The following is a 61248-nucleotide window of genomic DNA, read 5'->3' as shown; positions in this document are numbered from 1 at the left end:
TAGTAACACATTAAACACGTTTTGTTAAACACTTTTCCACTACAAGTACACTTAAAATCCTCCGTAGAACAGTGACATCGGCACGTGTACCGTATTTTGCTCTAAAACCTGAAGCACTGGGAGAACGTTTGTTCCTGTAAACGTCAGGCGGTCAAAGCTGAACTTTTTCTTTCATGTGTTGGTAAAGTGTCGGAGGCTGTTAACGCTGAGCGACTGTGTGTCTGTCCCAGTTTGTGTTACCTGTCTCCTCCACGTTCCACAAACTGGGGATCCAGACTGACCCTTTTCATCAAATCCAAACATAAACGTCGCAGCTGCAAGAGACATGGGAACTGACCGCTGTTTGTTTATGTTCACTGTCATCACTATCAGTGTGTGAGTTTGTCTCTGTGTGTGTGTGTGTGTGTGTGTGTGTGTGTGTGTTTCTCTGTCTGTGTCCATGTGTTACCCAGTGACTGCAACGTGAACCAGTGTGTGAAACCAGTGGCGTGCTGGCCCTCCAGGCCTCTGTCAGCCCGTCAAAGGTGACCCGAGTGTGTGAATCTGTGACCTGAAGGCAGCCGGACGCACAAATTTGAAAACACCAGCAGCAGAGGTGTGGTGTGGTGTGGTGAGGAGAGTCACATCCTTCAACATCATTGGATCCATTTGGCTCCTCCCACAAAATTACAGCATGCCGAGAGCCACCAATTGATCACCAATAATCAATAACAAATGGGACATTATGTACATTATCAATGATATTCAAAATAAGGATGTATTCGACTGATGCTGAGCGATGCTGGGTGTTGTTGATCAGACTGAAATAAGATTTACTAAGGAATACCAATAGAAACCAGTATCTAACCAATATAAACCAGTGTAACCAGTACTAAACCACAGTAACCAGTATTAAACCAGTATAAACCAGTGTAACCAGTATTAAACCAGAATAAACCAGTGTAACCAGTACTAAACCAGAGTAACCAGTATTAAACCAGTGTAACCAGTATTAAACTACTAGAAACTAATATAAACCAGTATAAACCAGTGTATCCAGTTTAAATTGGTTTAAACCAGTATAACCAATATAAACTCCTATAAATCAGTATAACCAGTATACAGAGAGTTCATTAAAGGGCCATCAGCATGTTCTTGTTTCACTGCTACTCTGCTTAAGCTGTTCCCACTCAACGTTTTTGAAGCCATAATACAGCGCTTAGGGGCGCTGCCATCTTGCAAATTTGACGTCATTAGGAGCCAGAGTCTACCACAGTAGGGTCTGGTGGGAGGAGCCATGGTAACATGCCCCAGCCCATTTAGCATACTGCCCTGATGAGTTACGCAGCCCAGCTACGCCACAAACTCAAGTATCTTTCCCACTGGAAATTCTATCTTGTTCAGATGATCAGATCATAGAGGTTAGTACTAGTAGCTCAAAAAAGACAAAAAAACTGAATGGAAAAGTTTAATGGCGTCTCGGCTTTCCTTCACGACGTAATTGCTTAAGCTTTTCCCAAATAGAGCTACGCAAGATCAGAGGCTGTCAATCATCGTCATATATGATGTCAAATCCCGTTTTTCAGCCTCAAATAACTTACTTAAAAACAAACTTCACAGAAAAATTAGCACTTGAACACAAGGGTGTTCACAGCAGAGTTTAGGTTTGGAAAAAAATTGTGTGACGAGTATTTTAACTTTACAGTTTGACCAACATCCCATCTGTTATCACTGAGGAGGCGGGGTTTATGACCTATACTGCAGCCAGTCAGCAGGGGGAGCTCGTGCGTCTTCCATTCTTTTTACAGTCTATGGTGAATACTCAGACACAGTCACCAGTAAACACGATCACCAGTTGGTTTCAAACACTATTAAGGAGCAATATCAGCCGAATGTTCCGTATCAACAACTTCATGGAGAGTTTCATCAAACTAGTCAATACTCAAGGACAGTCTGAGGGGGCAGAGCTTCCCTGTCAAAGATCCCGTGTAGCAGTTGGATGAATGCTCCCACTCAAAGAGTCAGAAAGCTGTGCTGATTGGATGAAGCCTGTGCAAAAGGAGGGGCTGAAGCTCTGAGATGGTTGCGTTGGTTGTCGTTACCATCCTGGCCTGTTGGGGGCACTGTGGCATGTTCAGTGGGTGTAATATTCGTAGTAATCTAAGTCGCTGTCCTTCTTGCAGACTTCTCCAGCGTGAGGCGAGTTCTCAGTGCTGTCCGTGTACGGCGACAACCTCCTTAACTTGTTGTCACCCTCAAACAGGCCAGATTCGGCAGAGTCTGCAGTTTTCAGCGAGGGTGGCTCGGGCCAGGGGTCCTCGGCCGCCCCGCCCACTGAGTCTTTGTGCTGCAGGGGGGCCGGGGGTAGACGGTGGGTGCCGGGTGACGTGGAGGAGGAAGAAGAGGAAGAGGAGGTGGAAATGGGTCTGAACCAGCCCAAGCTGGCTGCAGGTTTAGTGGGGAGGTACTGAGGGGGTGGCCGGCTGGTGCTCCATCCGGCCCCCGAGACCCCCGTCATGCTGGCAGAAGAGAACGGGTGCTCCTGGTAGTAGCTGAAGGTGTGGTGAGCCGGCGTCTGCAGCGGGAAGGACTTGTAGAAACCATTCCCTGAGAAGTCGCCCTCGTAGGTGGAGGGGAAGTCAAGGCGGTTGGAGCTGATGCCCTGCTGGGGGGGCAGGTACCAGCGGGTGGGGGGGCCCGGGCTGGCGGAGGCGTCTTTGTGCTGCTCGCGGCTGTAGAAGCGGCTTTGAGGCAGAGGACTCATGAAGGGCTCAGAGAAGAAGCCCTGAGGGCAGCAGCTCCCTGGCAGCACCGGCTGAGCCTCAGTTGGGGAGGGGGTGAGTCGATCAGGGTCGGGAGCCGTGTAGAGCCTGTGAGAGAAATGAATCCATCAAAAAACCAACCAACAAACCAATCAAAGAATCAAGGAACCAACCAACCAAGGGAGCAACAACATAACCAACAAACAAAACAACCAAGGACCCAAACAACCAACAGCCAAGAAACAAACAAATCAACCAAAAACTAAACCAAACAATCTTGAAACAATTCCAACTGACCAACCAAGGAAGCAATGCGCCAAAAAACCAACCAAAGAACCAACAAATAAACCAACCAATAAACCAACTAACCAATCAAGGACAAAACAAATGAACCAACAAACCAAACAACCAAGGAATCAACTAACAAACCAACCAACTTAGGACCTAACAAACTCACTAACCATGCCACCAACAAACTTTCAAACCAATGAACCAACCAACAAACTAGTCAACCAAGGAACCAATGAACAAATGAATCAACGAAACAAACCAACCATCCGAGGACCCAATCAACCAACATCCAAGAAACCAAACAATCATGAAACAATTGAACTGACCAACCAGAAACAAACCAACCAAATGTTGACCTCCTGCACTTTACTGATAGTTTTATTTTGGAAAAACTCACGTGTCGTAATTGTCCCGGAAACCTTTGGCAAAGGGGTTGTGGTCTATCTTCAGCTGAGTGATCTGTGAGAGGGACAGGCAGAGACAGACAGCGGAGGTCACAAACTGAAGACGGACCAATCGGTGCAGAGGGATTCTCAGGTCAGAGGAACTCACATCTGCGTTCTGGTAGGCGGTGACAGCGATGAACTGAGTTTCAGGGAAGATGAAAGTCTGAGTTTTGGAGGAGAGGAACGGGTCGTCTGAGCCATCCTCCTTCACCTCCACGATGTGCAGACGAGGCTGGTATTTATGGAGCGACTGCAGCACGACCATCTGCACAAGCCATCCCATAATAAGAAGTAGTAGTATAACAAAAAAAAATTAAAAATCAGTAGCTCAGGTACCTGAGCCACGTTGTTGGTGCTGCCTTTGTTGTTGGTGAGCTTGAGTTTGCTGAAGGACACTTCCTGTCTCATCCAGTGAGCGCCGGTGTTTGGAGAGTCTGGATGCATGTACACTCTGTTCCCTGTTGGGTTTACATTACATACAGATGCAAGGGTTAATAAAAGAGGAAAATAAGAAGAACATGGATGTATCAAAAGTATCACAAGTACATTAAAACTTTAAATAGTCAGAGTAAAAATGTAGAAGTAAAAGATTTATCACAAAAATATAAAAATAAAACAAAGTATTAGAAAAAAGACAATTTTTAAAAATAAAAGATTAAATAAAAATACCTAAATAAATAAAAAAGTAAATTAATGACTAATATTAATGATCAATGAATGATTTGTATCTGAATAAAAAACTAATTATGCTTGACAAAACAAAATGACACAAGGAAATACAGGATACAGGAAATGAAAGACAGAAAAAAATAAATTATGATAATGACATCATCTTATTAAAATAAAATAAAAGGAAATACAAAAATGATACAAATCAAAATTAGAAAAACAGATGCAAGATTTATTAAGAGGAGAAAATAAGAAGAACAAGGGTATTCAAAAGAATCAGAAGCATATCAAAACATAAAATCTAAATAATATAAGAAATTACATGAAACAAAATTTAATTCAAACAAAAAAAAAAGAACATAAAAACAACAGGATATAGATTTTAACTGCTAAACGTAGAGGTGTAGCTGATATATTTATGTATATGCATATATATTTTTTTAATGAAGCTGCAGTGGGAACAGTTGCTATCTCATTTCCTTGGTGTCACCGCAGTGACCCACTAACGCAGAACGAGCACACGCCACAACAACAAAGTGAAATCCTTTCACCACATGATCCACACGTGCAGGACAAAAACTTCCTCACATTCCATCTATAACTACATTCTCTCTCTAAACTATAAACTCTGTTCCTTTGATCAAAAAGATTTAAAAACCTAAATTACTGTCACATGTTCACTGCTTTTCCTCCTCCTACTTCATTTCATCTGTAACTTTTGTTAAATCTTCTCACTGATCTCGTCTCCATAGCAACCATCATATAGATCTACTGTCTATAGAACATCCAGATGTAGATGATGGATCCTGTGCAAACTGGGAATCCTGCACTTATTCAATGAAAACTACATTATCCACTGTATACACTCAAACAATACATTTAAATCCAATTTATACACTTAAACTTACTCTAATTCTACCTAATCTAATCAAATCTAAACCAACCTAATCTAAACTAAAATAAACTAATCTAAATTAACGTAAACCAATTTAATCTAATCTAAACTAATTTTATTAAATTTTTTAATTTAATTTTCTAATTGAATTTAATACAATTTAATCAAATTTTATAATTATTTCAATTTAATCAAATTTTATAAATTAATCTAATCTAATCAAGCCTAAATATGTAATTCAAGGTCATTTAATTTAATATAATATATTTAATCTAAATTAATTTAATTTTCTAATTTGATGTAATTTAATTTATTTTTCTAATTTAATGTCATTTAATTGATAAACACAGTGTGGGACAGTTTTCTTTGATGTTTTTATTTATTGTGATTGATAAAAAGCCTGAATCCAATGATAAACATGTGATAGTGTAATAAACACGTGGCAGTATGATAATAAACGTGATTGTGTAATAACGAACATGTGATGGTGATGATCTTTACCTGGCATATTTCCCTCAGCCTTCCCACACTGGACCCACTTCCCTCCCTGGTACCTCCAGTGGTGCTGGTCGGACAGAACCACGTCTACGTACACGTTATAGTGAGCAGACGGGTCCAGGACGCTGAGGTTGAAGCTGAGGAAGGGGAACATCCTCCTGGAAACACAATGACAACATACTGTAATCTAATGCGACTGCACAATAAGTAAAAACCCAAACTTAAAGTAGGGACGCACGATATTAACTTCATACGATACTTCCATATGGTCTGATATATGCAGGTAAGAATGATCACAACATATTAAAGTAAAGATTTAGTGTTATTAATAAATGAGACACACACACACACAGTCAATAACAAGTCACGGGTGGTCAAATCACAGCTGAAGGCCACGCCCACAACGTCTGAGCCTGAAATATTAAAGCTGCTGAATCATAAAACGCTGGAGACGAGGTGAGGACCAGGTCTCTCTCTCTCTCTCTCACACACACACACACACACACACACACACACACACACACACACACACACACACACACACACACACACACACACACACACACACACACACACACACACACACACACACACACACACACACACACACACACACACACACACACACACACACACACACACACACACACACACACACACACACACACACACACACACCACACACACACACCACACGTACGTATGGGGGCATTTAAATTGTACATTATTTATGTATTATTCTAATATTTGTTTCTATTTCTGTTCATTTCTTTCTTCTGCTGCTGCTAATGCTAAGTTAATGCTAAGCTAGTACTAGGCTGAGGATGCATGGTATATGCTCGGCTAATGTTACTGTTAATGCTAAGCTATTGTTAAGCTAATGCTAATCCTATTGTTAGTAAGGATGCATGGCTAATGCAAAGCTATCGTTAGGCTAATGCCAATCTAAGCTATTGTTATCCATAACCTTCATTAGTTAAGATGCATGGTATATGCTAGGTTAATGTTAAGCTATTGCTAGGCTAATGCTAAGCTAATGATAGGCTAGTTATCAGGGATGTGGGCGGTAGGGATCCTGGCTCCTGATTGGTGGAGGACATCACGTTCTTTTTTTTTTAAGTGTTGCCTCTGAGCTAAAGCATCTGTGGCTGTTACTCCAGTAGCATGCACGTGCCCCCCCCCCCCCCTCCCTCTGTAGCTCCAGCTCAGACACAGTTTACAGGTGCTCAGATGTGGTTGGAAGTTTTTATGATTGTGGTTTGATAAAGAAGTGAAACTGCTAGCGTGTGATTAGCATGTGCAGGTGGGCCGATGCTCGGACTGAACAAAGGCAGCAGACATAAAAACCACAGGGACGGTTTCATGTGTTCACAGACGAGTGGGAGTCAAAGCCCCGACGGAGGGTGATTCATAGCAACTCCAGGAGTGTTTTTTAGTCACAAATCAGTCACAAGATAACATGAGCACTAGTGGATTCCTTACACCGGCTAAGTGTGATCCAAGTTCAACTTTTTCCTCAACGATACAGCAGAGTCAAGTGTGTTGGATCGCGGCGTTCACTCAGCATGAGCGCACACACACATACACACACAGCTGATTGGACAACAACAGATCTATATGTTTTTGTTTCCTGCTCCGTCACCTGAAGAGAAGCTCTGGAATAATCAAAGAACAAAAATACCAGGAAAATAAAAAAAATATCACGTTAAGAATGAAGTAAAAACTCGTCCAGCATCTGTCTACTGGACTCCACATCCCACAATGCACCAAACATTTCCAACAATGGAGATCAAAGGACATGAAAACAAACACATGAGCAGCAATTTTAACCTTTTTGTATCTTTATTTTTTTAAACAAATGAGCTCAAATTTATTGATCAGTGAGGCTTATAATGAGTCTTTATCAAATTAAATATCAGCAGCTTTAAACATGAAACAAAAACATAGAAAAATAATTTCAATAATATACTTTTTATCTAATTATTGCTCAGAAGAGTTTAATCCTGACACAATAAGAAAAACAAAAAGCTTCAAACACTGATCAATAATCAATGCAGGATGATTATTGGCCACTTTGATAATAAAGCATGATGCTAAGCTTTCATTTCTCCTCGTTTACATTTGGTTTCCTGATGATGATGATGATGCTGTGGTCACATGATGCCCTGCGCTGCTCGTGATTGGAGGATTCAGAGTTTAACTGAGTCACAGAAACCTGAAGTGAACGTCTGTCTGACGGAATCAGTCCAGCTGCTCTTCCTCACTCAGGCCATTAATAGCTTTTATTTTGAAGGGGCTCTATTCATCCCAGCATCTAACCCCACTTTATAAAACCGTAGGTTTGCCTGAACCATAATAAGAAATTAAGATCTTTGGTTAAATTTGGTAAATCACTGTTACAGTTCCATGAGTAATCATGTTATCTTGCAACACTAAAAATATGCCTGCTTATAGCTTTTATAAAACTTCTTTATAATAAAAGCTTTTCATAGTGTGATGAGTTGGTGACAAATTCAGATTTTATCACAGCGAAGCGACACAAAACTGTGTGTGTTACTGTTTTTTTCTATTTTGAACTAATTTTTGTTGTGTTTGTTTTGTTATTTGTATCTGTCCCCAGTTATTTTCTAGCTGTCCTAAAGTCATATCTGTGTGTGTTATCGTTATTTTGTTTTATTTTTCTGTGTTGTGTGTGTTTTTGGAGTCATTTTGGGCATTTACTTCCATAATTAAACCAAGGGCCCATGTCTGCGTTACATATTTTCAGTGGAGGGGACGTTAAAGGCTGATGTGTTGATGGTCGTCCTCAAAGAGGAAGAGTTTACAGATGCAGACGTTAAAACCAGCAAAGGAAATGATGCAGTGCAATCAAACTTCTGCTTTACGATCCACACACACGATTAGAATGTGTGTCAGACACCGAGCGCCCACTGCACTTTCCTCACAGGTCTCGCCAACTTTGGAAAAACACACAGAGCTCATTAAAGCAGAGCCACTTTCCTTTTCCTGTGTGTGTGTGTGTGTGTGTGTGTGGGGGTTTATGTGTGGGGCAGCGCTCATTCCCGGAGGGCTGCTGTCCTGCTCTCAGTCACTCACAAATGTTCTGCTTTTCTGCTGATTCAGCATTTCTGCACCTGACAAACAAAATATATATACATTTACCATTTCTTATGAGCTTTATTTCCTTTGTCTTCATGTGCTGTTCTTGTTGTTTTACATGTGTTTACCTTTCCCACAGACGGCCATCCATATGGTGCCCTTCATTCTGTCGACACTTTGGGACTTTTTGTTGCAGATTTTAGTTTTTTTGGTGTATTTTCAGTAGTTTTGTTGTCGTTTAGTTGAGTTTGCTGTCGTTTTATGTCTTTTGATGGGATTGTTTGTTATATTTTCTGAGTCTACAGCCACAGCAGAGTTCTGGAGGACTTGGACCTCCTACTGATAGAGGACGTCATCGTTTAAAGTCAACGTGTTACTGCTGGAGCTGAAGGAGGTAGAGATCAGTGAGCAGAAGTAGAGAGACTTCAAAGTGTGTCTGAAGCCTCTGAGTGTGTGAGTGTGTGTGTGTGTTTGACACACCTTTGGATCTGGTTTGATTAACATTGCAGCGTTACCAGTCTACGCTCTGAGCCCAGATCAAACTTTCAGGAGGATTCGGCTTCAGATGTCAGAATAAAAAAGTCCTTTTGGGACTTTTTTTTCTGCTCAACTTTCTTTAAAACAACAACTTTTTGTTTCCGGAAGTTAAAATTATGTGTCACACGTTACATTTCCTTCAGTAGTTTGTTATAAGTTGTGCTTTTGAGAGAAGTATTAACGCAGGAAAGTGAAAATCCAACTTTAACCAATCAAATGAAGCGATGCAGTCACCTGACACTAGCTGACCATGTTTATGTAGCACTGCTCGTCGCTAACAATTAGCTTCTGTTTACGAGCAGTTTTGCTAACTTGGCGACAAGGAAAAAAAAAGAAACAAACGTAGCAATTTTTCAGCTTGAACATTTCTAAAGACTAAAGCATTCATAGTTACTCTCAATGGGCCGGATACCTCAGGGGTTCTCAACAATGGGGTCAGGACCCGTCTTCAAGAAACGAAGAATATTTTTTAAACAATTTGAACTCATTTTTGCTTATTTTTACTTTTTTCTGCAACTACACCAAACTTGTCATATTTCAACTTTTTTCATCACTTTTTCTTGCCATATTTTTGCTCCTTTTTGCTACATTACTCCCATTTCTGACACATCCGTCAAATGTCAATGCCTTTTCTGGACATTTTTCCCACTTGCAAGACATTTTCAGCACTTATAAACCCTTTCCCACTTAATATCACATGTTGACCCATTATTGTCACTTTTAACCTCTTTACCATATTTCATGCTTATTTTTTTGCCAGTTTAAATTAATTGTTCCAATATTGACACTTTGAACCCTTTTTACCACTTTTTTGCCCACTCCAATTTGCAATTTTTAACTTTTAATTCATGTGGTTTTAAAAATCCCATTTCTCCAACTTTCCCACCATTTTTTGGACACTTTTAATCCATTTTATTTCTGATTCAACTACGGATTTCCATCTTTAAGATGACTATACACTATGGCCCAAATAATAATAAACTTCCTGGATAACAGTGGATATTATTCAGATAAATAAATAAATGTGGTTATCACAGATTCATAGAACAATGGACCATCATTTTGCTGACATTATGGATGAGCCCCATACATCTCTCCCCTTTATTCCCCCTTATAGATGACCCTGTCTCCACATGACTGTTCTTCAATGTTCATGTCTGTGTTAAACCACCTTCAGGTACAGTGGGGGTCCCCCGCTCTCTGGAACCTTTATTTTGGGGGTTGAGGCCTGAAAAGGCTGAGAACCACTCGTGTAGAGCAAGGTGTGAAATATATTCACTTTATTTTACTTTGAAAAGTTGCCAGTTCGGCTTTTGTCGGCAATATTTCCTCACTGGAAAAAAACAAGTGTATATAAATTTAGAATTGGCCTTTGCAAAATAAACAAACAGAAGAAAGCAGGACTGTGGACCTGGAGTTTGACACCGAGCACTCATCACTGTGCACTCATTTGATGGAGGTTAAACTATGAAATGAATCAACTCGTGTTTCATATCGTTGGTTAACACACTTTCAATCCCAGCGTCAAACATCGCCACACAAACACTGCTAAAAACTGCACAAACAGACTTTACACTGTTTAATTTAAATTAAAAATGAAGTAATATTTGAAAATGAGAAAGAAGGAAGCCTGCATAGGGACGTTGTTTTGCTGTGTCATAACCGACACTATACAGCATGACACACATACACACTCACAGTCACACACAGTCCCTAAAGTAACAACAAAAATGCCACAAAATAACAGATTACAATAAAGGAAAATAAATATACACACATTTTGTTCACTGTGGCAAAGAATGTCACTCTATAAAATACAAACGCACATTAATAATAATCAACAATCACAAAAGTTAAGCTCCTTTATCTTTGATTTTAATCCTGGACTTGATTGTAATTATTTCTAATTTTTTTTACTTTGTTTAACCTCATTTAAAATATTGACTAAAGGTTCAAAATGAGCATTGCTTTTTTATAATCATATTTATACACTTGTACATATATGTGTATATATACTGTGCTTGATAATTGTAAAAATATTGTTTAAATTATACAAGTTAGAGGTTTTTTCTTCAAAATGTGGATTTAACGAGACATTTTGTCTCAGAATAATGAAAATTTGGATATTTATTTGCTTTTTACTGACAAAAAAATGGTCAAAAGTCTTTTTTTTTTTTTTAAACTCCTACTTCAGTTTCCAACCACAAAAAATGAGATTAGATAAAAGATAAACGGAGATGAAATGTGTCAAAAATAAACTAAATTTAGAGTTAAATGAGTCAGAAATTGTCCGTCCTTTTACTCATTGTTTCCAAGCCGTGGTTGGTCAAAAACAAGCGTTTGTTAAATTCAAAGTTTGGCTGTGAAATGTGGTTTAACAATCTGCACTGATGGAAATAAATCCTGCATGATTCATGCATTTTAATATCTATAATGAAAATGATAAATGTGTAAGAAAAACAGACAATGTAGGTTTTAAAACCACAATGTTTGATTTAAATCATGAAATATTGACATGTTTTAAACAGAAACTATGAGCTTATACGTGCACGCCCTTCACACTCAAAATCAGCAAAAACATTTTCAAACATGGAAGAAGCTCAGGATTATTATTACAATAAAATGAGAACTTAATCCTTCGACAAAATTGATTCTTATGAGAAATTTTAACAATATTTAACTAACGATGACTGTAGAATAAAAATGTTTAAAAAAATTGACTCAAACAAAACAATTATTTAACACATGTCAAAATGGCATTTAAACTCTTAGATGATGATAACCACAACTGTTCACTCTTATAAAATAAACAATTATTTGTTTTATGGTAAAACCTATCAAATTCATCCCAACTAAAAAAAATTAAATTTTACATCAACAAAATTCAATATTTGACATTCGCCAGAAATTACACAAATGTCAAAGTTTGGGGTGATATAAAACAAAATAAATAACTTTGCATATAGAATATTAATATGGGATCTTAATTTTATAATTATAAACTGTGCAGCAGAAAATGTGAAAGTAAAAAATTTTAGAACTGCATGAGGTGCAAAACTTAGATGCATTTTAATAGACTTAAATAAAAAACCTAAAACCTAACAATATAAGAAGTAACTCAGGTGCAGGTTATATATATATATATATATATATATATATATATATATATATATATATATATATATATATATTTTTTTTTTTAATGTATCTTTCAAACAGAAAACATTAACCAACAGGTGTTTGCAGAAAGATGTGATTTAGAGCTAAAACAAACAAACAAAACAAAAAAATTAAAGGGTTATTCTGTATTTAAGACTTCAGTGTTGAATTTAATAAATTAAAGCACGAGCAGCTCAGTATTTTTATTAAAAATGGAAGCTTTTTAGGAGGAAAAAAGATCGACGACGTGACAGCGCGGCTGAGAGAACATAGATGGTCTGAAAAGCTTCTGTCAAGCACAAGTGTCGCATATTGGTGAATTAATGCTAATGCTCAGTGACCTATGGGAGCCCCCGAACCCGCTCAGCTCAGGGATGTAGATCCATCCATCCAGAGCAGGAGGCTGATCACATTTCTACAGATCGTAATTCAGCCGCGCGCAAAACCTGCTTTTACGCACGGTCACTTTTTCTTATTCCATTCACACAGGTATTATAATTAATATATCCTTAAATAATAACAGATTTAGTAGAAAAATGAACGTTTGGCGCATTTGGGATTAACCATTAACAGCCACTATAAGCTGAACACGCTGCGGTGGCGCTGGCACCCCGCGGACTGCAGAGGTCAACCTGCCGCTGATTCAGCTCTTTACACTTGATTTTAGCTTTCACCCAAAATTACTTCTCTCCCCTCTGAGCCACGCAGAGAAAATGTGTCTCACTGCAGTTGTTTCCAAACCGGGCGGGAGGAAGAAAAAAAAAATGAGAAAAGTTTTACGCGCGTATAGAGAAAAAACTACTTTCATATGACTCAGATTGGACAGGATTTACGCACAGGAGCACAAAACTGATCAGGTATGTGCTGAATTATCAATGTCAGAATGAAAAACTAAAAAAAAAAAAAAAAAAACTAATTTATTCTAAATGTTGCATCGCTGATTAAACATGTGTGTGCTTCCTTTGTGGAATTTACCTTCATATTTCCACTCATACGCGGCGTCTGCGGTTTATTTGATCAGTAGGTGGAGGATGAGTAAAGTGGAAAGTGCGTAAAACCATGAGCAGGTGCGGTGCGTGTTTGACTTGTTTTTGGTTGTTTCTTTGGCTGAATCCGTGACCGTGTGGATGAAAACTCACCGTCCCTGTTTGGTGATGATCATCTCGGTCTGAAACTTGTGAAACTTTGCCCACAGCGGGTAGTTGTTGAGCAGAGCCTGCGTCTTCCCGCACACCTGCAGCCCAGGTAGTGGGTAGAGCTGCGGCCGCTGGTAGCCGTGCTGGAAGCCGGTGGTGGCGGTGGGGGGGTAGCCGTCCATGGGGGGCGCGTACATGTCTTTACCGCCCGTGGGAAACACGTCTCCGGACGCGGTGATGTAGCCCTGGCCGGTGCCGGAGCGCACGCCTCCATACGGACAGTTACCGAGGCTCTGCGCGTAAAACCTGCCAGAGTGCGGCGCCTGCTCCGGGTGGAACTGCAGGGCCAGCGCGTCCTGTGCGCCCGGCACGGGTACCGGGTCCGGGTAGTACAGCCGCGCGTCCTGGATTCCCATCTTAAAGTCGCTTAGATCCTTCGCTCCGCGGTGGAAGTGGCCACTCAGGTCGCTGCTTTTACCCAAACTTTGCGTCTCGGTGCCATTCAACATGCTGAGGTACAGGCTGCCACTGATTCCGCCCATCTGCAGCCGCGGCTGCGCCAAATGGCACAATTTTGCGCTCTGACGCACGGATGGAATTAAGTCAGAAGCACTAGAAGAGTTTTCATGAAATAAAAAACACTTAAAAATGCTGCAGCGAGTCAGAGGTAAACTCTAACATCCATCACTGCGACTCATTCTGAGCATCTCAACTTTTAAACACACACACATACACACACTAACCTGATATATACATTAACAGAGCCGTCATATTTAGGAGGCGTGGCCGAGGGGGAGGAGGGGACCTCCCCTCACGCACACATGCACATTGCACACACACTTGTTGAGGACTGAAAATAAAGCATCAATAAATTATAAAATAATGATACATCATAATGGGTCGCATGCTCTCCCTGAGCGTGACCTCATGATTTACAACATGTGCAGCAGATTAGTAGGAGCATTAGCAGCTATTAACTCATTAGCATTAACAGCTTTAAAACAAAGATTCACCTTTGGCATTAGTAACATTAGCATTAGCAGCAGTGCCATTAGCATTCTCCATGAACAAAGCTTTAGAATTAACTCTGAAATCTTAAATAAGCATCAGTATTAGCACTAAAAACATCTGCATCAGCACTTGTATCAGCATTATCAACAAGAAGGCACCATTCCTCATGTGGCTAAGTGAAATTTAAGATGACAAGCTTTTGCATCAAACTTAGCATCAGAAAAGTTTTCTGCAAAAATGACCTGCATTAGCAATTGCAGTAAAATGTGCCTTTACCATCAGTGTCAGAATGAGAACCAACATCAGCATTACCATCAGAAGTACCATTAGCACCAAACCAACAGCAACATTATTATCAGCATCAAAATCAGCAGCTGCTTTAAACATCAGCATCATCAACATTCAAAGTCAGCAATAACTATCACACAGCCACAGCATGAAAACCGTCAGCATTAAAATCTGCATCCACATTAAGGTCAGCATTAGCCACAGCATCAATATTAGAGTCAGCGTTCAAATCAGCACCGAGTTCAGCATTGTCATTAGCACCAACAACATTAAACTCAGTAAAATTAGCATTATAATAAAAAAAAACCTCAATCAGCATTAGCCGCAGCATAAAAACAATCAGCATTAAAATCACCATATACAATGAGGTCAGCATTAGCCACAGTATCAAACTCAGTAAAATCAGCATTAGCATGGACATTCAAAATTTGCATTTGCAGCAGCATCAAAATCAACAGCATTCAATTCAGCAACCACATTAGTCAGCATCAACATTAAAATCAGAAACAAGTTCAGCATTAGCATCATTAGTATCAGCTGCAGCAGTTATTTCTGTCAGTGGTCAGTGTGTGATGCCTGGAGAGAAGAACTGATTCATAAACGCACAATGAAAGAAAAACCCTGAGGTGTTTGACAACAATAGTATGTGTGTGTGTGTCGGTCACGACACTAAAGCCACACATCCTGTGTCTCTTCTAGCAAGGTGAGCGCACAAGGGCAAAGGCTGAAGTCATCGGTTTGGACGCGAGAGGAGGCCTCGAAGTGAGCGACAAACACGGATACATAGTGTGTGTGTGTGTGTGATGGTCACATGCTGCTGCTGTTCCACCTGATGGAGGCTAAAATTGTGGAGGTTTTACCCACTGTGTATGTGAGTACCGTGTACTTGTTCTAATCAAACATGTTTGAATCTGTTGGTTTCCACCTGATGACAGACACAAGGAGGACTGACAGACAGTTGGAGCTACAGACTGACCTCATATTAAAGCTTTGGGAACAACAATAGTTGGTATTAGACTTAATGTGATGATGTTCAGGAACAGAAGACGAGATGAAGTTTCTCTACTTTAACTAAACCAACCAGTCCAAAGTTCTCATCTCACCACATGTTGCTTTAATTCAACGTTTATCAAAATCCTGATGGAATAAAAATCAAACCTACCTGAACCCCAGCAGAGCAACAACCAGAGAGGAACCAAACAGCTCTCTTAACTAGTGGATGAGAAACACCTGAGTGGATTCCGGGGGGGAGGAGTCACACACACACACACACACACACACACACACCTCAAGTGGGCTACTGATATTTTTTGGGGGAAAATGAGTAATCATCAGTCAACATTATTGAGCCCTAGTTTTCACTACTTAAACATGAAATACATAATATATAAAAAACCGACCATATCCAAGCAATAAGTGACATATATCAGTCCCAACAGGATCAACACTTTACATTTCCGAGCTTTTTGACCAAGTTCTATTTGATTAAGGGAAATAATATGAAATAATTTTGGGAAAATTTAAGGATTTTGTAGGAATTTTGAGTTTTTCTTTTTTTTTTTTAACAGTTTATCATTAAAAATGACAGCAATCATGCAAATATTGAGTTTCATTTACACAATTTACTTTCTCCAAATGGGATGCTCCAAAGGAATTTGGCCCCCAGGCTATGAGTTTGACACATATCGCTACGTGCTAAGCTAAGCAAACGTATGGGACTGGTCGCTATGTGCTAAGCTAACCAAACATGTGGGACTGGTCACTGCATGCTAAGCTAACCAAACATGTGGGACTGGTGGCTACGTGCTAAGCTAACCAAACATGTGGGACTGGTGGCTACGTGCTAAGCTAACCAAACATGTGGGACTGGTGGCTACGTGCTAAGCTAACCAAACATGTGGGACTGGTGGCTACGTGTTAAGCTAACCAAACATGTGGGACTGGTGGCTACGTGCTAAGCTAACCAAACATGTGGGACTGGTGGCTACGTGCTAAGCTAACCAAACATGTGGGACTGGTGGCTACGTGCTAAGCTAACCAAACATGTGGGACTGGTGGCTACGTGCTAAGCTAACCAAACATGTGGGACTGGTGGCTACGTGCTAAACTAACCAAACATGTGGGACTGGTGGCTACGTGCTAAGCTAACCAAACATGTGGGACTGGTGGCTACGTGCTAAGCTAACCAAACATGTGGGACTGGTGGCTACGTGCTAAGCTAACCAAACATGTGGGACTGGTGGCTACATGCTAAGCTAACCAAACATGTGGGACTGGTGGCTACGTGCTAAGCTAACCAAACATGTGGGACTGGTGGCTACGTGCTAACCTAACCAAACATGTGGGACTGGCACTGTGGGTGGAAATGCGTTAATGGCTCCTTGGTGACAAAAAATGTTGAATGTTTGTGGGAATCTTTGGGCAGGTGTGTATTAGCATACGCCGCTAACCCTGAGTGGAAAAGCCTCTCAGCTCCTGTTTGTAACCCAAGGAGACACGTGTTCCCCTCATATCAGATTCCTCCTCGCTGTGGTTAATATTCACCTGTTAATAAACCTCTTCATCAGCCTCTGTAGGACAGCTGTGTGGTTTCTGTGATTTAGCCCTGCTGTCCTCTGGGTGCTTCACCCTCACCCATAAATATATGTGAGCCTGACACGCTCCATGTGGGTGGGCAAAACACACACTAACTAATCACTGATACCATTATCAACACAACACCGCTCCCAAGGAACAACTTTGTGTCCTTTTAGTGTGTTTTTGAAATAGTTTTGTATGTTTTTGAACTAATTTTGCATATTTTTCTTAATTGTGTTTTTGATGTAATTCAGTGTAATTTTGCGGTCGTTGTGTCACTCTCTTGATCATTTTTTTTTGCTCTTTAAGTGTTATGTGTAGGTATCTTGTAGTTTTGCGTGGTTTTGAAGTCATTTTATACATTGTTTTTCATTTTGTGTATTTGGTTGTAGTTGAAATAAATATTAGAATTGTCAGAGAAGCTGTAAAACATTTGATCAGTTTTCAGAAACTTTTAACCTGTTTTTATTGATGCTTCAAACTTGCCAAACTGGCAACCCTGTCCTTTGACAGTGAGTGGACAGGGTTGCCAGCTACAACACTGGAATAGACGGTACAGAGTAGTGAATTGAGACACACTGAAACTAAAATGTAATGAATGTGTGATTGTTTACACCTCAGCTTATTGTGCACAACAATCACAGACACACACTGACACATACTAAGGGGGCGTGTCCATGATGCTGCAGGTTCATTCATGTGCACTGATGAAGGTGTTCTGGAGAGCATGCTGGGAGCAGGTGTGAGGGCATCCCTCATTATCAACATTTCTCATTCCAGTGATCCTGAGAAGCTCCGCCCCCTTTTGTAATTAACACAGCATATGTTTGTGAACCCTTGGATTGGGTGTGAAAAGGCACCGCCCGTCGAGGTTGTGAAAACACGTAAACGAGCAGAGGAGACGGTGAAGCCCCAGATGGACGAGGATGGAAAAGATGGCACTCGGTGCTCGTTGGAATTCTCACCAATGGCTGCTGAGCTTCCTGTGCAAATGTTTTCCTCGGCAACCCCGAATCAAACAAGCTGCTACTTCCTCAGGACAAAATTAGATTAGCCAGTAATCAATGCTGGGTCTGTCAGACGTCTGTGGGTCACAGAGACTCAACACGAGACCCTCAGATACTCACAGCATTGGGAGACCAGCCTGGACCACAAGCCCCGCCCCTTTACCCTCTGACCCTGCTCAGCCAGGGCCACTACGTGCTAAGTTAACCAAACATGTGGGACTGGTCACTACATTATGCAGACATGCAAACACCAAAGGCATGAAAATGGTGACAAAAAAATCCATCGTTGGGGGGTCTGGGGGGGATCCTCCCCCAGAGAAATGTTTTGATTTTAACACATAAATTAAGAAATATTAAACACTCTGAAGAGTACAATAAGGCAAAATACACTATTTTCTTCAAGCAAAAAAAACAAAACATGTATTCACGCCACTCAAGGTGTGGTTTGTGAAAAACAATAACAATATATATGCATGAAGAATTGTGATGTTAAAGTAAAAGTACCTAACGTTTGTACAGTTATTTGCTACTGAGCTACTGGTTTTATCGTCCTTTTAACAGTTTCCCCTATTTGCCTTGTTTCTTTCCTCTTTTGGTCTAGACAAGCCTCTCAAGCTTTCTTTGTTGATCCATGAGCCGTTTACCAGCCACTCTTTCTTTCTCCGCTGCTTTTGCTTTGTTCTCAGCTGCACTTCACTTTCATCGTAGGGTGAAATAACTTTGCTCAACCTCACAGACCGGAAGTGCGCTTCTAAGTAGTGAAATTGAATTGCGTGAAGTGAATTTGAATTTGAGAAACAGAAATATATTGAAATTTTGGAATGTACTAAGATGAATTTTTTTCAACTGGAAAAATTCAATTTGAAGTTACTAACTCAGTTTCAAAACAGTAAAGAGTGACACAAATCTCAGCCCATACCACATGCTAAGCTAACCTAAACAAATGGGACTGGTTGCTACGTGCTAAGCTAAACAAACAATTGAGACGAGTAGCTACATGCTAAGCTAACCGAAAAATGTGGGACAAGTTGCTACGTGTTATGCTAACCAAACAATGTGAGACTAGTTGCTACGTTATAAGCTAACCCCAAAATGTGGGACTAGTCGCTATGTGCTAAGCTAACGCAAACATGTGAGACTAGTAGCTACGTGCTAAGCAAACCAAATATATGGGACTAGTCGCTACATGCTAAACTAACCAAACATGTGCGACTGGTTACTACATGCTAAGCTAACCAAACATATAGGACTTGTTGCTACATAATAAGCTAACCAAATATGTGGGACATGTTGCTACGTGCTAAGCTAATGTGTGCTGGTTGTGGGTGTCTTGCCTGGGGGGTCTGTAGATGAACACACAACAGTTTCAGCTTCATGTTTGCTACAGACAGACGGACAGCGATGACAAAACAGGGCAGCTGTGCATTTCACACACATTCCTACAACCCAGTCCACACACACACACACACACACACAGAGAGAGAATCTTCCCTTACTGACGCCCAGCACGGCGACGGCGTTAGGAAGTCATCACTCCTGTCAGGTTAGAGTTACGTGTTACACTGGGGGTCAAAGGTCAGCGACTCTTTAGGTTGTAATTAACAATAATACAGTACTTTATTCACCTTAAAACCATAGTGATCTTAGGTCAGAGCAGACAAGGGGCACTGGTAGCCTGGGGGCCCCATGTGGCCCTCAGCCTAATATGTGCGGCTCCCAAAACAAACACACATAATGACTCGAAAAACACACAAAATTACAGAATATAAGGACAAAAAAGAACAAAAAATAACACACAGGACAACTACAAATATACACAAAAATATGTATTTAGAAAAAATATTTTAATGTATATTCATGTATTTTAATTTAAATATTATGTTACCATGAATAGTTAATTCACCATATATTTTACACATAAGACATGAAGAATATGTACGCAGTCATTTTCCTTGTAATGAAGACTAAAAAAAAAAAACTAGCATCTTTTATTTTGTGTTTTGTAATGAGTCACGTGACTCCTCGCATCCACGTGCGCGCCCATGATAAAGTTTGGAGCCACTTTCGCTGTAACTTTGTCCAACAGCGCCGGAGAAGGTGCAGCAGGAAAATGAGTGTTGAGGAGAATGGGATGTGAACGGTGTTTTAAAATAATCCCGTGGCCGTGCGCGCTGGCGGCCTTGATATTACAATCACTGTAATGATGCTGGGATTGACTGAATGATTGGCAGCTGCACACATGTGACCCAGCAGTGACGGACACACGGATGGAGGGGATGAAAGGGACAAGCGGAGAGCAGGGTGGCACTGAGCAACCTGCTGTGTGTGTGTGTGTGTGTGTGTGTGCGTGTGTGTGTACTAAGTGGGAAAATGCAGAGAAGCACTGCTGGAAGGGATGAAAGAAAAGAAGATGGTGTTTGTGTCTCTTCATACTAATGTTACAATTATCGTTATTATTATTAGTTTCAGTCAGTGAGGATTATCTTTGTAAAGTTACGTTTAAAACTGTATTATTTTTCCCTCTCCTTTTCCCCTTTTTTCTTTTTTATTCTTTTTCCCCCTTTTTTTCTTCTCTTTTTTTTATTCAGTGAGAATTGTCTTTGTAAAGTTACATTTTAAACTGTATTATTTTTAGATCTTTTTTCTGTTTTATTCTTTTTTTGTTGTTTTTTCTTTCTTTTTCTACTTTTAAATTGTATTAATAAATTCCAACTATGACAGAACTAATCCCAGTTTTGTCTGTGACTGCAGGTCACATGATCATACAGGTCTTTGCCGGGTTAGCGTTAGCTTTAAGCGGCTAACAGCCAGCCTAGCACCTCGGCCCTCAGTCCGCTGCTATCTGTATCAATCAGGAGCCATCTTTTATTTTTAGCGGGACGCGGCCCCTTGCCCCGGCGCCCGCCCAGGGCCCGCTCGCTAATGAGTGTCAATCTGTGGCTGTGGCACTTTTACAGCAGACACCTCCCCTGACAAACGCAGGGCTCCAGTCAACATCAATCATGCACATGAGCCACGACAGGAAGTGACAAGCAGCACATCCTCCTCCTCAAAGGCCTTTTCCTCCCCAGACTCCCAACTTTGTTTAACTTTGGACCGAATGACAGCTCAGCTTTAATGATGCTCTTTATTCAATCTATAATCATCATCCTTTGAGCTGTGGAGGATTAAAGACACTGGAATAAAGTCAGAATCATGATTAAAGTCAGAATTACAAGGTTAACGTCAGAATCATGGGATTAAAGCCAGTATTACAAGATTAAAGTCAGTATCCTGAGATTAAAGTCAGAATTATGAGATTAAAGTCAGAATCTTGACAACAAAGTCAGAATTACAAGAATAAAGTCAGATTTACAAAATAAATTAGTCAGAATTATAAGATTAAAGTCAGAATCCTGGGATTGACTGATTCTGAGTCACTGCTGGAAACAGTAAGTCTGGTTTGATTAAGTCTGAATGATCTGAGTTCCATCACTAACTATGAGGACCATTCAGCTGGAGCCACTGTGGGAATCTAGACTCTCACAGTCGGACGTCATAGATCTATTCTGGATGTTTGGAGGAACAGCCGCTCAGCAACAACAGCAGTAGGGTGTGTGTGTGTGTGTGTGTGTGTGTGTATGTGTGTGTGTGTGTTGATCCCGTCGGAGGAAGCAGGGATCGTAGATCGTAGATCTCCTGTTTCAGAGTTTCAGGCGAGCGATGGATGGACGTTGGCTTTGAAAGTATTTGGTTTGGTGCCAGTGGAGCAGATTTCTGCCGTTCTACATTCCTGGAGATCAACACCACGGTGTCAACTTACAGTCCACGTTCAGTCCCCAGCCCTGCACACGTCACACACGGACCACTGAGGGTCCAATAATTATTAATATTAATAAATATATCTTCCACATAGAGAAAAGAGAGATGAGCGCCGCCATGGTGAGGCGTTCAGGGAACGTCCCACATGTAGGAGACCTGAGGATGACCCGACATGCTTAAGAGAGCTGGAAAGTCTGGGCTTCTCTGCTCAGGATGAAGCGGATAATAATAATGATGATAATATTTATTATTAATAATAATTATGAATTAATAAACATAAAATAAAATATAATAATTATCAATTTTAATAATAATAATAACAATAATTTAAAAATAAATAAATAATGATAATCTGATTAAGTTGATTCTTTGGGGCTCAGTTTGGTTTTAATTAATCGTCCTTGACACGCTGTCACTCATCTGCTTCCAGATCACATGACGCTGATATAAAGACGCTGTAAAGAGCGTCACACGTTCCCAGGAATGCCTGAATGTGTGCAATGTGCTTTACTGTCTCATAAATAAATGCCACAGTAACTAATATCTGCTTTTAAAAGCTGATCAACTTAATTTAACTTTTATAGAAGCTCCATTACAGATGGAGGGAACACGTCTGTCAGCGCCTTCACCACTGACTCCAGGAGCAACGATGCTATGATACGACAGGCCTGGAAAGATGTGACCCGTTTTTGAAAATAAAAGATGTTAGCTGAGACCAAAGGGGTTAAAGATGCTCTTTTTCCTATTGTTTGTACTAAGAACAGATGATTTACTGTGACTTTGTCCGAAATAAAATGGGTTAAATGTGACCAAAAATGGTGGAAAAAGTGGTGAAATGGGATTTTAAAAATCACAGAAATTGGTGAAAAGTTGCAAATTAGAGTGGCCAAAAACAGACATAAAAAATGGTAAAAAGGGTTCAAAGAGTCAATATTGGAAATATTAGTTTAAACTGGCAAATAATGAACATGACTAATCGTGACTGTGGTTAAATTGGCAAAAAATAAACATGAAATATTGTGAAAATAAGTTAAAAGTGACGATAATGTCTTGCAAGTTGAACAAATGTGCAGAAAAAGCATTAAAATATGATATAGATATTGAAGAAATGGGAGTAATGTAGCAAAAATGCATTAAAAGGATGAAAATAGGTTAAAATATGCAGTTTGAAGTTTGATGCAGTTGCAGTTGCAGAAAAAAGGTAAAAATAAGCAAAAATGGGCTTCAATTGTTTCTTGAAAGCATCTGGCGACCCCCTCACAGTGTCTCACGACATGAAATTAAGTCCTGACCCCAAGGTTGAGAACCCCTTATTCAAATTATCATTTAGATGTATTTAAAAAGAACTTGGAACAGTTACTGACTGGATGTGTCTGGATGTCTTTTTTCAGGCCTGAGTGTGTGTCACAGCGTGTGTCATAGATCTGAGGACTGGTTTTACTACGAGGTGTAAAATGAGCCGTAAACTCACCAGGTTCAGTGTTTTTCAGGCCGTGTTTGTCTGATATCGCTGTGAGTGTTTGTGTGTGTGTGTGTGTGTGTGTCAGCTCAGGTTAACCTGAAGCTGAGTGTCCAGGGCTAAGGGCGTCTCTCTGTTCATCAGCAGCATTAGGCCTCAGTGTGTGATGGCTGTGACCTGAGGACGTGTCGCCAATGTTGATTATCCTGGTCACAGGCCCCGCCCACAGCCTCATGCTTCCTCGTCATTGGTTAGAGAAGCCACGCCTCCACAGTATTGCAGCGGCTCTTTCATATTCCCTCCAAACGCTTCATTTCTGTGAAGGTGAGGGAGAAAACTTTATATTAGTGCCGATAGAACACTTACTGTCCTTTGTCACAGACATATATATAATAGATCGTTTCTGTCTTTTTCAGATTTTTTGTGTAAATTAAATCCTACCACACCTGTAGTCTTTTATTATATTGACATTTAAAAAAATCATCATCAAACAAACCATTTCTTCCATCTCATACATTTCTAAATGATGAATGAGTTATGGGAGTGCTGTGGGATCCCAGGGACCTGATGGAGCAGCAGGTGCTCCGCGGGGAGTGCCCCCAAAAAGTGACCCCTGCCACACAGGAAGTGCTCGGCCTCGTGGAAACACTGGAAATATGAAGTGACACACAGTGGCCTTTGTGTGGACGTTGACGTGGTCTCAGGATGACACGCTGCAGCCTCTAGGGCTGATCCTCCAATCAGGAGAGAGCGCCTAAAGTAGGTCATAAGGAAGGAGGGGGAGGAGCCTAACCACCAGGAGAAACAACCTGTTAGTGGAGCCACAGATACTTCACACACGCACGCACACACACACACACACACACACACACATACAGACATACACACACACACACACACACACATCAGACTGTCACAGTAGATCTGGTCTGTGAGGGTGAATCCACACCTGATTTGTGACGGAGGGAAAACAAGGTGGACAACCAAGCGGAGAAATGTTGAACCAGATATCTGGAGAGGTGGAGGAAGCACCAGAACTAATAATAAAGATAATACTTATTATTATGATTAATTCTTCATGTCCATAAGAAGTCCCCAACAACGCTAAAATGTCTGTGAGTCAAAGGACTCAAAGGATCCATGAGTCTTGGCCTGAGTCCGTAACAAGTGTTTTGTTGTCGTTTTACATATTTTTCTGATGTTTTTCATTGTCGTTTTGATTAATTTGGGAGTAATTTAGTGTATTTTTGCTGTTTTTTTTGTGTATTTTTGTCATTACTTCCAAATTATTATTTTTTTCTTACATTATTTAATTTATATAATTGTCTGTGAATAGTCTAACTCAAAAACCAATGATTGGATTGTGACTAGATTGTGGGGATGATTCGGATCAATATACTGATTCTGTATCGGTTTTTCAAAAATCCATTGATCTCTATGTTCAGCTCTCTGAGCTGCTTCTACAACACCTCCTGCTGGTGACTTTGTGCATTACTACATGTTCTAGGCTTTTCACTTCCTGTTTTTATTGTACAACAGCACAGCCATGTGATAGAAGTTTATTTTAAAGTGTGTATTGATCATCCTGGTACCATGATCAGGATTATTGATATAGATAACTGAGGAAGGAATACAGTTGTTTTTCTATTTGATGAAACAAACTAATCAGCACTGTTGTGTAGTTTGTTGTGCGTCACTAGTGTATAAATACCCCGTCCTGCCTGCCTTTATTTAGCTCCTCCCCCTTCCATATCCTCTAATTAGGATCTTAGGCCTCGTTAGGACCAGCGGACCCTCGGGGGGGGCGGCCGCTCCAAAGCTGATTCTTTCTGACGTAACAAGTCAATGCCAAGGGGATGGATGCTAATTTTAATTAATTAATGGGAGGGGTCAGCTCGTGACAAACCAGGACCGCAGGGTCAGGAAAAATCTGCCCTGTCTCAGGTTCAGGTTTATTATTTTTCACAGTACGAACATTCGACGCACATGCACACACACAAGCACAGTTCAACTCTGAAATGGGCTGACACCAATCAAATCAGATAAAATCGGTTTCTAGTGTACAAGAAATGAGGCCTAAGTTTGTGCCCCCCCCAAAGTAAACAAAAGAAATTACAAAAACGTACACAAAAGGACAACACAAAAATAGAAACATAACACAACAACAAAATTACACAAAAGGACAACAAAAATGTGCAAAAGAAACCAAAAACTGGGCAAAATGCCTGAAACTACACAAAATGAACAGAGAAAGTTTCAAAATGACAACAAAACCGTACACAATTACAGAAAAGTGATAAAACTGGCTCATTTCTGATCTTAATTCTATTGTTGAAATATGTCGCTATCATTGGCTAAGCTATAGTAGCGTTAGCATTGTCATGCTAAAGCTGCTGTGGACCTGCTGTCCCTCGTCCTCGGGGTAGGAGGAGACAAATGTTGGTGACAGAAAGTGATGGTGGTGATGGACACAAACATCAGGCGGTGTGAGGCGGAGAGGCTAAAGCTGTGTGAAGGTCTCATGGTGTGTGGAGGAAACACAAAGTGAGACTAAGTGTCTCTTTGAATCCTCAGTGAAGGGCTGAGAAACCACACCTTGAACACAAACATCTCATCTGTGCTTTCAGGTTCTACTTTTCCTCTGCTGCGGCTGGTATTCAGCATTCAGCTGCTGTACCAGGAAGCCTTTTAAACATTTAATGTTCTACAAAGAACCGTTCATCCTTTAAGGTTCTACAAAGACCATAATCCAGTTCAAACCAAGATAGTTTCAAAAGTCATATTCATGTGACAAAACTAAATTAGAAGTTAAACAAATAAATAATGAACAAGATAATATTATTTACACTCAAGTATTAATGATCCAAAGTATGTGAAACAATAAAAAACATTTTTCTTTAGATCTATTTAATCTATTGCACACTAAAGAATAATTATTACCAACTATTAAAAAAACAAACAAGTCATCTTACCAACCAACTTGCCAACTAACCAACCAATGAAGAAACCCACCGAATAACTGACCAACCAATCAACAAACCAACCAACCATCTAACTAACACACTAACCAAGAAACCAACCGTCCAACATTCTAACAAACCAACCGACCAAACAACCATCTAACTAACCAAGAAACCAACCGTCCAACATTCTAACCAATCAACCAACCAACATTCTAACCAACCAACCAACATTCTAACCAACCAACCAACATTCTAACCAACCAACCATCCAACTAATGAACCAACCAAGAAACCCACCTATAACCGACCAACCAATCAACTAACCAACCAACCAACCAGAAACCCAGAAAACAACTAACAAACTACCAAAACAAACTAACCAACCAACCAACAGAAAAACTAACTAACCAACCCACTGAAGAGACAAACTAAACAGTGAGAGACAAGCAACCCAAGTGACCACGTTTTGTTTTGAGCGTCACATTGATCTTTGTCTGTGTGTGTGTGTCTCAATATAAACTCTAATTGCTCAGAAACTGATGAATCGAGCTGACACGGTTGACATGACGATGACACTCCAGCGCCTCCATTGGCCAACACTGTCCCTCCCCTCCCCCCAGTGACCCCTGGTGACCCCACCCTGCCCTCTGTTTATTGGGTTGATTCAAAGCAGAAAAATCAATGTGTTTGTGCCAAAGTTCATCCCTCCGCAAAACCCTTGTCCAGACTCTGGTTTAACATCGAGCTAAATTATAATTTTTTCAGAAATATGCGATTTTTAATACAAAACAGCCCTCGCTCTAAATTTGTAAGGCCCTCAAAGTAAATGCACAAAATGAGAAATAAGAAAACTAGCAAAAATTAGAAGAAAATACACAGAATGAACCCAAAAACACATAAAAGAACAACAAAAGGACAAAATTGCGGTGTCCCTGCTGTGCTAAAAGCTATCGATGTCTGGTATACAAAATGTAACATAAGTGTGACCGTTGCTGGGTGCTGTTTATCAGCCTGCTCGCCATGTACAGTAACTCAGTGATCGTGTGTCTGTATGCATGAAGCCAACCACCCAACCAAAGAACCAACTAACTAATCAACCAACCAAAGAAAGAACCAATCAACCAACCAACCAACCATAAAAAACACTGTTTAAGATACACTGGAACAATGAGCTTTAAAGCAGAAGTGGGGATTTTTCAAAAATAAAAAACCAGCTAACGCATTAGATCAGTAACTATCTAACTAATAAGTAATATCACTCTTTTTTTGCTTTAGGTAAAACTGTTTTATCATTTTCTAAATTGATGCAATTACTGACAAACTAAACGTTCCAAGCCAAAAAACAACTATTTAAGTTAATTTAGTTAAATCTTGTAAATAATTAAATTTTTCAATGAAACAAAACACTAAACTCTTGCAAGATCGTACAAAGTGGAGTAGTTCAGTGAGATTTGGTCATGTAGCATTCGACAAGCCCATATATTTATCAACTAAAAACTCTCTTGTTCTCCCAAAAATGCAGGTGAGCATACATTTCTTTACAGGAAATGGTTTCCGTGTGTTTTCTGTGACCTCACACAATGGGAGGCCCTTGTTGTTGAGGATTGTTTTCACTGCTTTGGTTAATTGTGGTTTTCTGTTGCACAGCTTGTTGTGTTATGTTCCTGTGATCTCCTCCGTGCACATTGGAGGGTGTGCGTGCTTGTGTGTGTGCATATGCGCGTGTGTGTGCGTACGTGCCTGTGCCTGTGCACCCTGCGGGCGGAGACGTGTCACCTCTCGGTCTCGTCAGCGTTAATGTGAGCATGGCCATCCAGGCGTGTCATGTGACAGCTCTGCCCTCAGCGGCCACATTAAGTGTCACCTCTGGCACCTCCACTTTTACTCGTCTCTGGTCAGAACCTGTCCACCTGGACGGGGGGCGGCCCGGCGGGTGGGTGCTGCCCGGGTGGAGCAGAGGATCAGCGGTGATCGCCGCCACCTCACAGGCGCCGCACTCAGGGCTCAGAGTCACAGCGTCTCTGTTTGAACTAGTTCACAACAAAACCCACAACATGGATTCTTCCCCCTGATACAATTACTGATCATTTCTGTCCCAGTGATTCACTAAATTTAACAATATGAACCAAATCCTCCATAAACATCAAGCTTTTTAAAAATAAAAAACATCTTCTCCACATCTTTCAGGTCTTCCTCTGTCAGTCTGTGCAGCGTCTATTTCATATTTCTTCCAAATATGTTGTGTATCTTTGAAGTGAGAGACCATACAGAGACCACAACACATGTTTGTTAGCTTAACATGTAGCCACCAGTCCCACATGTTTGGTTAGCTTAGCTCGTAGCCACCAGTCCCACATGTTTGGTTAGCTTAGCTCGTAGCCACCAGTTCCACATGCTGGGTTAGCTTAGCATGTACCCACCAGTCCGACTTGTTTGTTAGCTTAGTGTGCAGCCATCAGTTGACCATGTTTGGTTATCTTAGCACGTGGACACCAGTCCACAAGTTTGGTTAGCCTCGCATATAGCCACCAGTCCTACATGTTTGTTAGCTCAGCTCGCAGCCACAAGTCCCACATTTTTAGATAGCTTAGCACGTAGCCACCAGTCCCACATGTTAGCTTAGCATGCAGCCACCAGTCCTACTGTGGATTCATCTGAATCTTTAGGCTGTCTGTGTTCTTTCAGAGAATCCATGACTCGTGACTCAGTAAAAAGAGTTGACTTCAGGCTTCTACATGTTGGTCAAACTATGATGTGTGTATTTTGATTAAAAGTGTCTAGCCCCCGGGATTATGGCTAAGTTTCCGGACCTTTTCTACATAAGCGCAATGTGCCTGTGTTTTCACCATGCCAGGATGGCCGAGTGGTCTAAAGCTTGGTTTAAAGTTCAGTGTCAGGACCCATGCCAGGGGCATGCCGTCAATGTGATGCGGAGTTTGGCCCGTTTACTTCTGCGTGGAAGGAATGCCTCGCTATGCGATTGACCACCCTGCCACTGGGGGGTTGTGGCTGTCTGTTGTTGCTACACATGAGCATTAAAAAGCTCTTGTTTATCTTACAGTTACAGAAAAAAACTTTCTATGTTTTTTAAGCATCTTAAAATGTTATTTATTTCTGAATTATTACTTACCTACTGTACCAAACCATGTGTGTTTTGTTGGACACAAACTTTAAAAGAACGATTTCAAAACGTGCACTTTATTTTTCAATGTAAACATAGGCAACATAGCTATAAAAGTATCGCGCGGACTGTTGACTGCTCCGTTTAACAGTCACACTGGGGGCGAAGAGACCCCAACTCCGCCTTAAAGCGGAGAGAGAGAAGCGAGGTAACCTGGTCCACGGCCCCGGGAAGCGGCGGGGAGTTGGAGTGGGAAAGCGCTGTAAAGATTGCTTTAAACATAATGTCATGTCTGCTCCTCTGGCAGCTTCTACAACATGTTGGTCATTGTTTACTGTTAATGAAACACACACACAAAGACTCTGTAGGTACAGGGACGAGGCAGTAGTAGCGATAATAACAATAAACACACACCTTTTGTCTGTGATTGACTCCGTTTGACGGTGCATCACGTGCTGTAGCCATGAAAGGAAATAATAATAAAACTAAAGTCCGTCTGGGTTTGCTCTTTGACTCAATCCACTGTAGAAACAACTCTTGTATTGCTACTCAAAAAGTTGAAACATGGCGATGTGACTGGGAGGGGCCTACGCCTACGTGCGTCTACGGCGGTGGATTTTATGCAAAACCTTAAATCAGGCTTAAGGCGCCGCACTCAAGGATTCTTCTTTTCGCTAACGTGGGTTCAAATCCCACATTTGACCTATACATTTTTTCATTTTAGCATATTTAACACAACAAATTCCACCTCTAAAAATACATATCCGACAAAAATAAACATTTTAGGGTATTTCCTGGGTTAGGGTTAGGTCTAAAATAAAACGGTTAGCAGGGTAGCTAAAAATAAATATGAACTAAAATACAACTGATGGAACTTTAAGTCACATGGTGCACCTATCACGTGACCTAAACTGGCCAATGACGGGCGCTGCGTAGGCATAAAGTGGCAGTTTATGGATGTGTTTAACATATTTATAGCCACGTCCAATTTAATTTGCTTTTGGTTCCACTTTATTTTGAATACCTCTTAATGTAAAAGGAGTTCTCGCGTGAAATGAAAACAGTCTCGGTGTGAGTCAGTGAGTCTTTGCTCCTGAGTGAAAAAAAAATGTATTTTTTGTGTTTTTTTAAGAAGGGCTGAACACAGTGTTATTTGAGTAGAAGTGGTATCTTCAGCAACAGGAACATCTCCTCCTATGCTTCGTCTCTGTAAAAACCTGTGGTTAACGTTACATTTCTGTTTCCTGTCCTGAGTTCTTCAGAAACATAGAAGTACATAAACAGAGAAGAGATGAAAGTTTGAGCAGAAGGTGACGATGATGTCACTGCTTTCTGCAAGAAACGCACAAACACGTCTTTATTTAAAAAGGTGTTTTCCGGTGCTACAGTGAGCAAAAAAGAAGAAAGATTTAACAAAATGAAAGGGAGAAAAGGCAACAATTTGAAAAGTGGCTTACGGAACTGACACCAAAAAATGTTGATGAAAAGAAACAATCAACACCAAAAAGTCCACCAAATGTTGAAAAGTTTGCGCTAATGAAAGAAGGAGCTACAGAAAATAATTTCAAAGATTGTCTCTTATAATGTAACAAAAAATTCAGTGACCCTAAATATGAGAAACAATTGGCACAACAAGAAAAATACCATGAAACACAAAAAATACACAAAAAGCAAGAAAGGGAAGAAAAAGACAAGAAACACTAAAAAAAATGAAGAAAAACATTAAAATGTTTATCATTATTCAAACTTACACCAACAAGTTAATTGTTTCTCATTTTTCAAAAATACGTTAAGGTTTAATTTATTCAGACAACTTTTTTCAGGAAATTTACTTTAATCTTCTAGGAGATCAAAGTAATCTGCTTGGAGATCAAAAGAATCTAGGAGATCATAGTAAATTTCCTGAAAAAAGTTGTCTGAATAAATTAAACCTTAACATATTAATAAAAATTTCACATCAAAAAGTGACGCAAAGCAAAAGAAAAAAACTCAGTATTGTTGATAGAAGTCTGATAGTTTAAAGTTTGGCAGTGGATGTTAACTTGTGCTCTCTGTGTTTGTTCCAGTGATGAGCTGCAGGCTGTCACTCAGCAGACCAGGAGGAGGAGGGGATTGTGGGATGTGTGATGTGTTGTGACAGCGGCGGCGAGGCTAGCGGGGCTGGCGGCCGGTCACCAGGCCCCACCATATGACGAGGCTCCTGGGGAACGAGGGATCAGCCTCGCCCAGACGTGCTAATAGGCTCAACACGTCTTGCTTTCACACATTAGAGCGAGCGTAGGGTGACAGATCAGAGCTGTGATACTTCCTGTGAGGAAGGAAATAATAAGCCCACCAATCACAGGCAGCTCCACTACATATTGTATGTGACAATAAAGCCAGGAGTGTTGAAACGGGATCAACGCGTCTCACCCACAGCACCAACACCTTAGTCGCTGTTCTTACATGGAAACTCACGGCTGTGGATGCGTGGGAAGGAAAAGGAACAGTAGGGACGTATCCACAGTTATCACATCAGGAAAAAACACTCCTCCATTAGTGAGGAGGACAATTAGGAGGATGGGCTTCACCTGGGAAACAACACAGTAATGCATTACAAGTACTCACGTCACTGTAATTGAGTTGCTTTTATGGGTACTTGTACTTTGTTGAGTATATTTATAAATCAGTAATTTTACTTGTACTTAAGTACATTTTAAAGTAAGTAATTTGTTATATTTCTACACCCAACTGTTATTGAGTAAATTACAAATTTTTGTTTTAAAATGATTGACGGGCATTGTGAAACTCCAAAAAATGAAATGACCAGACAACACTCAAATGCATCACATCATAGCTGACCAATCAGATTAAACGTAACGTACGACACCAAAACAGCATTGAATGGAGGTTATTTTCTCAGTTTTAGAGTTCATAAATGTATATAGTTGGAGCCTGATAACTTCATTTTTAATTGAATCGATTGGTGTTATTTTATGTAATACATAATTGTACATTTTGACAAACCTTTTATTTTATACAGATGCCTTTGTGGAAATTAAATTAAGTTCTAATTGTGGTAGATTTGTACTCTATGCAAGGGAACCATACCAAGATGCATTACCAACGATAAATGTGAGAGGTGAAAGTAACTAGTAACTTTTACTTAGATTACTGTTGAGTACTATTTAATTTAGCTACTTTTACTGGTACTTGAGTATTTTATGTATGGCCTACTTGTACTTGAGTACAATTTTAATCAAGTAACAGTACTTCTACTTGAGTAGGATATATCAGAACTCTTTACACCTCTGGAAACCACACAGAGACCAGAGGAAAACCACACAGATGAACCTCGTGGGAACTAATGAATGAAGAGCAAAACAAACAAAATTTGTATTCGCTCACAAAGCTTTGTGGTGGGTCTCTAACGGTTCCTTCATTATGGTGAGAGACGATGTGACCTGTGAGATTCCGCTGGGCTCAGTCTGTTCTTTCAAAACCAAATTAAATAATGTATCACTGATTCACGATCACTCTGCTGCCCTTAGTCAGAAACCAGTCACAAGATAACACGATCACGTGTCAAGCCGTAACACCAATGGTACAAGCATTCATCCTGATGTGCTCATTTAACCATAGCACCGGCGGGGTTCTTAAACCAGGAAGTAGGATGAACCCTGGGTTTCCAACCACACACAGAGCTAATGCTAAGCAAGCTAGCTTCGTGTATTCGCGTGTAAACTCTGTGCTTCCACAGAGGTTGTCTCCTCCGAGCGTGAACTCCGTGTCACCCTGTGTCAGGCATCTAGGTGGACGCCCTGGGGAGGACCCAGTAACATGTGAGCCACTGCTGGTTCTCCATCAAATATTAAAGGATAAAGGCAGCTTCATTCTTATTCTAACATCCATTAGTGAAGACGTGCTGCTGGTGAGAACATGCAAACACAGACGTGTGTTTAAAGGCTCACTTTAGATTCTGATGCATAATAATTTAAAAATAAAGTGAATCATTTATGGCAGCGACAGCAACTGACCTCAAAGTCACCCCTCAGTGCTTCATTTTAAACAACCAATGAGAGCACGGCCAGGGGTCATGTGACCGCGGGCACATCAAGATAAGACAAGAAGAGATAGGCTAAGATGAGCTGAGATACAGGATAAGATAAGGAGACATTACATTAGATCAGATCAGATGTGATAAGATAAGAAAATATAGGATTAGATCAGATTAGATAAGATAAAACAGGATCAGATATGAAGGTATAACATTAGACTACATAAGACAGGATAAGGTAAGAAGATATTAGGTTGGATCAGATTTGATGAGCTAAAACAGAATAAGATAAAATGACATTAGATTTTATGAGATTAGATTTCACAATTTTACAAATTGGGAATAAATAAATCAAAGTTGTATTATTGGAAATGTGAATAAGAATATCGTATTTAGATAATAATGACAGTAATGAATGGACACCATGTTCTGTCATTGTCATGTATGTAACATGTCTAATCCCCTCCTTCCTCACTGATTTTCATGTGTGTAACATGTCTAACCCCCCCACCCCCAACCCCCCAAGGCTGCTGCTGTTATAACATCAATAATACGGCTGAGTTACAGGGTCAGCGGTTCAGACACAGTTCACCGCCTCACGCTGACAATGCTAACACTCAGTGAGCCTCCACACGTGCACATGATGTGTGTCAGTGTGGCTACTGCATGGATGCACAACGGCTCAGTGGCCTGTGTGGGTTCCAAGGAGCAGGTGGTGAACGGGTGTCCAATCAGCTGTGTCACTGTGTGATCATCGCTCAGTGAGGATGAGACGCTTTAACCCTGTTTATCATCACACACACCGTCACCTCAGCATTAGTCAATCAGAGAGAGGGATATACATTCCCACGTCATCAATAACTGGACATAGCAACTAACAGTCCCACATATTTGGGCTAGCTTAGCATGTAGCCACTAGTTCCAGATGTTTGGGTTAGCTTAGCACGTAGCCACCAGTTCTACATGTTTGGGTTAGCTTAGCACATAGACACCAGTCCCACATGTTTGGGTTAGCTTAGCTTGTAGCCTTCTGCTTCCTGGGGATCATCATTACCCAGGACCTCAAGTGAGAGCTGAACAGAAGATTGTGGCCGACCCCTACCACCCCGGACACAAACTGTTTCAATCTCTCTCCTCTGGAAGGAAGTGTCGGTCCATCAGGTACAGAACCTCCAGACACAAAACCAGTTTATTTCCCTCTGCCACCATCCTCAAGAACACAGCCCTTGTCCCCCAGTGACCCAACCATCACCACCTCCATAAAGACAATATTACCTGCAGCACTTGTGTAGATATGTATATATTTATCCTTTATTTATTATTATTATTATTATTATTGGTTTGTTTTTTGTTTTTTGCACCAACTGCCAAGCTAATTTCCTTGTGCTGTTTTAAACTGTACTTGGCAACAAAACACTTTTCTGATTCTGATTTTGATTTTAAGATGTTTGGGTTAGCTTAGCACATAGCCACCAGTTCCACATGTTTGGTTAGCTAAGCACGTATTCACTCGTCCCACATGTTTGGGTTAGCTTAGCATGTAGCAATCTGTCCCACATGTTTGGATTAGCTTAGCACGTAGCCACCAGTCCCACATGTTGGGTTCGTTTTGCATGTAGCCACCAGTCCAACATGTTGGGTTAGCTTAGCATGCAGCAATCGGTCCCACATATTTGGATTAGCTTAGCATGTAGCCACGCGTCTCACATGTTTGCATTAGCTTAGCATATGGCAGTGCTAGCTGAGCAGGTATTATGTTTTATTTAATAATTTTAAATTCTTAATTTCATCTGAAATCAAACCTAAAATAGAGACGTGTTTCCTACTGTGGATGCTACGTGCACAACACACGTTCCTGCTAATCACAGCTAACAAAGCTCTAAAGGCTGAGGACACCATGTTCACCTGTCAGTGGTTCTAAAGCTGTGGTTGGCCTGTGTAAGGACACAAAGTGTGACAGTAATGGGAACATCTTTAGTGCTTCTGTCCATCAACATCAACTCCACCACAATTTCAGCCTCTTTTCAAGCACATTTTCAGCTCCTTCTATAGAAGGTGTTGGGCTTAAATACCCACGTTTGGAAAATGGTACTGTACGGTTGCACTTTAACACTAAGAAGACCACACTGGCTCCTACAGACCTAATTGTGGACAGGAAAGGATGGAACGGAAGATGTTTATTCCTCCTCTGAAAGCCAAGCCCTGATCCAAACCTGCAGAATGTTAACAAGATCGCATAAAACTCATGTACGGACTGTAATATTAGGATTAAAAAAAGATTTAGTCAGAGCAGAATTAGATCAGTTGATGTTCTGTGTTTTTATTTGGTCAAATTGAGTGCTTTTCTTTTTGGCATTTAAAAAAAAAATGTATTTTGTACTCATTGTCTGTATTTTTGTATTTGGTGTTATTTTGGATGTGTTTTTGTATATCTCTCATTTTGTCTACTGTGGGCAACCGTATATTATTTATATAAATATATATCAAGTCAGGGTTTTTTGTGTTTTTTTTTTTTTTTGTTTTGTTTTGTATTTTTGATGAGTTGTTTAGTCATTTTGTGTATTTTTGTGGCAGTTTTTTGTGTTTTTTTAAATCCTTTTTACGTTATTGCTGTTTTTTGTGTTCTTTATTGTTTTTATATTTTATTGTTTTGTGTGTTTTTGTAGTCACTTTAGTAAAAAAAAAAAAAAAAAAGACATAAATACAAATACATGAATAACTATATGAAAAAACAGAATATCATAATACATAAAAAGCATGCATAATTGTTGAAATAAATACAAAAGTATGTATTTCATATTTTTTTAAATTTATGTCAGCATTTATTTATTTATTTGTAGATTTTTTTGTCCCCCATACTTTAGGTTTTGTGTTGTGTTGAGTGAAGTAACTCCTTACCTGCGAGCAGTGACCAGTCCCATATGTTTGGGTTAGCTTAGCATTTAGCAGCACTGGCTGAGCAGGGTCAAAGGGCAAAGGGGCGGAGCTTTCGTCTCATCTGGTGAATAAAACCATGATAAATAAGCAGTTTTTGGGCCTTTGATGGATCTGATCTTCCACCTCTACTCCACGGTGTGATGTGTTCCTGTCCTCAATAGGAGTGTGTGTGGTTCCATCCTGTGGTTCCTGTGGTTCCTGTGGTTTGTGAGGCCCTCTAGTGGACCACAGAAACATCTCCTCCATAAACAAGCAGCCACAAAAATTCATTTATTTTAGTCTGATATAGAAAAACAATCCTAAAGATAATTCAGAGAAAAATACCAACACTACAGGAAGAGAAACCACATGGATGCACCACTGATGGGAACCTTTTAAGGTGTAGAAACAAATTAAGCAGGTGCTGAACACGCTTTTGATTTTCTTTATTACAACACATATTTATCTGTTTTTTCATACAACTTTATGTATTTATTTATTTAAATTTTTTAACTTTCATTATTTTGTTTAAACCTATAAATTAACTTATTTCTTTATTTAGTTTTTTTTAGACTTTATTGCTTTATTATATTCATTTATTTTTAGTTATTTGTTGTTTAAATTTATTAAAGTTTTTAAAGTTATTTTTGTATTTATGCTGATTTATTAGCAGTTGATTGAACAGCATAGACTAGACCTCTTTTGTAACCTTCCAATCAATATTTCATTCAGGGGTGTGTCCTCCTATTGTTTATGTCATCATTTCAAAAAGGGGGCATGACCAAACTTTTTCATCTATGTATTTCTATTAAATGCTGCATTTCTTGTAAAGTTGTTAGCAGACGTCAGGGTTTCCCCAGGAAACAGAAACAGTAGACTAAGAAGAAACAGGATGAGTCAGCGCAGAAAACCACACAAACACACACAGACACACCCAGGGGCCATGACCCCCACGGGTCAGCAGCATTAACAACAAATAATGGAATTTGTGACAAATTTTTATTTAATTTTGGGAAATTCTGTGGAAAAGTTTGATAGAATTTGCAGAAATGTTGCAAAATTTGAAAGTTCGTTCACCAATTTTTTTTTTAAAAATATAATGTGCCTTATACTTTATACATCATTTATATATGAAAGTTCAAACCAAGGCACAATAAGTTGGAATTGTTCTTTTCCCTACAACAGAATCTGCAATAAAACCGCTCCGTATTTAACCCCTGAATCAAAACAAGTTTAAAAGTCATGCTCTAAAAGGCCTGATTTGGTCCTCGGGTCTTAGGTTTCACACACCCTGAATGAACTTCTATTTCATAATTTTTCGTGAGATGTCTCACTATGGGATGTAACCTCTGTCTGCATTCCTCAGAAGCATTATTTCAATCTGCCAATCCTCCTATAAAAGGAGGACGTGGACAGACGCACACCTCTTCTCCTCTCAGCTATCTTGCGTTATTTTGCCAGTTTAACTGTCCACAGGCGGATTCCTTTTCCAGTGCTAGCAGAATTAGCGCCTGCTCTGGACCACAACTGGTCGAGAAGTGGGTAAATTCAGCTCTTACCTTGCTTTGCTTGGTAGGTGCTGTCCTTCACTGCCGAAAGGTAGTGCCAACGCTGCTGCTTTGGCACACGTTGGTTCCCAGCGGCTCTCTCACTCCAGTGTTAGCCCCGCTGCACGCTCCGTGCCGCAAGGCCCATGCGTTGACTTCAGCACACCTCGCCCTCTCACTGCCCTCGACGCCTACGGGCCCGTTCGCACGTCGGTATTTCCTCTGGGCTCTCACAAAAGGGTGTAGCCCGGTTCCAGCTCCAGATACTGCAGTATCCGACCTTCGGACACCAGTTGCTGTCTCAAAATCCAACGCTGCCCGAGACGTCCTAGACAAGCCACCTGCTCTCCTGACTAGGTCAGGAGTCTGCGTCTCACTGAGGGTGACCGCTGTCACGACACATTTGGGCTCTCTGGTCTGTCTCCGGGAGACGGCACCATGGCTCTCTGTATGGCTCCTCTTTTGGTGGGTACACCAGAGCGCTTGACCCCTCTCTCCCCGAGAATGAAGAGAGAGGTGTTACGGACAATATCGAAGGGTTACAGGCTGCAGTTTGCATCTGTCCCTCCCCAATTTGTCGGTATAATTCACTCTCAGGCTCACGGAGAGTCGGCCCATGTATTACAGGAGAAGATCAGGGGAGCGGTCTCAGTGGTCGCTACCTCTCGGTCTCGGGAGGGGTTCTACTCTCAGTACTTTCTAGTCTCCAAACAAGGCGGGTTCGGGATTCGTCTCATTCTGAACCTACGGGACCTGAACAGGTACCTAGGAAAATAAACCTTCAGGATGCTCATGCATTCCTCCCAACTGTGTCTGGTGCGACAGGGCGATTGGTTCACGTCTGTTGACCTCAAAGATGCGTATTTCCAAGTTCCAATATATCCCCCTCACAGAAAGTACATACAGTTAGCTTTCTGGGGGGGGGGGGGGGGTACGAATCTCTCAGGGGACATCATGTCCTGGTGAGAATGGACAACACCACGGCGGTCGACTGTCAGGGCGGGCTGCGCTCACGTCGGTTGCTGTCACTGGCACGCAAACTGATCCTGTGGGGTGTTCGGCGTCTCCTCTTGCTGAGAGCAAAGCACATCCCTGGGATCGTGAACTTGGGCGCCGACCTGTTATCCAGGGGTGCGCCGCTTTATGGGGAATGGATGCTGCACCTGGGAGTGGTGGCTCCACTTTGGCCAGCCATGCATTGGCTAGCGGAGATTTACCAGCTACTGTGTGCACGTCCCTGGTTGCTCCCGCTGCTCAGGGACTTGTTGTCACAAGGGAGGGGCACAATTTTCCACCTGCGTCCAGACCGTCTGGTGCTGTGGGCTTGGCCCCTGAGTGGCTCAATCTGTCAGCCGTGGTATTATCACAGAGTGCTTGTGCCCCCTCCACTAGGTCTCTTTATGATTCTAGGTGGAAGTTGTTTGAGGGGTGGTGCCTCCAGAGGAACCACATCCCTTTTAACTGTCCGGTGGGAGTTATTTTGTCATTTCTGCAGGACCTGATTGACAAAAACAAAGCCTTTTCCACTGTCAAAGTGTATTTGGCAGCGATTGCCGCCTGTCATGTTGGCTTTGGGGACAAATCGGCCAGTCAGCACCCTCTGATCTGGCGATTTATGAAGGGAGCTCGCAGGTTCCTCCCCGTATCCAGACAACTGGTACCATTGTGGTATCTGGCGTTGGTTCTGGAGGGACTTAAACGTCCTTCGTTCGAACCACTGGAGGAGGCGGGCCTGAAGTTCGCCTCTCTTAAGGCTGTCTTGTTACTGGCTCTGGCTTCGGCCAAGAGGGTCAGTGACATCCATGCGCTCTCGGTTCACCCGTCCTGCACTCAGCTTTTCCCTGGTGATGCAAGGATCATTCTGAGACCCAACACGGCCTTTGCGCCAAAGGTTGTCTCCTGGGCCAGTCGCCGCAAGGGGAAGCCTGTTACTAAGCAACGCCTGTCACACTGGGTGGTGGAGGCTATTGCTTTTTCTTACTCGTGTCAAGGTCTGCAGCCTCCTACTTGTCTGTGTGCACACTCGACTCGGGGTCTTGCTACATCCTGGGCTTTATTCAAGGGAGTGTCTGTCTAGGACATCTGTGTGGCGGTGAGTTGGACCTCGCCCCTCACGTTTGTCCGCTTTTGCATGCTGGACGTTTCCGCCCTGTGCGTGGCACAGGCGGTTTTACTGTCTTGATGTGATGAGACTTCTGCCCTGGGAGCTGGTACCGCTCAATAAGCATGTCTGCACTATGCAAGTTTCTATATCCCATAATGAGACATCTCACAAAATATAATGAAATAGAACTTTAGGTTATGTATATAACCCCAGTTCTATGAGTAATATGAGTGAGATGTCTCACCAGACTACCCTTCTTGCTCGAACGAGGAGAAGAGGGGCCACAAATATGTCACTGTATGTGATCTGAGGGTCACATGATCAACATTCAATGTCAGCATTAGAATAACAACCAATCAGACTAGAGCATTAAGACAGGACACAACCAAGAATTTGTGTTTTTGTCTTTATTTTCTGTGTTTTTGGTGTCAATGTGTGTACTTTAGAGGTATTGAGTGTTCTTTGTTGTTTTTGGACTAATTTTGTGTATTTTCTGGACTCCTTCTGTATATCATCTGTACAGAGATGCATTTTTCCCGCTGTCTGGCGTTGCCTAAATCTCTCCTTAAAGCCTTGCTCGAGGGCAGAGGCAGTGTGAAGGCAATGTAGAGTCATCCCACAGATCCCATCAGGTGTGAGTGAGCACAAAGCAGAACCTTCACACACTAACACACACACACACACACACACTGGGTGCACATGCAGTGGTCGGTCGATCACACGTCGTCACTGCACACAGGTTAAAAGCAGCGTGCGGGGGGCGTGGCCACGTCGGATAATAAAAGCTTCTGATTGGCCGACATCAGTGAGATCTACGACACTGAGACCCTTAGCTTTAGAAACGTCTTCACAAAAATAGAAAACTGGCCTTCACACGTCAACAATAGAACAATAGAAACACAGCCCTGTTAACCCTTCAGATGCCAAGGTTGCATCGTCACACCCTGGGAGGCGTGGCATAAAGAATAACCACCAATCGTGTTGATTCTTCGTCTTAACGTCTTCTATTTTAATGCAACATAATTAAATGTGTGTTTGTATTTACGTTTTTGAAGCAAAATGTGTTTAAAGCGGGGATGTTAGCATCAGACTGAATGCCGTCTTGTGCTCCCACTGTTCTACAACTGTACGGTGTGTATGAGAAGAAAAGAGCTGCAATGCCCACTGTGCCATAAAACCATAGTTAATCTCTACTAGTGCATGAGTAGACTTTATTAGTGAAGGAAAAGGTGTTAGTTAGCATAATTTGCTAATAAAAGGCGGGGACACTAAATCCATCCTTGCCATTGGCTTTAGAAAGTAATCCAACCAATCAGAGAGCTGGATTTGATTCTCCATTTACACCGTCTACTAGTACTACTAGTGAATCTTTGGGCTTAAACATATTTTAAGTGTACTAATAGTATTAGTAAGCAAAAATTGTTTTACTAGTAAAGCAAAACGGCAACTATAAGACACATAACCACACATTAAAGAAACACAAACAACAAAGACGCTAAGTTACCAAGATACACAAAACATCAAGGACACTGAATAACTTCAAACACAACAAAAAAAAATTGAAAAAAGACAAAATTTAACAAAATCCAAAAATTGAAAAAAAAGAACATAAATGAAAATTATGTCAGAATTACATCAAAAAGGCACAAAATAACAACAAAAACCTACAAAACAGCATAGAAAACACACAAAACTACCAAAAAAAGCACAAACAGGTCAAAAAGACACAAAATGAAAACAAAAATGACTAAAAACAGTCTACTTGTAATACTAGTGAGATATTTTAAAGGTACTAGTACTACTAGTGACATTAAATTGTCTACTAGTAGATCATTTCTCTTTACTCGCGCACTAGTGAACCAAAAACCTTAGCATCTGACGCTAGTGACACATTTTACTTCACTAGTAAAGTCTATTCAAGCACTAGTAAACCTAAACTGAGCTCTAGTAGAGATTAATAATGGTTTTTCAGTTCCTGGTTACAGACTTGTTAATTAAGATATTGACCTTGCAAAGCCTAGACATAGAGTTTATATTCAGTTAATTACTAGTGATTAGTAATACTAGTTTATTTTGGTGTATAACTCTGACTTATTTAATTTAAAACAGAGGGTTTCAGTTATACAAAGATGCAACTTATGTCCATTGTTGAGCCAACAGCACTATCTAGTGAGTAAAAGGATGAACTGTTGATAATATAAGACGCTCCCTGAATGGTCGTAACTATGCCGCCTAATGAGTGTAGTATTTACTGTCTCCATACAACGCTACATATTTACACACAGCAACATAAACACCTGGAAAAGAAGGCGGAGCCTCGTACGCATTTCATAACACATGGCAGTCAGATTGTAACATGGAATAAAAACCTGGCACTACAATAACATTCGGGCATGCGACTTATAGCCAGGTGACTTATTTTAGGGGTTTTCCCCATAAAACTTGCACATTTCAAGAAAAGGCATTTGTAAATTTGTAAATGAATATCTATGACCCACTAGGTGGCGCTGGAGGCCTCCACGTGTCACATTAACGAAGGTGAACGTTAACGTGTTCAGGGACAAATGGAACAACACTAACTTCCTGCTGATGTGTTTACATCCACTGATAGTGTAAGTACCGCCCCCTGTTGGACGAGGAGGCGGAGCATCATTCCCAGGCCTGTTTGAGGCATTCAGGGTCCTCAGGAGGCCGTGACCAATGAACGCCGAGCGTCTCCGTGCACGTTGCCGTGGCGGCTCACGCCCTGCAGCGCGGGGCCGGTTGCCATGGCAATCATATCTTGCTGTTCTCCAGGTGGGAGTCGATGTGCTTGATGAGGGCGTCGTCAGGGTAACCGATGGGAAAGATCAGCTGACAAAGAGGACAGCTCCTCATGTCACTCTCCTCTGACTCCATCCAGAGCTACACACACACACACACACACATTAAAGAAACACACATTATTAAAACACAATAAAGAAACACACACACACACACTAGTGAAATACACACACCTAATTTGATTTCATAAACATGCAGATGGACACAATGGACACATTCCAGCACTCAGACATAAACACACACACACACACACGACCACGGTTACACAGATCAGTAATAGATCCCCCCCCACCCCCCCCCCCACACACACACACACACACGCATGGCATTAGTCAGACTGTAGGAGGCTCAGAGCGTCACCTTCACTCCTACTCACTGAACACAAAATAAAGTCAGGTGATTCACTTGCTTTTATACAAACGCTCAAACGCTTCCCATTGTTACCACACACACACACACACACACACACACACACACACACACACACACACACACGCAAAACAACAAAAGATGCATAGTAAAAAACATAAAGCAGACAAAACTACACAAAACATACAAAAAAATATAAAAAAAAAACAAACACATAAGACACCAAATAATACGAAAAATAACAACAAAATGGTATCAACAATCCTGCGGTTGAGTATAAACCGGGTGTTTTTAAATGGAGTGGGTGTTAGCTGTACTCACATTGATTGACGGCCAGGACTGAGCATGCTCAGTAGAGACGTAGCCTCTCTGGGGGGGGCAGGTGAGTGTGTTGGACCTTTGTGGGAGGGGGAAGGTGGAGCCTGATGACATCACGCCCAGCGTCCTGGGGGGGCTGATGGGGTGCGGACAGGTCCACTCCTCCTCGTCCTCGGAGGACTGCGGGGGAGGGGGGGCGGTCGCGGAGGGAGGGGGGGGTTCCAGGTGAAGATGGGCAACGTCCGACAGCGGGAATGGCATCTCACGGGAGTGTCGTGTGGACGACTCCAGGCCGCCGTCTCCCCCCGCCCCTCCTTGGAGGCAGGTGGGTGAGCCCCTGTGCAAGTGTTGAGGGTGTGGCTTTGGGTACCCCTCCACAAAGGGGCGGGGCTTTGGCAGGGTGGACACGGGGTCCAGGGAGAAGCGAGGGGTGCAGTGGTAGGCCGAGGGGTCAGACACCTCAGAGTAGCTACGGCGGCCCTGGAAGCTGGCGCGGAGGTGCTGGGTGGGGGGACGGTAGGAGTATGACGCTGGGCCGTTGACCACGTCAAGCAGTGGGGAGCGGCGGTGGATGTCCGGGGAGAGGCGCTGGAGGACGGGGGAGCGGCGCTGCTGGATCGGGGACTGCTGGGGCGGCACCGGAGAGTGGCGCTTAGATATGGGAGAGTGGCGTTGAGGGACCGGAGAGTGGCGCTGATGGTGGACGGGAGAGTGGCGCTGGACTGGAACACACACACACAGAGTCACATTCCTGCCAAACACCAAAGAAATAGAATGATCTATTCATGACATTTTGGATGATTTCATACTCCCAACTTCTCTTCATGTTACCTGACAGCGTTACTGTTGGGCAACGCATCGCTGTGTTGGGTGGTGAGCACCCCCTCCCCTTTCTTTTAATTGCACCTCACACACATTCACACAGGGGTTAGGGAACAATTCGGTGGTGGTTGGGTTCACACATTCAGGCATGTTGGGTGGGGGCCCGGCCTCTCTGTGGATGGCTAGGCCGCTGTGCAGACCACAAATACATCTGGATGGTGCGGTCGACCGTGGCGAGGCAGTGGGTCGGGTCTTTGGGGGGTGTTGGGGGGTATGACTAAGTACTCGCTTTGCGGGTCTCTCCATGCCGTGTCGGCCTTGTGGGGGTGCCTCTCCTCTTCTGGTGTGGCTGGGTGCTTGCCTCATCTCCAGGTGGTTTTGGAGGCGGTCTTTGTGGTGTGTTGTCACCCTAGGGAGATGTTGGTGTCTGCGCTGGGCCTGGGTTGTGTGGCCCTTTAAGATGATGCTGTTTGCTGGGGGATGGCGTCTGCTGCTTTGGTGATTGGGCTGCCGCACCACGCCAGGTGTGTGACGTTGGTTTGTCTCCTTCTCGTAGGAAGGATTGGTTGGCCGTGCACCGGTGGGGGGGCGTTGCCCCATGGCCCGTGTGCTCCGGTGGGTGACGGGGCCTGGGCTGCTGTCCTTGAGCCGTCTATGGCTGTGCCGCCCCTCCTGGATAGCAACCGGTTTGCGGTGGTGGTTTACCTGGAGGCTCGGCCTCGGGGGTTCCCGGTGCCATTAGGGTGCCCTCTGGGGCTGGCAGGCTTGGTGGGCTTGCTTGGTCGGTTTTGGAGGGGGTCTTCTGGGGCAGGCAGCGCACACTTGCATGCCGCCTGTTTGTGGGGTGTCTCGCAATGGGGGGTTGGAGCGGTGGCAGGGTGTGCTGGTCCTTGGCTCCTTTGGATTTTCTTGGGTTCTTTCCCACAACTTCCATCCTACCCTGACTCCCTCTTCCCTCTTATCTTACCCCTCACCTAGGTGTAACCATAGACTGTAAAAAGAATGGACGTGACGTCCTCCATAGTTCCCAGTCAACGTTCTTGAAGCCAAAATACAGCGCTTAGGGGCGCAGCCATCTTGCAATTTTGCAATTTTGATGTCATTTGGAACCAGAGCGCAGTAGGGTCCTGCGGGAGGAGCCCTGGTGACAAGCCTCACCCATTTAGCGTACTGCCCAATCATGGGCTGTCAATCATCGTAATATACTACGTCAAATCTTGTATTTCAACCTCAAATAACTTATTTAAAACAAACTTCACAGAAAAATGAGCACTTGAACATAATAAAGGGTGATAATAACTAATGATCTCAGCACAGTTTAGGTTTGGAAAAAAATTATGTGAAGAGTATTTTAACTTTACAGTTTGACCAAAATCTCATCCGTTAACATTGAGGAGGCGGGGTTTATGAACTATACTGCAGACAGTCAGCAGGGGAAGCGAAAAAAAAGCTTCAGTTTTGAAGGAGCTTGTCCCGTCCATTCTTTTTACAGTATATGGGTGTAACACTGACCTCTCTTTTTATATTCGCCTTTTAATAAAGTTTTTCCTACCCTTCCTTAGGGAGGGCTAGTGATGGTCACAGTTATGCAATTAAATTCATTATTTTATTTAATTGCAATAATAAAACGAGCATTGCTGTTGTGAAAAGATTGCACTTTATGTAGTTTTGACCTTTGACGGCATGTGCAGAGAAGGTAAAAGACCACTGTGCGTGCTGCTGACCTGGACTGACCGGCTCCTGCGTGGCCTTCCTCAGTATTTCCGTCTGCTTGGCGCTCAGCGTTTGAAGGCGTCCAAGCTCCTCTGTGAGCTCGGTGTACGCCAGAGCCAGGTTCACCCTGTGGGAGACATATTAGCTTTAAATTCATCAATAAATAAACGCCTCATACGGGGAAATAAGAGGCGAACAGAAGAGGGAAAAGCAACCAAGATAAAGAAAGTCAACCGTCGTGTTGCCAGGTTCAATTTGGAGCATTTTGTTGGATTTTTGACACTTTCTGCGTGGAATTATCAGCTGGATTAGTAGAAAATATCTGTGTCTTTATCAAATCAATGCACCCATTTGAATTGTGTTCATTTTTGGTCCTTTTCTGTCAGTTTTCCAGTTGGTTTTCAGTCATTTGAGCAATTTTTGGTTACATTTTGGCCCTTTTATTCTGTTTTTAGGTATTTTAAGTCGTCTGTATTTGGTTCATTTGACCTGTCTATTGTCCTTTTTGTCAGTTTCTTCCTTGTATTTAGTCTGTTTTTGGTCCTTTTAGTCTGTTGCTCGGCTTTCAGTTTGATGCTTTTGTTTTCTTTGTCATCCTGGATGAAGCTTCACTACTGGAGTCGTAATCACATTGTTGACTGTTGAATGAAGAGCATGAAATCAGAGCAATGCTCTGACGAAGCATCTCTATTTTCGGAGCCTAAACAAGTGCCATTGCTGTCTGTAACCCTGGCAACGTGTTGACTTTTGTCTCAGCTTGTTAACCTGAAACCGAATCCTGCAAAATCAACAAATCAGGACGACATCCAAACAGAGGGAGGAAAACACAACACGAGATGTATTATTATAGAACATTTATACTTATATATAAAAACAAGTCAAGATATGTCAGTGTAAAGATGGAAAAACAGAATCAAACGTATTCAGATTATTGACTTTTAAAATAGCTTTTTTTTAGATATAAATTTATTTTTGTATACAATAAAATTAATTATACATTATGCATTTGTACACATATTTAAAATGCAAATATTTACAGAAAATAATAAAACGGTGTATTAACAAAACAATTATTATTATTATTATTATTATTATTATTATCATTATTATTATTATTATTATACTGTTTCTTTTTTTTTTTTTTTTGCACCATCCACCACATCAAATTAGTTTTCTGTTTTTTATTTCTGATGCACATATTTTATTTTATTCAAATGTAATTATTTTTTGGTCAAAGATCCAATCCCTGCATCATTTCCTTCCACATGTGAAAAAAACCCAAAAAACTTTAGGTGTGAAACGTGTGTGCTGTGGTTGATCAGAGTAAGGTAAGTGTACACACACATACACACACACACACACACACACAGGCTGTTGGTGCTGATAAGTGCAGAGAAAGAGGAAGTGTTTTGATGAAGACCCTGACTCCGCTCATTTACGCTCCAGGGCGTTTCCTCAGCACATTATTGTCATGTCCTGTTTTTGTTTGTTTTACTTTTCTCATTTTTTTATCCAGTATTTATCTCATCTCATCTCAGGTGTTTCCTGGCCTCCTGTTACATAAGCTCTGGGTGATATTTCTGCACCTTGCTTTGGTTTTTCCCATTAAAAAAAATAAAATAAAATATTGTGTGAATCTGCACGGACTGGATCTGTGCACGATACACATGAACAACTCACAGTCAGTGATATTGGTGAGTAACATCACAAGTGTAAATTATTTTACTTTCAGTTCATTTCCCATCAAAACCACGATGTAGCCCACACTCAGAGCTTTGGTTTCCTCTGTGAGGCTGCGTTTCAAATCAACATTCTTTATTTCAGCAGCTTAAAGCTTCCCGGAGAATAGAAATAAAAACTAAACACAGACACACGTCACATATAGATATTCGCACAATAAATTTGACTACCTTTTAAATGTGAGATTGCTGCAGAAGAAATTAAATCAAGAATTTTGTTGTACTCAATAAATAAATAAAAATAATAATAATAAAGACAGTATAAAGGCTACTACTACAACTACTACAAATAATAAAAATAAAAATAATAATAATAATAAAAATAATAATAATCTCCTTTGGGCTTCAGAGAAGTCCCGAAATGATAACTATATTTTAAAATGCTAGTATTAAATCAATGTTTTTTTTTTATCTATTAAATATGACTAGATTTGAATATTTCTGCAAATCCTTCCTTTATATTTTATCTTTGCGCATAAACTAAAAAAACAAGTTCTGAAACACGGATTAACGCACATTATTCAAATGTCCCTGCATGTGGACACTGGGCTTACACCGCCCCCTGCAGGTCAGAGTAGTTGACATGAAGAAACAAACTGTCTTTGTAGAGATCCTCCACTGTCTTTCAGTCACAATGACAACTTGTTCTGCTTTTGGTTGCTCTAAAAAACCCTGGAAAAGTTAAAGATGTTGATGTAAAACCTCTTGTTTACAGAAAGAGGATAAAAACAGTTGTGACCCGAAAAATAATCTATGACCGCAGGGGGCGACCATTCCAACTCTGAGGTTTGGTAGTAGACAACGAGGCAGAGAAGACGAGCTCTCCTAAGAGACCTTTACTCTCCCTTAAACAGTGCGCTGACACGCTCTGGTGGCTAAAGGTAGAGTCACAGATTTCTCTGGTCACAACTGTTTTTATCCTCTTTCTGTAAACAAAAGAGGTTTAAATCAACATATTTAACTTTTCCTGGTTTTCGCAGAGCAACCAAAAGTAGCACAAGTTGTCATTTTACTAAAAAAGCTGCTAAATGAGGTAAAAAGTGGCTAAATGATCTAAAAAGCTGCTAAAAGCAACTAAATGATCTAAAAAGTTTCTAAATGATGTAAAAAGCTGCTAAATTATCTTAAAGCTGCTAAAAAGCTGCTAAATTACCTAAAAAGCAGCTAAAAAGCTGCTTACTGATCTAAGAAGCTACTAAATTATGTAAAAGGCAGTTAAATAGCTGCTAAATGATCACTCCAATAGAAAACAATGGGATGTTTGCAGACAATGGGGCCGTGTGACATCATCAATCACGTGCTTTCGAGATGGAGGAACACAGGCTCTAAAACTGTAAAGTAGTCCCATTATTAAAAGGGAATTAAATTAATATGGTGCATTATAATGTGTTTTGTTAGATATAGATCTACTCATAAGGACATTTAGAAGATTTTAGGACAAACTCGTAAAAACAGTGGATGATCCTTTAAACCCTTAGGTTGGACTTGATAGTCTGTAAAGTTAAACTATTAAATTAGCTTAATAATAATAATAATAATAATAATCAGTTAAAAAGTACATTCCGTGTCCATTATCCTCCGTCTCCTCCCTCGTTTTTCCTCTGTGATTGGACGGTCACTTACTGCTCATCGCCCACCTTCTTTATCCACTCCACGTCGCACTGCTTACACGGGGAAGTCATTTCCTGCCAGAGTAAAGTGTGAGAATGGATTATTTTAACTGGTGTTAGATCTGACAGCAATGAGACTTTCAGACCATAGAGCAGACAGAGGCAACTGGCGGCCCGGGGACCACATGCGGCCATTGGTCTAATTTTGTGCGACCCCCAAAACAAAATTGTAATTCATGAAGTTGAACATTATATGAATCCCAACATAATGCACAAAACTCCAGAAACACAGAAAACGAGAGCACCATGTCAAAAGCAGAAAAAGTGACGACAAAAAACACAAAAAGATAAAAAAAAAAATAAAATAACAAAAACATTTACAATATTGGCGAGACAATCTACAAAATGAATTTACAAAAACACACACAATGTCTAAAAAAATAAATAAGTAAATAAACAAACCAAGGAAACCACATAAAAAAAAACTACAACAAAAATCTATGTTCTTCCCTGTATTAATGCTCAAACTGTTCTTTATTAGTAATGCTGACATGAATGTTGATAATGTGGCCCTCAGATCAGATAATCATGTTTTTGTGGCCCCCGCTGTGATAGAAGTTGCCCATCTTTTCCATAGAGGCATATTCAGTCACAATTTTGTCATTCATACAACAATAATAATTATGTCACTGTATTTCCATTAAGCAGTGCACTAGAGAGTAAAAGGTGAATTGTCTTTTTTAGAAACGTAGTTTGCATGTGCTCACACTAACCCTGTCCCTCTGCGTGCTCTGCAGGAGCCTCATCTCCTCCTTCAGCCGCTCACACGTCGCCTTCAGCTCCTCCTCGCGCCGACACGCCCCTTGTGCCTCGTGCCGCGCACCCTCAAGCTCCGCCTCCAGCCGCTGCAGCTTCAGGTCGGAGAGGGTGTCCAAACTACGGGAGCTCTGAAGGGTCAGGGCGGGACAGTCGAGCACTGAGAGGAGATCGGGACACGTGGGTTAGAACCATAGACTGTAAAAAGGATGGATGACGCACGCTCACGGGGAGGTGAAGCTTTTTTTTTTTTAGAGCTCCCCCTGCTGACTGGCTGCAGTATAGGTCATAAAGCTCGCCCACTCAATGATAACGGATGGGATGTTGGTCAAACCGTAAAGTTAAAATACTCGTCACGTAATTTTTCTGCTGTGATCATTAGTAAAAACGGGATTTGACGTCATATACGACAATGATTGACAGCCTCGGATCTTGCGTAGCTCTATTTAGCCGAGATGCCATTCTTCTTTGAGCTAGTAGTACTAGTACTAACCTCTATGATATGATCATTTAAACAAGACGTTGGTAGAATTTCCAGCAGGAAATATACTTAAGTTTGTGGCGTAGCTGGGCTGTGTAACTCATCAGGGCAGTACGCTAAATGGGCAGGGGCGTGTCACCAGGGCTCCTCCCACCAGATCCCACTGCGCAGACACTGGCTCCAAATGACATCAAATTTGCAATTTGGCAGTGCCCATAAGTGCTGTATTATGACTACAAGAACGTTGAGTGGGAACAGCTACAGTGCACACCCACTGGTTAGAACATGCTCGCTGCACCCTGGTGTTAGAAACGTGAGTGGCGATAACCTTCAAAATAAAAGTTTCACACGTTAATTACGACCCACATTTGACCCTTGCACAAGAATGTCTTTATTCAATCACTAACATTGGCTTTTTCTGTTGTTTAAAACTAATGTTATAGAGTCATTTCATGACATTCCAATTAATTTTCAAGTCTAAAAAAATTCTGTAATTTTTACCAATTGTTAAGTGATTTTTCATTAGTCACACTGTATATTTTAAGTTTGATTGGATGAATACTTTTTGAGATATGGACAATTTAGTGAGAGGGGTATGTGTTCTTCAATTTTCAGCTTCCAATATCTCAGGAACTACACCACATAGGAAACTTTGTATTGTAATACAGCTTCGCCAGATGAAGGCTTCTAGCGACACCCTCCCAGTGTCTCGCGGGCTCCTGACCCCAAGGTTGAGAACCCCCTAGTCTACAGGGTGGGTGTGGCTCCTCCCTTCCTGCTCATTATCATCATTAGACGTCAGTCAAACATCTTTCAGTTATTCTTTAACTTACAGAGGTTTAATATTTTCAAAATAAAAGCATGTTTCTCTTCAGTGATTGGCTGCTGATGCAGGTCTGTGTAAAATTGTGAGTTCAGCTTCACTGTGACTTCAGTGAGCATCAGATGGTCGTTCTGTCCATGCTCTGATGAGTCGGACTCAGCATTTGGAGCAGAAGAAATGAATTCTTCTTCTGCTCCAGTCTGTCGACTCCATCTGCCCGACCAACTCCGCTCCCTCCCTCCCGTGTTTCTGTTGTTTCACCAAAAGCTGCAAAGCCTGCTGGGATTGTTCCCACATCTTACAATGAATGCAATTGAGCTCTTCTGTTCTAGTCATGTGACATTTGGGAGAATCAGAGAAACGCTGGAGTCTCTGAGGACAGAGGTGTGACAAAGACCGTGCAGAGACAACTGTACGGTTTCCCTTTGTTCAGTATGTATGCTGCATTACAAAGGGACCAATATTTATTAATGGGTCATGTCCATGTCATTTCAACAAATGGCCCAAGAACTTCGGTCTCAAAAAATTCAGAATTTTTTACCAATTGTTTCGTGATTATTCAATAATCACACTGTAAATGTTTAGTTTGAGCAGACTAATACTTTTTGGGGTATGGACAATTTAGTGAAGGGGGGTATGTGTCGCAGTATGAAATCATCTTTAAGATGAGGTTAAATTGACAAAAAATATCAGTGACAATATAATGGGTCAACATATGTGATATTAGGTGGAAAAGTGGTTGAAAGGGTTTATAAGTGCTAAAAATGACTTGAAAGTGGAAAAAATGTGTAGAAAAGGAATTTGATGGAGAAGTGTCAAAAATGGGAGTAATGTAGAAAAGATACATTAAAAGGAGCCAAATGTGGCAAGAAAAAGCTTAACATATGGAACGTTTGGTGTAGTTGCAGAGAAAGGGTAAAGAGAAAACTTGATTTTCATACTGAGGGGAGCTTAGGGAGCGTTTGGGGTTAAAGGTCAGGGTGTGTGTGTTAGTGCGTGTGTGTGTGTGTGCACTCACTGTGTGTGTGTGTGTCGGGGCCCGTGTGCAGCTGCAGATACTGCATGTCTTTGCTGTGCAGCGTCATGTTGATCTTCTGTAGGGAACAGTCTCTCTGTCTCAGAGCGGATTCTAGGTTCAGGATACGCTCCACGTGCTTCTCCACCAAGCTGGTCTACACACACACACACACACGCACACACACCATCGTTCATTATCTTATCTAAAAACATCGCATTGTGATTGATTTAATCCAAGTGTGTCAAAATCATTTTAGTTCCAGGGCCAAATAGGGACCACTTAGATTTTGTTCACACATTTTAAATCGGGAAAATGAGCAATTTCAACATTATTCTGCCTTATAAATATATGTAAAGTAATGGAAATTACAGGCAATATCCAATCTTTAAACTTTATTGAGTTTGTGAACATTTTTTATTCAATTTGGGAAAAATTTGTGGAATAATTTAAATAAAATTGCAGGAAAAAATGGCTGCCATCATGTGATAAAAGCGTGGGAAAACTGTGAGTCCTGGGTAAATATTGTGGATATCATTGAATTTATGTATTTGGAATGGTTGACATATCCACAACTGAATTTTACATGGTATTTTTACACAGTTATTCATGTTTTCTGTATTTTCGACTTTGTCCTGTAGGCCAAATTTGATGCTCTGATTTAATTTGTTTTGTCCATTATTTGAGTCATGATGCAGTCTGTTAAAGGACTTGTTTATTTATATATATATATATATATATATATATATATATATATATATATATATATATATATATATATGTTTCTTATTTAAATAATTATTTATATAATTCTTTCTTATTTAAATAATTATTTATCTATGTATTTATCTTATAAATTCATTCAGTCATTTGTTTGTTTTTGTGACTGAGCTGTTTTTAAGTTCCCTGTGTTTTTATCTTCTTCTTTATCTTTCCCTCTCCTTGCATTGGACGCAGCGTTTCCACACTCCAGTGTTAAAAGTGTTAAACGTGTTAAATATGAACATCTTTTCCCTCCTCCTCCTCCTCACAGTGTAAAGTGTGATATCTTCCTTATTTAACGCCATATGGCGGTGAAACGATGAGCGTCTCTGACCATCTTGTCCAGGTCTCTCTGGACGTTGTTCTTCTCCATGTGGATCTTCTCGTAGGCCTGAATCACGTCCTCCAGCTGCTCCTCACGCTCCTTCCCCTTCTGTAGCTAAAGGCACAGGAACACAAAGGTTATACTACGCCTTCACGCACATATATATATTATATACTTCACTATGTGCTGCTTCCTCCTTTAAAATAATGCTTTAACTGATTCCATGGTGTTTCAAATGTGTTGCAGTATAATGTACATTACAATATATAATAAATATTTTAATTCAGGGGGCGCTATTTCATAGACTTTCACAAATTGTGCCCCCTACTGGAAGGAATCCCTTCAATAAGAGAAGGTCCTCGCTGCAGATCGCGGAATGGGGCGGTGTTGGACTTAAAGGTGGGGTCGGACGTCTGCCCCCGCCCCCAGCTGTTTTGATTGGTTTATCCCTCACTTAATTAAAACTTCTCATAACATCCAATCAGGAACAGCCAAAGATCGTCTTGAGTTAAGATGGTTGTATCCAATACCTGGACATGAACCTTTCCACTAATCTCAAACGCTACCGCCTCCACTGTTCTGGCAAATTTGGAACTTAACCCTAACTTAGCCTAACCTAACCCTAACCCTAGCCTAGCCTAGGGTTAGGGTAGGAGCAGGAAAGTGTTGCACTGAAATATAACGTTCTCACCTCATGGGTCAGAACGTTTACTCTCTGCTGCAGGTTCCCGTTCTCCGACTGCAGCAAAGCCGTGTCCTTGCTCTCAAACGAGCAGTAAGAGTTTGTGTCCTCGCCAAACTCACTGATCATTGGAAACTACAGAAAAATGAAGAGGAGAAATCAGAGAATTAAGGGAAATAAGAGAATTCAGGTGAGTCTGACAAATTCTGAGAAATCAGGGAAAACGAAAACCATCGGAAGTGAGAGAGAAATTCAAGGAATTAGGAGAAACCAGAGAAGATGCTGAGAAATTGGAAGAAATGAAAAAAAAACCAAGAGAAATCTAGAAAAACCGAGGGAATCATATAAATCTGGGAAATCAGTGAATTCAGGAAAAACAGAGAAATCAGGGAAAATCTGAAGAAATCAAAGAAATCAGAGAAATTGGGGGAAAAAATTACCAAGAGAAATTCTAGAAATGTGACGCTCATCTTTGATTTCATGTGTGTGTTTGTGTGTGTGTGTGTGTGTGTGTGTGTGTGTGTGTGTGTGTGTGTGTGTGTGTGTGTGTGTGTGTGTGTGTGTGTGTGTGCGTGTGTTTGTGTGTGTGTGTGTGTGTGTGTGTGTGTGTGTGTGTGTGTGTGTCCACTGAGGCATTAGTTACACTTGTTCCCAAACAGCTGAGTCCGTTTCATATTCCTTCCAAACATGTTTGTATCTTTACAGGTGAGGGAGAAGAAAACTAGAAGATGAATCCATACAGAAACCAGTCCACATGTTTTGTTAGCTTAGCATGTAGCGACCAGTCCCCATGTTTGGTTAGCTTAGCAAGAAGCCACCAATCCCACATGGTTGTTAGCTTAGCACGTAGCGACTAGTCCCCTTGTTTGGTGAGATTAGCATGTCACGATCAGTTTATGTTTGGTTAGCTTAGCATGTATCCACCAGTCCCACGTGTTTGTTTAGCTTAGCAAGTAGCAGCTAGTCCCATGTTTGGTTAGCTTAGCGTGTAGCGAAAAGTCCCACGTGTTTGTTAGCTTCACGCATAACGACCAGTCACTCATGTTTAGTCAGCTTAGCACGTAGCGACCAGTCCCACATGTTTGGTTAGTTAAACGCGCAGCCACCAGACACACATGTTTGGTTAGCTTATAATGTAATGGCCAGAGCCACTTGTTTGGGTAGCATAGCATGTAGTGGTACTGGCTGAACATTTTCATTCCTCAGTTTGTTTTCTTTGATGTGAGCAGAAATGTTCAGCTTTAGCTCTTCATGTGTTTCACGTCAGATGTGTTGGATATTAGCGTCTGTTAGCAGCTACCAGCTGTGAGTTATGTAAGCTGTGACCTAAATGAAGACATTTACATTCAGAGCTCAGAGCGCTTTACATGTTCTCTGAGGAGAAACAAGCCTTTTCCATTTAGAGAGCAGCACCTTTCTCTGCTTCACTAAGTGTTCACAGTACCAACAGAATCACACCACCGGGCATTAGCAACAGGAGAGCAACTAAAAGAACAACACAGAGCAACCTAGTTTCAACATGTTATCAACGTATCAGCAGTAGAAGAGAAACCAGAGAGAAACCAGAGAGAAACTAGAGAGAAACCAGAGAGAAACTACAGATGAACCAAAGAGAAACCAAAGAGAAACTTGAGAGAACCAGAGAGAAACCAGAGAGAAACAGAGAGAAACCAGAGAGAAACCAAAGACAAACTAGAGATAAACCAGAGAGAAACTAGAGAGAAACCAGAGAGAAACTACAGATGAACCAAAGAGAAACCAGAGAGAAACTAGAGAGAAACCAAAGAGAAACTACAGATAAACCAAAGAGAAACCAAAGAGAAACTTGAGAGAACCAGAGAGAAACCAGAGAGAAACAGAGAGAAACCAGAGAGAAACCAAAGACAAACTAGAGATAAACCAAAGAGAAACTAGAGATAAACCAAAGAGAAACTAGAGATAAACCAGAGAGAAACCAAAGACAAACTAGAGATAAACCAAAGAGAAACTAGAGATAAAACAAAGAGAAACTAGAGAGAAACTTGAGAGAAACCAGAGAGAAACCTCTCCTGGTCTAGACCCTGCTGGTCTGGACCATGGGACTATGGAATTCTGCAGGTCTTACCTTGATCTCGTAGATTTTCAGCTTCCTCTTGATGCTACTGTTCTCTCTCTCCAGGAGGCCCAGCCTGGTTTTGATGTCCTGGTACGCCGTGATGAGGGTCACGTGAGAGGAGGAGTAGACCCCGTCCTGGGGGAGGGGGGGGAGGGGCGAGGGTCTCCACGCCACGCTGAGGCAGCCATCTTCTTTGAGGCCTCCGGCATTGGCCCCACCTCCTCCTCCTCCTCCCAACAGCCCCAGCTCTCCTCCGCCAAACAGAGATTGCATTACTAGGAGCCTGAGGACACATTCAGACACACACACACAATGGTTTGAGAGTCACTTCTTCTGTGGTGTCCTTTAAATGTGGCTGTAACACAACAACAGGTTTGTATTGTCTACAGAGGTATGGCAGGAGGACACTGATTGGTTCTAAAGGGATCTGAACACACAACTTTCATCACAGTTTCTAATCATATTTGGGCACTTCCAACACCTAACTACTCAGCCATGGCTCGTTTCTGCTGCTAACAACAGGTAGTTGGAGAGAAAGGTGATATTTAATCCTCTCCTAACATACAACCTGGATGCTGCACTTTATCACTGAGGGAGAGGTTACACACGGCTGCTTAGTGCCCAGAGGTAACAGAAAAACTACACTTCACACAATGTAAACAGACCTGTTATGCCTCCAACTCCCACAATGCACCAGTTATTTAAAGGGTCAGGCCAGGCCAATGAAAGAAAGTGCATCATGTCCTGTCCAAAATGGCAGCTCTCCATAGTTTATGCCCCAAGGTATAAAATCATTCTAAAAAGTCATTATAATGTGTTTTTAATGAAAAGGTGCACATATTTTTTAGTTTATTGTACATTTTCACTACACATACCCTTTAACATGATCTTTTTAATGTGATCTGTTTAATTCTCTCTCAGTCTCAGAACCACGGGGCGTTCTGCTCCCGCTGGTCACTGATTAATTCTGTGACCATCTAATTCTAATGTAATGGATTCCTGTGATGTCATTGAGTTACACAACAACGGTTTGGATGCATCGAGGAAAAGAAGGAACGAACGGCTGCTTGTGAGTCAGCGTTTGCCTCCTGATCTATTTCCATCGGCTCCTTCCTCCTCCTCCTCTTCCTCATCCTCACTACTGCTCTTCCAGCTTTTTTATTTCAATCCACGACTCGGCTCCTCGTCGACAGAACACGGTGATCCAAAAACTCCCACCATCTCACACACACACACACACACACACACACGAATGCCATTTGGTTCAAACATAGAAGCATAATGAGAGCAAATGAAGTGAACTGCCTCCACATCTACATTCATTTATCACTGAGCATTTATTGATTAGAGACAATCAAAGGCAACATCTGCTGAATATTTACATTTGTTTGTCTATATGACAGGATTTATAGACGAAGAATGAAAGCTAAACACAATCTGTCACAATAATCAGATTTTTGTCATAAAATAGTGAAATAAACTTAGACCGTTGTGTTACTTTTAACCTTTGTGTCCATGTCCCTCTAGTCATGTCTGTTTGAATGAGTTAATTGGGCTCCTCCCCCTCATCTCACACAGGTGATCTTGCTTAGCCATGACCACCTCCCACACTGGAGCAATACATTCAAGAAACTGAAAAACTCCACATCATAATAGGAGTGATAATAATGCTGTGATATCGTCCCTGTGACTGGAAAACCTGCAGCGATGTGACATTTACTGTATGTACTGATATCATTATCAGACTTAACTATTACATTTACTAACCTACACAGCTCTATGTATGACCACTAATAACCAACACACGAAATCAAAAACTACATTAAACTAATCACCTGCATGAAAAACAAATGTAAAAGTGCAGCAGTCAAAAACACATGAAATAAAGAAACAGAACAAAAAAAGAAATTCAGTGATCGTATTAAATAAACTAACGGCGAACAAATAACAATGTTTCACAATGCAAATAAGATTTTCCATGGATTAATTAAAACTCAAAAACTAAATTAAACTTATCACCTGCAGAAAACCAAATTTAAAACTATTAGTTAATGACTAATAAAGGAGGATTATTATATATTATATATATTATATATTATATTATAGTTTGTTCCCGGTCCATTGAATGCTCCTTTCATTTCGGCTACATTTTTAAGTTCCCATCATTTCTTTCTTTGTGTGTAGGAAAATCCATTCATCCATTTTCTGACCTGCTTGCTCCTTTGTTCATGGTCTGCTGCAAATTACAAATTTCTAACTGTAAATTCAATCCATTTTCTCTGAGAGCTGATTTCTTGCACATGATTACGAACAAAGGACCAATAAAACGGCAGTTAATGGTTCTAAAAAAGTGAATCACTGGGGATAATAATAATAGCAAGTATCAACACAGTGTCAGTGTGTGTCAGTGTCTGCTGGTAAAAAGATGAAAAGGACAAAACAAACACAAACAGTGTGATTCTCATTTTGTCTGAATGTGCCAAGTCGGCATTAATCAGGTAAGTAATGTTTGTTTGTATAGCACCTTTCACAGACAGAAAGTCACAAGGTGCTTCACAGAATTACAATAAAAATACAAAGTACATTTACAGTCACAAAATATGATGGTCATAAAACAACCCTTAATCCAGTGGAATTAAAACGCTTTCTGAAACAAAGAGGTTATCAGTTTGCTCTTAAAAACATCAACAGAAACAAGTGAGCGATCTCCTCTGGTCCTGAAATTAGTCCGAGGGACCATGAGAGCAGGTTCTGATCCAGAGACCTTAGCCTCCGGAGAGGGGGTATAAGGACATAACAAGTCTCTAATGTAGGAGGAAGCCTGGCCATGCAAGGCTCTGAAGGTCAGCACCAGGATTTTAAAATGTAAACGAAAAGTAAGTGGGCGCGTTTGTGCGAGTCAGTAACCTCGCTGCAGAGTTTTGTACCTGCTGAAGACGAGACAGCTCCTTTTTGTTTAGACAAGAAAATAAACTGTTACAGTAGTCTAAACAAGAAGACACAAAGGCGTGAATAATCATTTCAAGACCATCTCGGCAAGTTTAGAAATTTTCCTCAGTTGGTAAAAACAATTCCTTGTTAGCAGTTTTGAATGATGCTCTAAGGACATTTCTTCTTTTCTCTGGAAACATTTGTTCTTTGCTGTTGAACTACAAAATAATTTCTTATTGATTTCTAAGTATTTTCTCTTTTTTGTTTCTCTGTGTGCAGATTTCCAATTTTCTTCTTTTTTAGTTGAATTTTTTCTTTTTTTTTTAATCTCTTTGTATTGATAGATAATATTAATAGACATGACCAACTGGTGGCCTGGGGGCCACATGCGGCCTTGAGTCTACTTTTGTGTCGCCCCAAAAGTGAATTCATGAAATGACTCCAAGATCACATGAAATCACAAAAACTACACAATATCTCTAAATAAACACACAAAAAACAAACATCACAGAAAAATATACAAAACATCAACACAAACTCTTTGTTGTTTCCTGTGTTAATGCTCTGATTGATCGCTATTCTAATGCTGACGTGAATGTTGACTCTCAGATCAGATACAGTCACGTGTTTGTTGCTCCGCCCCCTGTGATAAAAGCTGTTCATCTCTGTAATATTACATCCTTCCCACACACTGTACATTATACACACATGGCCTCACCCTGTGAACTCCTCCTTCACACACAGCAGGAGTGTGTTGCTCTGTTCTTAGATGTTAGTGACATTAACACACAGACACACACACACACACACACACACACACAAAATACAAATGCATCCACAGCTTGCAGCAGAGGAGAAAAACACTGAATCCAACAAATGCTCTGTGATTCATCACCTCTGTGTGTGTGTGTGTGTGTGTGTGTGTGTGTGTGTGTGTGCTACATTTCAGGTGATTGATGGCAGGAGCAGGACGGAGACATTCAGATGCACCGCCCGCTTTCCTTTCTTCCTCTTTTCTCACCTTTTTCTTTTGCTCCTCTTTCCTCACATCCTGTGAACAAACTGATTTCTTTCATCTTAAAAGGATCATCCACTGTTTTTACAAATATGGTCTAAAACCTTGTAATTGTACTTATTAGTAGATCTATGTCTACGAAAACACATTGTTTTGCACCATTTTCATTTAATTTCTTTTTAAAAATGGGAGTACTTTGCAGTTTTAGAGCCCGTGTTCCTACATCTTGAAATCAGGTGATTGGTGATGTCACACGGCCCCACTGACTGTATATTTCCTATTGTTTTCTATTGGAGTGAAGGATTCAGCCTGTTTTTTAGATCATTTAGCAGCTTTTTCAGTTACAAATGAATGTAAACCTCTTGTTTACAGAAAGAGGATAAAAAATGCTCTGGTGGCTGAAGTTAATAAATAGATCGGGGAAAAGGACTTCTATCTTCAAGGTTTGTGTGTGCAGTCACAGAAATATTTAGATTTTTCACATTTTCAAGAGTAATGGAAACGTGGCTAGAGTCTCTAAAACATCAGAAACTCTCCAATAACATAAGAAACAGTCGCTCGATTTGTCTATAGCCACTTTTCAGAAAAAAGGAGGAGTTTCAGTGAAA

At 41.1% G+C, this 61248-nt stretch overlaps 2 protein-coding genes across 2 annotated transcripts in view; both read right to left on the bottom strand.

The window, feature by feature from the left end:
* Positions 1–1695: 1695 nt before the first annotated feature.
* tbx21 (T-box transcription factor 21) lies at positions 1696–14135 on the bottom strand. The gene is made up of 6 exons (XM_028476417.1): positions 13475–14135; positions 5544–5698; positions 3815–3936; positions 3585–3743; positions 3430–3491; positions 1696–2849 (listed from the first exon to the last, which is right to left on the bottom strand). The coding sequence occupies exons 1-6, from the start codon at positions 14011–14013 to the stop codon at positions 2114–2116; spliced, it is 1773 nt and encodes a 590-aa protein (XP_028332218.1). The 5' UTR covers positions 14014–14135; the 3' UTR covers positions 1696–2113.
* A 27815-nt stretch (positions 14136–41950) lies between these two features.
* The window catches only part of tbkbp1 (TBK1 binding protein 1), a 27431-nt gene continuing 8133 nt past the window's right edge, over positions 41951–61248 (bottom strand). Inside the window, exons 4-12 of the mRNA XM_028475705.1 lie at positions 56704–56977; positions 54609–54734; positions 53927–54031; positions 52834–52987; positions 50469–50671; positions 49709–49770; positions 46358–46473; positions 43815–44533; positions 41951–43205 (exon numbers count right to left, since the gene is read on the bottom strand). Coding sequence (XP_028331506.1) covers positions 43077–43205; positions 43815–44533; positions 46358–46473; positions 49709–49770; positions 50469–50671; positions 52834–52987; positions 53927–54031; positions 54609–54734; positions 56704–56977 — 1888 coding nt within the window. The 3' untranslated portion in view covers positions 41951–43076. The remainder of the gene's footprint in view (positions 43206–43814; positions 44534–46357; positions 46474–49708; positions 49771–50468; positions 50672–52833; positions 52988–53926; positions 54032–54608; positions 54735–56703; positions 56978–61248) is intronic.

This window comes from Gouania willdenowi, chromosome 19 (genome assembly GCF_900634775.1).
Source record: "Gouania willdenowi chromosome 19, fGouWil2.1, whole genome shotgun sequence".
In the NCBI taxonomy this organism is placed as follows: domain Eukaryota; kingdom Metazoa; phylum Chordata; class Actinopteri; order Blenniiformes; family Gobiesocidae; genus Gouania; species Gouania willdenowi.
This window is presented reverse-complemented; position numbering and strand designations above follow the sequence as displayed.

Coding starts and splice junctions, on each gene's coding strand:
- tbx21 (XM_028476417.1), bottom strand. CDS start 14,013: ATGGGCGGAATCAGTGGCAGCCTGTACCTCAGCATGTTGAATGGCACC. Junction 3,937..5,543: donor GGCTGAGGGAAATATGCCAG/GTAAAGATCATC, acceptor TAAACCCAACAG/GGAACAGAGTGTACATGCAT. Junction 3,744..3,814: donor GCACCAACAACGTGGCTCAG/GTACCTGAGCTA, acceptor TGGCTTGTGCAG/ATGGTCGTGCTGCAGTCGCT.